At 35.6% G+C, this 50,896-nt stretch overlaps 8 protein-coding genes across 14 annotated transcripts; 5 read left to right on the forward strand and 3 right to left on the reverse strand.

Moving 5' to 3' along the window:
* Window positions 1-5,321: 5,321 nt before the first annotated feature.
* LOC113688494 (tubby-like F-box protein 7) lies at window positions 5,322-9,104 on the forward strand. The gene is made up of 4 exons (XM_027206311.2): window positions 5,322-5,867; window positions 6,658-6,745; window positions 7,829-7,958; window positions 8,293-9,104. Exons 1-4 carry the CDS (start codon window positions 5,439-5,441, stop codon window positions 8,867-8,869), a joined length of 1,224 nt encoding a protein of 407 aa, XP_027062112.1. The 5' UTR covers window positions 5,322-5,438; the 3' UTR covers window positions 8,870-9,104.
* A 1,657-nt stretch (window positions 9,105-10,761) lies between these two features.
* Window positions 10,762-12,660, reverse strand: LOC113688011 (multiprotein-bridging factor 1b-like). Its single transcript, XM_027205586.2, has 4 exons — window positions 12,524-12,660; window positions 11,727-11,810; window positions 11,214-11,296; window positions 10,762-11,062 (listed from the first exon to the last, which is right to left on the reverse strand). The coding sequence occupies exons 1-4, from the start codon at window positions 12,654-12,656 to the stop codon at window positions 10,943-10,945; spliced, it is 420 nt and encodes a 139-aa protein (XP_027061387.1). The 5' UTR covers window positions 12,657-12,660; the 3' UTR covers window positions 10,762-10,942.
* On the reverse strand, window positions 12,586-17,822 carry LOC113688010 (uncharacterized). Of its 5 annotated transcripts, none has more exons than XM_072049117.1 (5): window positions 16,756-17,821; window positions 16,591-16,674; window positions 16,331-16,483; window positions 16,096-16,239; window positions 12,586-14,921 (listed from the first exon to the last, which is right to left on the reverse strand). In XM_072049117.1, exons 1-4 carry the CDS (start codon window positions 17,599-17,601, stop codon window positions 16,135-16,137), a joined length of 1,188 nt encoding a protein of 395 aa, XP_071905218.1. In that variant the 5' UTR covers window positions 17,602-17,821; the 3' UTR covers window positions 12,586-14,921; window positions 16,096-16,134. The 5 variants fall into 5 exon arrangements, with proteins under 5 accessions (XP_071905218.1, XP_071905217.1, XP_027061386.2 ...); XM_072049116.1 differs by lacking the exon at window positions 12,586-14,921 and adding an exon at window positions 15,097-15,209; XM_027205585.2 differs by lacking the exon at window positions 12,586-14,921 and adding an exon at window positions 15,214-15,558.
* Window positions 17,823-18,111: 289 nt separating this feature from the next.
* LOC113688408 (polynucleotide 3'-phosphatase ZDP) lies at window positions 18,112-23,281 on the forward strand. Its single transcript, XM_027206216.2, has 12 exons — window positions 18,112-18,568; window positions 18,869-18,928; window positions 19,546-19,593; window positions 19,668-19,733; window positions 20,081-20,152; window positions 20,294-20,350; window positions 20,599-20,675; window positions 21,491-21,572; window positions 21,722-21,838; window positions 22,320-22,441; window positions 22,585-22,654; window positions 23,055-23,281. The coding sequence occupies exons 1-12, from the start codon at window positions 18,254-18,256 to the stop codon at window positions 23,100-23,102; spliced, it is 1,134 nt and encodes a 377-aa protein (XP_027062017.1). The 5' UTR covers window positions 18,112-18,253; the 3' UTR covers window positions 23,103-23,281.
* A 303-nt stretch (window positions 23,282-23,584) lies between these two features.
* Window positions 23,585-25,931, reverse strand: LOC113688407 (uncharacterized). The gene has a single exon (XM_027206215.2). The coding sequence runs from the start codon at window positions 25,871-25,873 to the stop codon at window positions 24,065-24,067; it is 1,809 nt and encodes a 602-aa protein (XP_027062016.1). The 5' UTR covers window positions 25,874-25,931; the 3' UTR covers window positions 23,585-24,064.
* Window positions 25,932-26,918: 987 nt separating this feature from the next.
* LOC113688453 (uncharacterized) lies at window positions 26,919-31,007 on the forward strand. The gene is made up of 8 exons (XM_027206269.2): window positions 26,919-27,416; window positions 28,070-28,204; window positions 28,680-28,871; window positions 29,152-29,213; window positions 29,348-29,502; window positions 29,863-30,011; window positions 30,086-30,229; window positions 30,663-31,007. The coding sequence occupies exons 1-8, from the start codon at window positions 27,063-27,065 to the stop codon at window positions 30,843-30,845; spliced, it is 1,374 nt and encodes a 457-aa protein (XP_027062070.1). The 5' UTR covers window positions 26,919-27,062; the 3' UTR covers window positions 30,846-31,007.
* Window positions 31,008-33,161: 2,154 nt separating this feature from the next.
* On the forward strand, window positions 33,162-35,489 carry LOC113688339 (peptide-N4-(N-acetyl-beta-glucosaminyl)asparagine amidase A). Its single transcript, XM_027206143.2, has one exon. The coding sequence runs from the start codon at window positions 33,398-33,400 to the stop codon at window positions 35,198-35,200; it is 1,803 nt and encodes a 600-aa protein (XP_027061944.2). The 5' UTR covers window positions 33,162-33,397; the 3' UTR covers window positions 35,201-35,489.
* Window positions 35,490-42,302: 6,813 nt separating this feature from the next.
* Window positions 42,303-46,215, forward strand: LOC113688601 (uroporphyrinogen decarboxylase 1, chloroplastic). 3 transcript variants are annotated; one of them, XM_072049119.1, is made up of 6 exons: window positions 42,303-42,468; window positions 42,572-42,723; window positions 43,918-44,300; window positions 44,434-44,718; window positions 45,225-45,469; window positions 45,817-46,215. In XM_072049119.1, the coding sequence occupies exons 1-6, from the start codon at window positions 42,446-42,448 to the stop codon at window positions 45,989-45,991; spliced, it is 1,263 nt and encodes a 420-aa protein (XP_071905220.1). In that variant the 5' UTR covers window positions 42,303-42,445; the 3' UTR covers window positions 45,992-46,215. The 3 variants fall into 3 exon arrangements, with proteins under 3 accessions (XP_071905220.1, XP_027062275.1, XP_071905221.1); XM_027206474.2 differs by having other exon boundaries at window positions 45,225-45,460; XM_072049120.1 differs by having other exon boundaries at window positions 42,323-42,468; window positions 42,556-42,723.
* The last annotated feature ends 4,681 nt before the right edge of the window (window positions 46,216-50,896 follow it).

A 50,896-nucleotide genomic window follows, 5' to 3' on the forward strand; every position in this document is an offset into this window, starting at 1 on the left:
AACCCCATAAGAGCAAACCCGCATGGTTTTATAGTATTCCGTGCATTCTTATATATTCCCGGAAGCAGTGCCTAAACCTTTTTGAGAATATGTATGAACTTTAATTGTGCGTTTATAGATCAATACATAAATGTATTACCGTATGTGCATTTATATAGATGAGAGAGATTCAACAACTAAAAAAAGATCGATTCTTTTGTATTAATTGTATTTTGCCCCTTCAAACTTGTATCTCATCTTTATTTCACATCATAAACTTTAATTTTGGACACTTTTTATACAAACCTCTGAGATTTATTCCATTTATGTCCAACCAATAGTAACACTAGTAAAACTAACGAAATAAAGGATCGCTCATACAATGTAGTCTCAACTACTCTACTAGGTGCTAGTGTATTGATCATGTGGAAAAGTACATTTTGGCTACAGTCTTCGCATCTCTTATGGCTAGTTTAGGAGTTTAGGATGGGAAGGAAAAAAAAAAGGATAATATCCTAAACCTTCTCTGAGATTTTTCTTAATATCACTTGGCACTCCTAAGATTTTCAAAATATCACTTATCTCCCTTACTTTTGTTATTTGTGTAAAAAAAATTTTAAAAATCCTAAACTACTCTTTCACTTGCTAAATAAAAATATTTTTAATCTACTTTGTTCACTTTAAGAAAACTATCACCTCAAAAAAATTTCTTGTTGTACTACCACATCACAATGTTATACCCCTTCAAAATATAAATTTGAAAAATAAAAAAGATATTTTGGTTTGTGTAATAGTTACTAGGGGAGGTAAGTGATATTTCTAAAACCTTAAGAGTACCAAGTGATAGTAAGAGAAATCTCAAGAGAGGTTTCTGATATTATCCCAAAAAAAAAAAAAGAGAGAAAGATGTTAAGTGGACAAGAAAAAAAAAGAAGGAAAAAGATTTTAATGCTATTTGGGAGTTTAGGTAAGAAATGAGATGATTTGAAATATATATATATATACACGTCAATAAAAATTTGTTTGATACACATTTGAAGATAAAATGGACATTTTGAAAATTTTTGTTAGGCTCTCTCAACTGTCCTTCATTTTCTGACCACATTTGGGCAGAAAATTTTATCAACTAGAGCAACAAGAGACCATCCATTCAAATCATCTGGTTTCCTTTCTTTTCTCTCTCAAAGAGTCCCAAACATCAGAAAGAAGGTCTTTTATTTCACTTTTCTTCCTTTTCTTATCAAATCCAAATTCCCAAACTAGCTATTAGTGTTTTGCTAATGCTATTACTGATTGGATTTGAGTGACACAAATTTGAAGGGTTAGAGTACAATTAAAATTTAAGATGCAAGGTGAGAATGGTGTATAAATTCAAAAGTGCAAAATAAAATTACTTCATCTATAAATGCGCAGACTTGTAAATATATGAAGGCATAAGTAGCAAGTAAATATATGAAGGTATGTATAGCAATAATGGAAATAAATGTGAAAAAATGAAACATGAGCGCAAACATACATGTCAACGAAACATGCAAGTGTAAATAGATGTGCCTAGAAAATAATGCTAACGTATCTAGATGTATTCTCTTTAGCTATGCTGGGATTGCAAGATTTTTGACTTAATAATTGCATCAATTCGCCCTTGGACAATTATATATTTACTAAACCAGTAAATCTAATGAGATATTAATTGATTGGCAATGCTTATGACATTAGTTCATCATATCAGTGAAAAGAATTTTAACCCCGCGAACGGTATATACACATCTCCGCACATTCTTGCTTAAAGAAAATTAAGAGTACTTCAAATATTCAACCATTCATTTCATGATCATATGACAATGAAAACCATATGACCTACATCGTTTTGCGAATGTGAAAACAGTTTTTTATCTGCGACGCAATTAACAATTCATACCAGAAATAGGGAACAGAAGCATAGTTAGAAGTAGAATATGCATTTTCCCAAACCACAAGCCTGCGATATAATTTTCGACCAAAAAGATACACAGTGGCATAACAGTAACGAGCCAGTGAAGTCATTATTGCTTGCATGCATTTCCTTAGTCCTCGCTTCTCAGCACAACATTAGCGCACAAGGGTATATTTTCATACTCCCTCCTCCGTGCCATATATTTAGGGGCTGCTTGGTTAAAGGGTTTGGGAATCATAGAATGAAATAAACCCCTTATTTGTTGCTTGAGTTAAACCTATTGGAATGCAATCTTTGGAATCATTTCTAAAAAATCGGACTTCCTTCATTCCCGAGCAAATTGGGAGGTTTGGGACAAAACCCTCAATTGATTCCCTCAGACAATATTTATGACGGGCCTACTTTCTCTTTCTCTCCATCACACGCAGCACCTTCTGTTCTCCTTCTTCATCAGATTTTCTCTCTCTTCTTCTTCATCTCTTATCCAAATTTTCTTCTTCGTTGCCTCTGCAATTTTCTCTGTAATTTTCTTCTCCGTTGCCTCTGCAATATTCTTCTCCGTATGCAAGCTTTTCTCTTCCTTCTTCTCTGTTTTTTCAGGCTACTCACTGGTTAGCTAAAAATAAAAAAGAAAAGAAGGGAATCTGACACAATAATACTAACTGGACCAAAATGCTATGCTCTAGACCCATCACCTTCTCACTTTTATTCCACTCACGCTACTCGTTGTGTTTTCTTGAATTACGCATTCAATGGAAGCTCAGAAACAAAGGGTCAATCGATTCTTGATATTTTGGTTATTTGATCCGTGAATACTAGTATAGTTTGGGTGGGCTTCTGGTTGCCTTGTACCTATTTGTAAAATTGTTTGCCTAAATACCTTTCAGTTTCATAGTTATGGGCATTAAATACAAAACCTGCGAGTTTTCCATAAAGAGCTGGTATCTTATGAGTTATTTCTTTTTTTTTTTAACTTTCACATATTTAATTTATATTAAATACAAAACACACTAGTATTCTTTTGGGCGCTATTTAACCAGTTTTTCCTATAAAGAGCTGGTGTGTTTCCCATAAAGAGTTGACACAAAACATACTACAAAACCTGCCAGTTTTCCATAAAGAGCTGGTATCTTATGCGCTATTTCTTTTTCTTTTTTTTGACTTTCACATATTTAATTTATAAATATAAAACATACTAGTTTTCCTTTGGCCGCTATTTAACCAATTTTTCCAATAAAGAGTTGGTATGTTTCCCATAAAGAATTGGTACAAAACATACTACAAAACCTACCAGTTTTCCATAAAGAGCTGGTATGTTATGTGCTATTTAACCAATTTTTCATATTTAAACAAATTTATGAAAATTAAAATAACGTATTTGAAAATTGCGTTTTTATTTGGAAGAACACATTCCTTGGATGCATTTTTCACCCTTTGGGAAGAGACTCAAAAATCGCCATCCTTTGGGAAGTTAGTTTAAAAACTCCCTCTTTTTGGGAATTTACTCCTTGTTAATGCAGCCACTACATTTATTTTCTGGTATTAATTTTTTTAAAATTTATGATTTTCTTATGTTTTATCAAAAAGTTAATAACTATTGTAGTTACAATTATGGAGATGTTAATTTGTCGTATGTGTAATTCTTTTATTTTATAAGAATTGTTATATCATGGGAAAATTTGGAATTTAATTGCATTTAATTCCGAAACACTCATCAAACCAAGCATCAAGAATTGGAATGATGCTAATTCCAATGTGTGAACCAAGCTAGATATTGGAATGAAAAGTTTAATTCCAAAACCAGAGTCCATGATTCCATTTCCATTTCCGATTCCAATCTGTGAAACAAGCAGCCCCTTAGTTGTGTTTGGGAATGTGTATTTTTTATGCATAGTATACTTTATCAAAAAAAAATTTCTTTTATTTCATTTTTACCCTTAATCATGTAGTAATCAAAGTAAAAAAGTAGAAAGTAATTTTATCACATTTGTCTTTATGCATCATTAATGAAGGGTATAAGGGGAATTTCAAAGTATAAAGTAATTAGAAATGTCAAATATGACACATATTTTGGGACAGTAAAAAAAGAAAAGTATAATATTTTCAATGGGACAGAGAAAGCAGCATTTTTCTCTAAAAAATCACAACCTATAAATTAACAAAACTCTTTTTCTATGTTCGTTGCTTTTGGATTTTGTAGCTATCTCGTTTCCCATATTTTCTTCTTTTTTTTTTTTGGCCCGGAGGTTGAAGAAACGGGGTTAAATTGAGCAAGTTTATGGCTGGATTTTACTTCCAGAAAAGAGGAGAGAATACAGAAATTTGTTCATATGCAGCTTTGAACAATGAATCAGTTGGACTAGACTTGTACCTTGAGATATTTTGAGTCTTTGACTTTCTAGTTTCTATACGCAAATCTCAGAACCGCCAGTTTTCTGTATACGACTTTGTAGTTTGAAAAGTATTCGCTCTCGGTATTCAGTATACACATGACGGTCAACTTCTTCAATTTTCAGCCGATTATTTCAACTTCCAAGTTCCAACTACTTAAATTCAGAAATTATTTCCCTTGGCTCTTTTACCTATTTTTGTTTCCCTTTATAGTGTACACATGCCATTGTTCATTTAACTTTCTTCTCGCATCCGCACCAGGCTAATTTTATTGGATGACAAATCATCACTTAAACTAACGAGTGCAAACGAATCTAATCAAATTTAGCACTTTAGTATTTAAATTTGTTCAATTATTTTAACGAATTTTGTAGTTGTCGAATCGAATTTGAACAAATTTTTTATTGAATTTAAACTCTTTAAATTTAACTTGACTACTCAGTGAACCAATTTTGAATAAATTTTTACCATGCCGAATCGACGTCGATTCAAATATCAAGTAGTTGGTACATTTTTTAATCCATTTAAACTGAATCTTTTCACTTCATCCCACCTATAAAAGCCAAAAAAAAAAAAATGAAAGTAAAAGAAGATAACACAAGACAAGACTAATTAATAATTCATTATTGCAAAAAAAAAAAAGAATAAATACAAGAGAATATTATTATTTTTTTTAAAAAAAGACTTTTTAATCAAGTAAACTGAATAAATTCTCGAGTTGCCTTTTCCGCAAAGAAACATCGAATTAAATACAACTGCCAGTACCAGTGGTTCAATAACTTACTGCAATTTTGGATTTGGACTCAACTTACTAGTATTTAAAATACTCAGTCAAAGTAGAACAGCACGCTTTTTCTTTGTCCCCGCAATAAATAAACAAACAATCCTCATTCTAACCTCACATCGAATTCCACTCACCCAAATCGCCGTCCAATGAAATTCGTGTCCAATAGGCTAATAATTGTCTGGTTACTCGGGCGTCACACTCGAACAGAATCACCATCACCGTCACTCTAGACTAACTTCCCGACCAATTTCCCCCTTTTTTTTTATTTCACAAATAAATAAAACACGCGCTTTTTCTCCTTTTTCGATTCGACGAATCCATCAATAGTAAAAGAGAAGAAGAGGAGAGATGTCACTCCGAAGAAATTTTCTGTCCCGACGCATTTCGAATCGATCCTTCTCGCTTTCTTCTAAATCAGTGAAAGAGCTGAAGAATTTTGATAGTGTAAATCGCGATCGTATTTATGACGTCAATAATAGTAACAATGTTATGAGAAGTGGAGATGGTGAAGGGGAGGATCTTCAAAGCGCTGCCGTTTGGGGTACCGGAGAGATGGCTCCGACGCCGTCTCGGTGGTCGAGTATGCTGCCGGAGCTGTTAGGTGAGATTATACAGCGGGTGGAGGCTAGTGAAGATGTGTGGCCGCGCCGCCAAAACGTCGTCGCTTGTGGATGCGTTTGTAAGGGCTGGAGAGAGATTACAAAAGATGTTGTGGCGTCATCCTCTCGTCAGCCTGACGGCGCTGCCAAAATTACCTTTCCTTCCTGCCTCAAAAAGGTCCAAACTCTGGTTTTAATTGCGCATTTATTGGGATTGTGTAGGTGTTGGTTTTCAATTTGTCTCTTGATATGATTTTGTTGGAATTTTTTTTTTTTTATCTTTTAATGTTGCAATTTCCTTGCCTTTTAGATGAGTTTTTAAGGTTCTTAGTGTAGAATTTATTGGAACTAGTTCTGGTTTTTTGGGAATTTCGTTCGTCAGAGCCAAAATTTGCATCTTTTAGTATATTATTTGCAACTCAAAAAGAATATGCGGGTTAATGGTTCGAGCCGAGTTATTACTTTCTTGTGCTGCCCTCTTTTGTTTAGGGAGTAGGTGCTAAATATGAGCTGAAATTGAGCTTGTACGAACTTCTTTTGTTAAACCAATCTAGAAGAAGGTTTAGTGTCCGTCAACTTCAAGATTGGCCCAATAAGCATAAAACTTGATAATTAAAGATAGATCAACTAAGTTGCTTGAGCTCAATTGGATTCAAATCAATAAAATATAGTGTGAGTTTGGCATGTATGGTGATCAAGCCAAGCATGATCTCAAATTTAAGCTTGTTAAAAAATTCATTCAAGCTTGAACGAAATAGTATTTGGCTCGATTAAGCTTTTCTGAACATCTATGGCTGTGCGTTCTCAGCTTTTGATGTCTCAAGCCTTTCTCATGATGTTGGTTTTTGATGGAGACTTGGGAGCTAGAATGCTCTCCATTCATTACTGTCGGTTGGAGTCAATGTTTCTAAAAAAGAGTGTTTTTTTTTCTTGGTTACCAATTCTATGTAGTGTTATTTCTTGTGCAGCCGGGGCCGCGTGATGCTCCACTTCAATGTCTTATAAAACGCGACAAGAAGAATGGGACATTTCGCCTTTACCTTGCTCTTTCACCATGTAAGCGATGCGTGTACAATTATGCAAAATATTTTCTGATGCTCTTGCTTGTTCTTGATTGACTCTTTTATAGCAAGGTTGTTGTCAAACTTGTTTGACTAGTAAAAGCTTGAATTTTGAGGTTATATTCTGTAATGCAGAATTAACTCTATTGCAGTGGAACATACCTTTGTTATTAGACAAGTCAACTTGGCATTTTTGATCACCTGCCTGTTTTGCTGGATGAAGGAGGTTTGATTTGGGAGGACTTGATTTTGATTGAAAAGTTTAGATTTTGATTCTGTGGCAACATTTGTTTAATGGAATGGACTTTTGCTTTGTGATTTTCATTAGGAAATGACTTTATCCTGATTGTCAACAATTTGCTTCTGTTGTTTACTGGAGCTGCATCATATTAGAGCTTACAGTTCTTCACTTTGATTTACCTTTATCAGGTTTCATGTCTAGTACACATTCCTTAATGGTGCTGCTGTACCAAATAACTGGTAGAACTTTACCATGATTGCGTTCGAGATTACCTTACTTTCTTCTTGTAAATAGGAATTATTTGCATTTCAGTTCTTCATCAGACTACTGGTTCATGCTTTCTTTTCAAAATTTTGAGTTTTTGCAGAAATAGTACTGGCAAAGCTGCTGAGTAAAGTGGTTTATGTCTAAGGATAAGAGAACTGTGATTATACAGAAGATTTGTTAAATGGCCTTAACTTGCTTTTAACCAAAAGGTTACAAGTAGTTAAGAATGGGTATTTACTGTTTTTTCAAAAACAAGTTTTTCAAATACGATGCTACAGTAATACACAAATAAAAATGACTCAAAAAACATTTCATTCGTACAATATATCAAATATTTCAAAAAATATTTATAATAAAAGTTTTTGATATACACTGGTACAGTAAAATTTTTCAAAAACACTCCCAAAAACAGCTAATCCAAACGGATTTAGAGGTTGTTTGTCGTTTAATTTGTGTTAGTAGTTCCCAAGTTTTGTGAGTTTTTTGAGCATTAAGTTGACCAGATTTCTTTTTGCGGGTTTCCAAAGTCATATTATCATCTGATCTTTATATTAATTTGCTATTTGGCAGCATTCATGGATGAGGGAAAGTTTCTCTTAGCAGCAAGACGATATGGAAAGGGTACCCACTCTGAGTACATAATATCTCTTGATCCTGATGATTTTTCTCAAGGAAGTAATGCCTATGTTGGAAAACTGAGGTTAGCTTTTTTGTTCGATCTTCAAAAACTTTTGGGTGAAGTTGAGACATTTGTTTCCTTTTTGGTGAAGTCTGTAGGTCTTGCATTTGTATTTCTTACTCTATACTGGGTAATTCTTGTTTGTTTGCATGTCAGATATTCCTAGGACCAGATCTATTTTTCCCTTTCATATCCTTTTTTATGATGCTCTAATCCAATTTTCGGGTATCATAGATGAGAATGAAGTCAGAGACTGTGTGCATCAAGGAAATTATTTATATCTAAAACTGACCGGTGAGGCTGAGAGGGTCTTTCTTTGATCAGAGCAAAATATTCACCAAGATTCTATGTGCAGGTCAGATTTCCTAGGCACCAATTTTACCATTTATGATAGCCAACCTCCACACAATGGAGCTAAACCATCAAGCAGCAGGGCTGGCCGTCGTTTTACCAGCAAGCAGATAAGCCCCCAAGTACCAGCGGGTAATTTTGAAATTGGAGAAGTATCATATAAGTTCAACCTCCTGAAATCAAGAGGTCCAAGAAGGATGGTATGTGCACTGAAGTGCCCTTGGTCAGAGGACATTTCTGTCGACAAAGTAAATGGTGATTCAAAAACAGAGAGTTCTTTGTCTGCTATTTCGAGCTATACTGTTTTGAGAAACAAAGCTCCCAGATGGCACGAGCACTTGCAATGTTGGTGTTTGAATTTTCATGGTAGGGTAACAGTTGCATCAGTTAAGAATTTTCAACTCGTTGCAACAGTGGATCAAAGCCAGCCAGATGGAAAAGGGGACGAGGAGACAGTTCTTCTCCAGTTTGGCAAGGTGGGAGATGATATTTTCACCATGGACTATAGGCAGCCTTTGTCAGCCTTCCAGGCATTTGCCATTTGCCTTACCAGTTTTGGCACTAAACTGGCCTGCGAGTAAGAATGGCGGCCGCCATATCCACGAGACTAATTACCGTTGCCGTTTATGAGGAGGCTCTTTTGATATGCTTCGTCTTTAAAGTATCTTCAGATAATTCTGATTTGCCTTTCCCAAGTCAATGCACGTCATAATATTGTATAGATAAGTTAGTCAAAGGTGGAATTTTTAGTATCTGATGATCATCATGTACTGATCTTAATAACAATTTGAAATTTCAAAGCTTTAATGTTTCTTATATGCAAATTGTAGAATGGCTTTGTTGCGATGCTATATTCCCGCTTGCCTTCATCCTTAGGCTCGCCCTACTTGTATATTTGGACTAAAAATGTCGCCCAACCGCATGAGGTGGGAAATAGGTTTTATAGGGGGTGGGGGAAACGGTGGAGAGGAAAGGTGGAGGAGTGGGGGAGGAGAAGACAGGAAGGGGAAAAGGAGGACGGTGGTGTGGAAGGAGTGGGGGAAGGTGGCAGATGGTGGTATGGGGAAGAGAAAGCGGAAGGGGTGACGTGTGGGGGCAGGGGGATGGTGGCGGTTGTTTGTGACTATGGTGACTAAAGTGGTTGACATGGTGGTGGTTGCTTGTGACTATGGTGACTAAGGTGGGTGACGCGTGATGGGTGATGGAGTTTTATAAATATTTCTCACACACTTTAAATACATAAAAAAATTTTATAAAAATTTTACAATAAATTATCGTAAATTTTAAATAAAATCTTAAAGAGTACATCACCCAAGCGAATTTGGAGCATATTTGATTCTACGCATGCGCACACACCTTGCACATGCACGCGAGCACGCCCACTCACACACGTATACAGAGGCTCAAGCGGAGGAATTGCCTGAGCTCGAAATTGGAAGATTTTCAGTTTTTTGGTTTCTTAATTATTGCACTTGTTTCTTGATTCATTTTGTGGGATGAGATGTTGGATGATTACAATGTTATATGTGCAAATAAAATGACTGCATGGAGCGGAGAAGAATGATTTTCATCTTACCCTTCCATTATACTCCAACTTAAGTAGGTACACAATTATTCGCGACTTTTTCAATTGTTTGTGGCTAAGAAAAGTGTTCTCGTCCTCGAATTGTAAACTCATCTTAGTAGTCCCAAGTTTCCTAAAACTGTATGAAATTGACCTTTTTTCTTTTATTGATTTCATTTTCATATATATTAGTAAAGCTACATTTATTTCCAAATTAAAGTTGAGGAGATCTAAATTGTGACTACTGTATTGCTCGACTATACACACCTAGAAAAATTCTTTTCGTCGGGCATGAAGATTCTGTTATGGATTTTACCTATACCAATCTTTTTTAAAGTGTGAAATGCTATCATTTAGTAGCAACTTCAACCTTTTGTTAAAGCCCCTACAATTTCGTCTATCAACATTTTTCATGTTTATTTTTCATTCAATCATCTATATTTACAAATCACGCATGTATTTGAAAAAGAAACATGTAATGACATTCAGTTTTATATAGTAAGTACTACTTCATTTCTCTTGACGTAAAAAGGTTCTCTTCAACCAACTTGTCATACAAATAGTTACTTTACATTTCTATTAATTTCACTCTTGCATGGTTCGTGTTTCCAATACTTTTTAACATATTCCACCTGGAAACCAAACACGGTGCAACTCCCAATAGAAACCCCTAAAATGAAGAAAACTTTTTGGCCAGCATTCAAAATACTAAATACTTGGTAAAACCTTTATCAGTTTATCATAGCTAATTTGGTTGTAACACAGTTTTGACCTTTGCATTTAACATATAAGCCCGTGCATAGCACAGGTAAAAATGCTAGTAGAATCATATCCGTGACCAATACTCATGCAAAGCATCATAACTGTGAAAAATAGGCAAATATGGCAAATACAAGACAAAGATTCACATTTGACAAGGAAGAGCCACATCCATTAGCCATAGTTTCAAGAGACACAAGTCACAACAGTAGTTAAAAGGGCTGCCAAAGTAAGAACGGAAAGGGGTGGGGAGGTTTCATTTACACCACTATTCTTAGGCCTCAAACGACAATCACATTGCAGAACACTGGCTTCTTCCATTCCCATTGTTTTATTTCTTTCCTCGAAGTTTCACACCCAGAGCCCTCTCCAGTTTAGAGATAATCTGCTGATTTGGAATTGCCTTCCCTGATTCGTACTCCTGGATGACTTGTGGCTTCTCATTTATCAGCTGTAGACAGGAAACAATAGATTAAAATGATTGCTCCTCATTTATCTCCACATCACATAATTGACTCAGGGTAATAAATGTTTACATCTGGTTGCCATCTATCTAAGTGGTGTGATAATCTTAAGTCAATCTGTGTAAACAAAAGAGATACCTGTGCAAGTTGAGCTTGATTAAGTTTCTTCTCCTGTCGAGCTTGCATGATTGCTTTCTTCAATTCAGTTGGTACCTTCTGATCTGAAAAAAAAAATGAAATCATAAGATCACATCAAGATGACAAATGGCTTTCCGAAACATAGTATCAGCATATCAGCATACATCAATTTCTACAAAACAAAAGCTTGTGCAGGACTACCTACATTGTGCCTCAATGCTGTAACAAATTTCCCCCAAAAGGGAAAAAAAAAAAACAGATAAGAAAGGAGAAGAGAAATGAAAACAATAATCTCCCAAAGTCCCTTTAACACCAAGCCCAGCAATTTTACTTCACAGGATCTCATGCACATCCTAATGTAGGTTCCTATATCTTATGCAAAACTAATAACACCTTCATACAGTAAAATGAAGAGAAAATTAAAATCTAGTAGTTCCCAGCAGTATGTTCAGCTCTGAAGCATATAAAAAAATCTGTAGGGTGCTTAAAAAAGTGAGATAAGATCCTACTCACGAGCCAAATTTTCAGTGTCTTCATCCAGTTTCCTTGTATTCAAAGATGTGCTGCTAGAGGCAGCCTTGTTTGTTCCTGCACTAGCTGCAATACAAAATAAAGCAATTGAGTGCATGTATAACAAATTTGCTACACAAATAAAAAATTTAACAACTGCCAAAGCTTCATTATCTGATAAATAAGCACCAAAATTACGAAAAGTTAGAGAGTATCCCAGTAACACATACATTTACTATCAAAACTCCTAATCCGCATTATCTGGCCTTAACATCTAGAAGAGCCCCATCATTCACTAAAGAAGTTACTTCATCAACACATTTAATTATTACATATTTCAGAAGTCCAAAGCCACATCACCACAAAACACAACGTCCACGAATGCTCAACCATACACATCCGTGAACTACATAATACAATCAGGAATCAGATATCAACTGAATGTTGATTACCATTTCAGAAACAAAATTCCACACAAGATAAAAGCATAAACACTTACATGAATAAACCCTAATAGAACAATAAATGGAATTAACACAAAAATATGGATTAAACATCGATAAATCAATGTATAGAAATCAAACATCCATCTTAACAACAAACTAATACTCATACAAATTCCCGATTCACCAGTAATCGAAGCTCAAAGTTAGACAGACAGGAAAAATGGAAAAACAATTTGTAGAATAAAAAAAAAATCAAAACCCTAGATGAGATGCCAAACCATATCCGCATGCAGAAAATACAAATCAAAAAAGAAGAATAGGCAGAATAAAAGACACTAGCGTATTGGATAATACCTTTCTTGATGGTTTCGACCTCGGCGCCGGATCGACGGGCGGCGTTGACGGCTTTCTCATCCTTGCGTGCGGCGGCGGTAGGGGCCTTCTTGCGGATAACCACCGGCTCCCAGTCTTGTGTGATTCCGGCCATCTTCGCTGTCAAAATTTTATGTCGGAGACTTCTTCGAGGATTATGCGATTGTTTAGTGCGTGTTTCTGAGCGTCAATGACTGTGCGAGAGGGGTGAGGGTGACTGTCCTCTTCTTATTGGTTTATATATAGATATTGGAGCGTTTGGTTGAGGAGATATTTCATATTTGGGTACCTATCAGCAGGAATGGAATAGTTCGCGTCCAAATTAGGGATTGTCTGCTTACGTGGATATTTGGGTAACGCCGAATCTCATATAATCTTTACCTATGAGCTAAAATTTTAAAGACTTAATTGCGATGGTGCTTTTACAGATAGTTTACTTTTCAAAAACACTTTTGGACATAGTTATTAAATCCGGCCTGGAGAGGAACCCGGCGAAAGAGGTGGGTGAACGGGTTACTGGTTCAACCAGTGGGTGAGTGGTTCAACCGGTGGGTCACGAAATATATTTAAATATTATGTTTCATAATTTTTGATATGGTAAAAACTATAATAAATTATGTCATAGTAAATGCTCAATTAGTCTAATTTATTATAGAATCATTAATTCTTATAAGAATTAACAAAACCTAAATGCAATTAGTAATCCATCAAATTTCAAGAATAAAATTTTATCTAAGTATAATTATCTAATTTATTTATGAATTTTAAATGCAAAGAATTATTAGGAACGATATTTGCCTTTAGAATGAATTATGTGATATGTTATTTTTTAAATTTATTTCATAATTTATAGAGTCTGGGGAGTAATAAAATTTATTAAAAGATTTCAAATAAATTATGTTTTAGAAAATTAAAATAAGAATAAGTCTAATATATAATATAAAAAAAGACTAAATGTTAAACAAGTGAGTTGTTGGTGCAACGGTTGTTGCATTTCCTTCAATGCAAGAGGTCTCCGGATTTGACCGGTTGAACCGCCGGTCCGTTGAAAAGTCAACTGTTTAGTTGTCAAAACTATCCAATTAGCTAACCGGCCCGGCTCAATGGCCGGTTCACCGGGTTGACCGGTCGAACCGCCGGACCGGGTCGGGTTTAATAACTATGCTTTTGGAGACAAAAGCAATGCTAACGTGTTTGGGGAGCTAAAATTTTAAAGACTACTTTGAAATTGCGGTGCTTTTACAGATAATTTAGGCCTTGTTTGGCATATAAGTTTTTTTGTCAAAGTCTGCTGCAAGTTTTTTAAAAATTTTAGTTACAGTAACCTCAAAAAACTTCTCAAAATTTTTAAACTATACACTTCAAAATATTAAAAAAACGCAATTTTAAAAAATTTTTACATTAAGTTATAGTAAAATTTTAGACAAACATCCAAAAAACTCACTTGCCAAACGAAACCTTACTTTTCAAAAACATTTTTGGAGACAAAAGCAATGCTAACATGTTTGGTGAGCATCATTCTTGGAATTTAATAGTAGAACTTTTGCCACGAAAGTATTTTTGGTATAAAATCAAAATTGGTGCTTTTAGAGTAATTTTTATATATCAAAAAAAAATTTTAAAAAATGACTTTAACAAGTTTATTACTCCCTCTGTCCCAATGTTATGGTCATTTTTTAGAAATTCAACTTTTTTATGGAGACATAGTAATCATTATATCTAAATGAAATGGCACTGGTGAATTTAGATATTTATCCTCTGAATTAAAAATAATCTCTTGATAGATGTGTATTAGTATTTTAAAAAGTTACTTTTTCAAATGGTAAGATTGAAAAGCATGTCTTAAATTTGAAATTGCGATTGTTATTTTGGAACATCAATAAAGTGAAAATATGACAATAACAATAGGACAAAGAGAGTATAAATTTTGAACTAAGGCACCGTTTGGATTGAAGGACAAGAAAGGAAAGGAACGAGGTGGAAAGAAAAGGAAAGAACTCTAGTGGAAAATAAAGGAGAGGAGAGTAAAGAAAATCTGAATCCATCCACCTTGTTTGGATTACGAAAGGAAAGGAAAGGAAAGGAGGGGAGAGTACACGTCTATTTCTAGGGTATACGTACAATAAGTATATATCTAAGCAATATTCCACTTTGCGACTGTTCGATTTTCTTGTTTATAACTGATGTTGCACTTGACATGAAAATTAAACCTCAAAATGTCATCCAAGACCATCAAAATTAAACCTCAAAATGTCATCAATTTTTTCTGGATTCGTGTTTGATGAAAATACAAATTCCTGGGCTTTGTTGTAGTACCCCGGTTGAAAATTTTGACGCACCTTTTGATTGATTGCTGAGGAAATGCATACGAGTCTCACACCTGATGGTGAAAGAAGCAGTTGAATCCTTTTTGAAGGAAATGCATACTGAACTGTATATTGGCAGTTCAATAGCCTGCTGCACTCTCCATTTTACTGTCATGATTATGAACTCGAGGGTTTCCTTTGCTAACTTAATTAAGACAGTACCAATCAAACGAAGAAAAGCCAAGGTCAAAATCTAGGAGGGGAAGGAGATAGTTGTCCTATAAATATTTTTAAACCATTCCCATTTCGGATTACAATGAAAAACAGGGGAGATGAAGAGGAACAGGTAATCAATAAGAGCTCTGCACTAGAAATTTGGGAAGTTAAAAATTGGGGAAAATGTAGTTTCATGTCACTACAGAGCATCTCATGATCTTATAATTGACCACATGCACTCTATTAAATAACAGAAACCAAGATGAATTGCAAGCAAGCAAGTAGATGAACTCAATCTTCAAAAAACTCCAGAAATTAGCATGTCAGCTGTATTATAAACTGGAATTGACAAACTTTCTTTTGATGGCCAAAGAAACTGATGGTGGCTTGAATAGATAGGTGGCATGTATTGCAACTTTCAACCTGAATAAATTGTCCAGCAAGGGACAATTTCTCTGGCTTGTTGGTGCTCCAGCTAAAGTACTGCTAAAACATCTAGACATCTAAAAAAGTAGCTTCATTAGTCTCTAGGAATGATGCACTCTCTCTCTCTATATCCTGATTTATGCTTTTCTAAGTAGCTACGTAAAAGTAGGCTAGCAATTTAAAAGGATAATTTTTGTATAAAGGATGACCATATCCTTGTCTGATTGCATTATCTTTTCTGCTTCTTTTGAAAATAAAAACTTTATTTGGCAAAGAAAACATCGAGAAGTTCCATTCATGTGCAACATGAAACACAAACATGGAGACGCATCAACATTCACAAGGTCAACCTGGAACCAGATAATCCATACTAAATGCTACATGCTTCAGAGTGAAACATAAAGTAGCCAACTTACAGGCTATCCACTACAACAATGGTCAGAATTCTGAAGAACATGATTATTAGTTAATCTGGTTTGAGATCTAAGGAAGCCTAACTTTAACCTATCCATTATCAATTACTGAAAAATTCTCCCCAGTACATTCTTCATCTGCAAAATAGTTCACAATGCAAATATTTAACAAACTTAAAAGAGCCAGACCGACCTTGGACAAAACAGTGGATGCCAGCATGCAGTAGAGAACTCATCCATCATTGACCAGTCCAGCTTCTGTATTTTCTAGAGTCTCTGGAATTGTCTGGCAGAAAACTTCAGGACTATCAGATGCCTCAGCTCCAGAGGAAGAAATCTGCGGCATACAACACCTTAATTCAATAAAAAGTTCAACTGTTGTCTGGACAGCATCGACATTGCTAAGAAACCAACAATGTTTAACAAACCTTAGCATCTGCTGATTCACCACCATTATTTGGCAAAATTTCAGTGCAAACACACTCCTTTGGCGGATATTCTCCACCTTTGCTAACATTCACAAGGGCTTCCTTAGTTTCCAGAGAAACTAAAACATCATTAGTTCCTCTGCCAACATTTGCCTGTTAAACATTCCAAAGAAATGTATCAATTAGCGGATGTCCACCAGGACTCTTTCACATGCAAATTCCATGACAACACAGCATAAAGTACACGTCTCGCACTCAACCTGCCCTGAGTTACTAGCATCCATTTGACTGTCCTGATTTTCATGGACAACAGAACTACCCTCAGTTCCTTTACAAACTTTTTCCTGAAACATGTTCACAAGGTTGCAGAGTTCAACTAATATCCAACAGGGCATCATTATGCATGACAACGAAACATAAAGTACCTGCGCTTTGCATTTGTCCTGGCCCTCAACGTCACCCTGGCGTGAATTCTGCAAACATAGTTCACGCTTTTCGCTCAATGCTGAGACAATGGTGGGAAGCCTAGCAAGGTCCCATCCAAGAACCTTGCAAATTACCTGCCCATAAGCCCTATGAGCTCTCCTCTTCTTCGTCTTGGCTATTGAAATCGAATGCTGAACAAGAGCAACACAATCCTTAAACTTCTTTCCGGCTAACTTTTTCCCCAAACCACCGCAAACTAAGCAATTAAATTCCCCATTATAATAATTCTTCTCGTAATACTCCCTCAACTCCCTATCCTCTGTAAATACTTTAAAGAAAAACCTATACTCTTCCTCCTCCGGCGAATCATCATCATCATCATCCTCACTATCCTCCTTATCATCATCATCGCCAGACTTAAAAAATTCTTCAGTTATCTGCAAAGCCTTAAATTGAGCCTGACTGGCTGCAAGTTTGGCTTTTTCTGCAGAGGAGGGTAGAAGGGTCTGCGGACTCGACTGCGGCCAGCTTGTTCCCCAGCCGGAGGTGGTGGCCGGAGGTGAATTAGAAGTGGGATTGCAAGGCCATTCTTTTCCGGAAGCTGGAGAAGGCAATAGAGTTGGGTTCTGGGATTCTTGCAATTGTTTTCTATCGGAGTTCTGTCTGCCTTTCCTGCTTGCGGGTTTAATTCTTTCTTGCCTCTTGAATTGTATGGGATTGTAGGGGTGATGGAGAAGGCCAGATGGTGTGGGCTGTTGGGTTGGTCTAGTAGGCGGCCCCTGGTGCCATAACGAGTGGAGGTAAATCACCTCGTCTATCAATCTTCTTTCATAGTCTGGATCCATTGCTTGCAGAACATGAAGGACTGAAAATTGGAATCGTTGATGAAAAAACTAGGATTTTAATCGATTTCCAAATGGGCGGAAGTGAAGCGATGTTCGGTGGAACGGCGGTTACAGGAAGCCGAAGCACCACTCTCTGACAGACATGGCATAGGCCATAGAGTTTAGGGAGTTTAGCAATTCACGTTTTTCTGGTTTTATTCCTTATTCAATTGTTTAGTTCTTTCGATCCATGTCATTTTTGTTTTAATCTTTATCGTTCAATTTTTTTGCTTGATTGATACTTTCTTTTTTAAAAAAAAAAAACCAATATTTGCTTGTAAGTGTAAGTAAGAAGTCTCGGATTCGAGTCCTCCTACTTACACTAAAAAAAAAAAAAAACTCTTCATAATTTCATATCAATATGCATTATTCGAAATTTACATACTCAAAAAGTAACACTAATAATAAGACTAAAATTACTAATTAATTAATTAAGAAACCAAATGGGATGGTTTAAAGAAAAATTACTTGCTTGTAAGACCAAAATGAACCGGGACTGTTCGGCCACAGGACCAGCCGGTTTACCGAAAACATCATTGGTCTTTCCCGGTTTCCTAAGCATTTTTCCGGGAAAATAGTTTCGGGCGTGCCGTCCCAGTCCGCCAATATATTGATGCCCGTCGTCCTCAATTTCTTTCACTTCCTCACAGTTACTAAAAGCCCTAGCTCCACAACAATTTCCCCATTATTTTCCTCAAAAATGGCGTCTTCTTCGTCGGCGAAGATGATAGCGGAGTACGCCAAGTCCGGACGGTCGTCGTGCAAGAAATGCTCGAAAACAATCTCCGCAAGTGCCTTAAGGCTTGGTTTAGTTACCAGAGACGCTCGAGGCTTCGACATGACCAAATGGCATCATTTGCATTGTCTGCCTTTGAGTTCCCATTCCGGTGCATCGCCGGGGTCCATCAAAGGATTTTCATCGCTCAAGGTAGTACAGCATTTTAATTTCTTCCGAAGGATTTCTCCATTATTTTTTTTTATTTAAGAAGATTTTAGTTTAGTAGCAAAATAGTAGGCTATACTGGGAAGTGGAAATTACTGTTTGAAACTAACAGTTAAACTTTTGAATATTAGAAAACCGAGTATTAGTAGAATCTTGTTACCGTGAAATTAGAAATTTTCTTTTAAAAAAGATGGCTTTTTTTTTTGGCTGCTGGATTTGAAGTTGAGAGAATCTGTGGGGTCGACTTCATTTTATTTGGTTATTTTTGTGGTTGTGGCTATGCAGAGCAGTGATCAAGAAGAACTAAAGAAATTGATGAAGGAAAGTGTTCAGGCTCTAGACAAGGTATATTATTTGTGAAATGTTGCACCACAGATAGTCTTTTACTCTTATAAGCTCCTCTTTGCACCTTGATGCTATGGTCATCTGTTCAATATGCAATGCGAAATTCAGTATAAGATGGAGAGGATTATGCGTGATCTCCTCTACTAATGCCTTAAGTGGAGTCCGTCTTCGTTACGACTTGTGGTGGACAATGACTTCTCTCACATCTAGTTAGAATATTCTGCAACTTGAGATAATGCTTCATGAGCCTGTTAGGACTCTTCTTAGTCAAGCATTTGTTTTGTGGATCCTTCATGGTTTTTTGGTATTGTTCATTACATTGTTCACAGGTCTTTGGAGTTCTTGCTTTGGACAGTGAAACTGCCCTGTGACATTGTGAAGTACTCCTGAAATTCAAACATTTAGTTTCTAGCAATGTTACCAATTCATGGCTTATGCAACTATATGCTATAAAACTGTAAGGCAATATGCTACTGTGATAATGAAGCAACTTGCATGTTATAAACTTGTATTTAGAAACTATTTAAGCTTATCGGTGCAGGTATTCAATTGTATTTAACATGTGGTCCTCAGTATGAGCTCTCTATATAACTCATAATAGCTGTTTGACATTTCAGGTTTTGGATGGAGAAAAAGATTCTATTACTGAAACCAAGGAATTCAAGGTAAGATTTCTAATGTTAATCTCTTGCCATATGTTAATAATCTTAAAGGCCTTAATGCCCTCCACTTTCAATAGGTTCTCAGACGAGATGATGAAGATGAGAGTTATGAGATGGAGAAACAAAAAGTGAAGAAGAAAAAGGTACCTCCTCAGATGAACTGGAGGCTCTTTAATTTTGTGGTTGTTGTAGATATGGTGACAGTGGTATTGTTGGTTTCATTTTATTGTACTAGCATATTTGATACCTTCCAACCACACCACATTCATGACTTATTCAGCACCACATTTAAAATAACATGGATAAATGCTGCTTTCTGGTTCTCCTTATATCACGCACGGACCTTCAGTGTTACACCATGTGATTCATTCTGCTACTTGTCCTCGATATATTTACTTCCTTGTGCACCAAAGATGTACTTCTCAGTAGTATTTGCCCACATTTATTTTTTTGCCTTTTTTAACTACCGCTTGCATCCAATTACCATTAGCTATCTGAGTCTGACAAGGGCAGCAAGCTGGAGATCACATTTTCTGCTACTGAGATCAAGGAAAAGTACAAGGTATGCTCAAATTTTAGGCAACTGGTTTGGAGCTACTGAATTATTCTAGATTTAGGGAATAATAAGTAGAATCTGTTCCAGCAACTGGTCTTCTTTTTTCTAATCATGCATCCTACCTATTCATATCGTTTTGAAATTCAGGACGCTGCATTGCTGCCCCAGTGGAAAGCATTCCAAACTATCATATTTCTTGAACGGGTGAGTAGGAATCATGGAATATCACTTGTGAAGATGACAGAACCCTGTAAGACTTATTCATGCTATAGCTGGCTTATTTTACATAGATAATTATTAAGATTTTATTTGTGCTACACATTCATCTTTAAAGTACATCTCTGTTGCTCCACTTTGTGAAATTAAACTTTCTGTTATATTGGAAGTCCTTGTTTGTTCTGGAGTTCCTTACTGCAGTACATCATTTGATAAATCTCATATTAAATTCTTAGGTTGATGGTCTTCATGATTCAACGAAGATTGCTGCATTTGATTTTGATGGTTGTCTTGCCAAGACAGCAGTGAACAAGTATGTCATATTTCCCATCTTTTATATGCATCAAAAAATTTCATTAGAACTCTTGTGCAATAAAGTTAGGAAGTTGAATTTGGCCTGCTAAAATAGCAACAATTCCATAGTTAAACTTTGTTGGGTGAAGCTAACCTTTCTGAATGAAATTCCTTTTTGTTTCTGATTTATTGTCTTTTAAAAGTATCAAATCCACAAGTAATATATCTATTTAGATTCCCATATTTTGACTTTTGCATTTTCTTGAACGAAAGATGTCACATGAAAAAAAAGTCTAGATTAGTATAATAGTCAAACTTTGTTGCTGTATATTGCGTGAGGAACCATTGCCTTCTAACAAGGTATTATTGTTGTGATATTCATGAATAATAGTGTGAAGATGTTTAAAATCTATTGACTTGGTTGTTAGCATTTTTAGTGCTTACAATCAGGACTACATGGACATATTTAAGTTTTCTAATCTGCAAGCTAGACCTTTTTCTTTCATTAAACTTCTAAAACATCAAGCTCAAATTAAAATAAAGTTTGGAACATAGATGCTCTGTAAGTGAATACGACATCTAGCTAAGTGGCTGAGCAGTAAGTGGTGCTACTGGAATGGAAACAACAACTGAGAAATCTGGATTGCTCTTATATCAGAGGTAGTGAATATACTATAGTAAAGTTAGCAACATGTTTTGCAGCTTTTGGTTGTTGTTTGGATTGGATTTGTCATATGTGTCAAACTTGTTCGGAACCATAAATTTTCTGTGTATTACAGGGGATCTTTATTTGAAGCGTAATTGGAAGAACTTGACATTTACTTTTTCTTTTAGAATAGGTGCAGATGCATGGTCTCTTATGTATCCTTCAATACCAGAGAAGCTGCAGAGATTATATGATGAAGGCTACAAGCTGGTGTGACTCTTTTTCTTGTTTAATCTTTAATCTTTCTTTACTAGTTTGTGAATTATGAAATTCGTGGTGCTGCTGATCAAGTTGACTATAGTTTCTGTCTTTGACTATTTTGTTTTCCTCTCTTACTGAATTATCTTCATTTTTACTAGGTTATTTTCACTAATGAATCTAATATTGAGCGCTGGAAGAAGAAGAGACAGGTTGCAGTGGACTCGAAAATTGGGCGAATTGAAAGCTTCATAAAGCTTGTAAAAGTTCCAATTCAGGTTGGTTTGGCTTGGTGTCAAATCTATCAATGGAGTAACTTAAATGGATTGTTACTTTTTTCTTGGTAGACCATCATTGTTTGCGAGGAGGCATGTGGTTATTTTCTACTTGAAACTTAGCTTCTTTTACAATCAAGTAGTAAAATAAATTCCAAAATCAACTGTATGCCTGGAATGTCAAACATTTGTAATAGAAGGATGCATGAGGTGTTCAACATGACTGTATTCTAATGAAAAATGGCTGGAATTAGATTTGTGAAGACATTTACCAACAAATTTCATGCTAATGTTTGTCATCCAGTATTTCTTTTTTGTAATGGTTTATTGTTTGTTTAGTTTTCTGGAAAAAGAACTAAACAAAAAAGTTGATATTGTAGACTACCACCATGATAAACTTTTTGAGTCTGCTGTGTCTACTAAAGAGTAATTCCTTTTCTTGTGGAAACCTACTCAATTCTTCATTGCACAAATCCATATGCAGGTTTTTATTGCTTGTGGACTAAGTAACTGTCAACCAGAGGATGCCTATCGCAAACCAAAAACTGGGATGTGGCATATCATGGAGAAGCACTTCAATTCCGGTCTTCTAATTGACATGGATCAGTTATTGTCCTTCCACTCTTTCCTGCCAATTCTGGATTTATTGGCCATATGGCTTTTCATTGAGTGACTTGATAGTCTAAATTATACTTGCTACGAGAACTTGCACAATTGGTTTGTTGAATTTTATTTTTTATTTTTTATAGCTCCTTTTATGTCGGTGATGCTGCTGGAAGACCAAATGATCATAGTGATGCTGATATCAAATTTGCAGAGGTAGTGAGCGTATTTGACTTTTGAACCTCCAAGCAGCTAGATAGCTCATAACTGGATGCTACTTATTATTAAGATGATCTGTTGCGCTACTTATGATTTCTTGCTTGATTGCTTGATCAGTCATTCAACCTTGTGTATCCAAAGTATAGTTGAAATATCGCACATTGTTTTGCGGCTGGATGATCTTTCAGTTGTCTTTAGTCATTACTGATTCCTTGTTTGACATGCATAATTTTATCAGTCTCTATTTAACAAACATAATATCCTTATTTTAATGCTAGTGTCTTCATTACTTCACCTGTGGTACTCTTGGGTAAAGTCACTTCCTCTTCACCCTCTTTTGTGATTTGGTAAAGTTTATGAAAATTGGATTGATGGGCTGGTTTTATGTATATTGCAGGCCATTGGATTAAAATTCTATCTACCGGAGCAGTACTTCAACAGTTAAAATCTGGCATCTAACAGTGTACTTGTGACTTTATGCAACTGAAGGACATAATTCGAGTAACTCATTCTGTAGATAGTGAAGAGCAGATGGTCCAATGGGAGAACATTGTAGTTATTGACCTCATTGTGAACAGTTTATTGTGACCTTTATGGTGATTATGTTGCATCTAATTTTCTTCCTTTTGGAGTCGTGTTTCGCCTTCCTTTGGATAAGTAGCACTGAAAGATTCATCCTACCAATGGTTCTGAGCATCCCTTTAGGAACACCAGTAAGCAGGAATAACAGCATAGTTTCTGAAGGATTAGCAAGCAATTTTTAGCTTATTGTAATGTTTTGCGTGCTAACAACTCAATGCATTTGAAGCCCTGCAAATCAACAGTTACATGATAGGAGATTGCTTGCTAAACTGAAATCCACTCGTACATTAGTGTCCATAAACTCTAAAAAAGAGAGAGAGAGAGAAGAGGGGGGGGGGGGGGGGGTTAGGTGAAAGTTTCTGATCCCTTATTTTGGTTTCATAATAATGCAGCGTGAAGGTGTCTTATCGATACTATATCCAATCATCCATAATGGAATAATTGAAAAACATCAACGGACAAACTAAACGGTAAACAGTGATACATTTTTTTTTATATGCTTCACTAACCTAGGATAGAGCAAATCTCGAGCAGAGGGTTTGAATTGCCACTGCTCGATTACAGTATGGACCATATACTCAGACAATAGTTGATACATCCCTATCCAGAGGCTTCTTCAGATGTGATTCAAAGTAAAGATTAAGAAAGGCATACTTGGTGTTAAGTTTTGCAAGGACAGCTCAAAGTATTGAGGCTTCGAGTCAAGCTCTGCAGAGGTAAGAAATCATGCAAGCATGAAGTACTAGCTGCAGACTGAAGCTGCAAAAATAGCCATTGATGTTTTGGCGATATTCATACTCCCAGACCCGTCAAAATACCTACATATCACTTCTTCCTACCAATCTCTCCTTCTATGATGGCATGTCTTGTCAAAACAATCTCTTTGACTAGGTTTCTGTAAGTGAATGGTCTAACAGCAGCTCGTAAGAACAAACCAGGCGGTACTTTACTCTTTTTGATCCTTTTCCTGAAAGGACCGTAACCGAGATTCTTCCATTCTGCTGGACTGACCTTTGCTCTTGTTCGCCTCATTGCCAATTCATCCCCATCTTCTTCAACTGTCCCTTTGCCCCTCCTTTCCATTGCTCTAATCTGCTTTTCATAGATTTTGTTAGATATCTCTAAGCCTCGTTTTGCAAGCTTTTCCATTGCTTCATTACTGCTCAATGCCTTCTTAAATTCCGCATCCCAGTAGTTTGGATCCTCTTCAGGACCGAAATCCTCTTCTTCCTCCTTGATTCCCAACTCATCATCTCCAGCATCCTCTACATCCAAAATTGCATCATCGTCTTCACCATCCTCCACTTCACTCCTTCCATCATTTTCGTCGCCATCATCCTCAATCCAGTCCATTATCTGACCTTCCTCATCATTATCACCATGATCGCCATTCTCATCATCTGGGGCGTCACAACCCAACTCCATTTCCTCCAATTTCACCTTCCACTCCTTAGTATATGGATGCAACAGAGGCACTGGATGGTTGTTCAATAAAAACTCCAAGCACTTCGACTTCTTCTCATCACTCAACTTCTCATAAGCATTCACAACATCATCTACAAACGCCTTTGAATTCGCCTTCACTATTCTACATAATCCACCAAAATAAGTACAGAATTCCACCCTCCCATCATCATTCACCAACTGGAACAAAAAATCCCCCTCAGTCTGTGGATCAAGCAACGGTGTCAATTCCTTAAAAAAGTCATCTTGAGGCTCAAATCTACACTGATAAACTGGCCTCTTCACATAAATTATATCAGGCCTCATCCACGCTGCACACTGTGTAATCATGGACCTTGCCTTATTTCCGAGCCTTCCCATCAAATTCCACTTATCCAACCTCTGATCCCCAGCTTCAAGAACCAGCTCGCTTACCAAAGTCCACTGTTGCCAAGGCAACTCCGAAACCCTCCACCTAGGATGCCTGACAAACACCCAAAAATTCCTGAACTTAACATTTTTATCCATTGCATCTAATCTAGTTTGAAATTCTCGAGCCATTTCAAACTGCTCGATCTTCTCCCACTCTTCTTGATTGCGAACTTCACCAATCAAAGTTACACACTCATCGGTAATCCGTCCATGAATTGGCTCACCTAAAACCACCCCACGCCAAGAATAAGGTCCAAATTCACCATACTTGTACCAATCGTACGGGTGCCTAAGATTTGGATCATCTTTTTCCATAAACCTAACCATTCTATCATATCCTAGACCAATCATCTCAAGCTGCTCTTCGGATAAATTGTCCGGGTAATTCTTGTTAGGGTTCTTCAGTCTGTAAAACAAGCTCTCTGCCAATTTCCTGCTTTTCCGGCGAGCGTTTCGCTTAGCCTGTCGACGGACTTCAGCGTTACCCTCGATGCGCCCAGTGGAGGTACCTCCGGGCTTCCCTTTGCTCCGTCCGGCAAAGGACCGGACGTCCCTCTGGTGGGTGGCATTTTGGCGGGAAAATTGTGGGGTGGGGTTTTGGCAATGGATTTTAAGGGGTTTTGAGGTTCCAGAAGAGGGGTGAATTGGAACAATGCTTCTGTGAAGAGGGTTTAAGAACTTGAAAAATGATGATGGGGGTTGAAAGTTGAAGAGGGGAGGGTTTAGGTCTTTAGCAAAAGGGAGGTTTTGGGTCTGCATTTTCCAGTGTGAGTGAGGCAAGTTGGATAAGGTTAACTAGTTTACCGGTTAAAACGCTTGACTTCTCAAAATTTTGGAGGAATATGAACAATGTATTCGACTTTTCTTGGTACAAATATGAGAAAGTTGCTTACTATTTACCGAGATAAAATGTTTGAGTAAATTTTTCATACGTGTATACTGATGGATATAAATGCATATTATATATGTAAAAGTCGATATTAAAATTCAAATTGAATACATTGATAGTGCCGGAAAAAAAGATTAATTCAAAATGTTTTATATATTTACTTTTTGAGAGTGAATGCTTTACCTCTTGAATATTTGATACAAATATATTCATCAATCTTAGATACTTATGATCTAATTATATGCTAAAATTTTTTGATTATGAGGTTATTTAGGATCTAATTGCACACTAAATTGGTCTTGGCCATAAGGGCAATTTCGTAAATCCACAAAACATCGTAATTGGATGCTTCTATTGCTCCCATATCCTATGATTTTTAGTCCAAATTCTACTTTCTTTTATGAACTTTATGACAATATCATAGTACCACTTGGAAAGTGGTTAATGATATTTGAACAATAAAAGTGCACTCCTTCAAAAAAAAAAAAAAAAAGGAACAATAAAAGTGCATTAAGAACTCATTGGAACTTGATCCCATCTAATCAAATTGAACATGAACAATATTTTATATTCGGTACATCTTTTTAACTCAGTTCAATTTGCATCAATTTTGAAATTTACATATAAAAATTTAAATTACTCTGATTTGACACTTTCGACTTGATAAAATTCGTCTGAGTTTGATTCAATAAATAAACAAACTAAATTTAAACACAATTTTAACTTCATTCAAATAATCAAACGACGATGAATATTTGAATTTAGTTCATCTATTTCACTTACTTGATGAAGATTAGAGAGTGTTTGATATCAATAAATGTTGACTCACTTGATATGAAAGGATGACTTCGTCACAAAATGTATGTATTTTGATGTTCACATCCGTAGCTGCCTACTAACTGTACGAGTTTCGGTATGTAATACGTTTCTTCCGTTGCCACGCTTTCTAATATTCTTCCTTCTCCCAGTCCCCGGTCGATTGCCTCACATCCCAACTGTCAATTTTCACCATCTTCCGATCGAATTCACCAATCCGCTCCGCTCCTTTCCAAACCACCGATGTCGCGACGCTACCACACGACGGAGCTGGGCAGCATAGCCTGCGAAGACTTATCGGATGTTGGGGCAGGTAAAGAAGGCTGGCTGGTGAGCGATCCCAATCTTTTAACTGCTCTTGACACCCATTCTTTAGCCCTTGCCAACCGCTCAATTGTCCTTGTTCTCCACTGGTCCGACGACGCCGATCCCTCTTCTTACCGCCTCAAAATTGTCCCTGATCTCTCCCCGATCGCGGCCGAGTACATCTCCGCTATTGAGTGGCTGGTGTTTGATGACGTTAGGGTGCTTGCTATTGGAACTTCTTCAGGTTTTCTTTTAATCTATTCTCTCCAAGGCGATCTCATTCACAAACAGGTTAAATTCTTACTTTACTTTTTGGTATGAATTCATTTATGAACCAATGCAATTATGGGTATGGAGCTGATTGGCGAGGAATCGTTGTGGGATTATCGAAATTGAGTGAGGTTTGGAACTATGTGTATTAGTTTGTGGAAACAATGGAGGAAAATGAGCAAAGTTGGGAGCTTTATGTAGTATTATTTTGTGCAGAAAAGTGGAAATGAGTAAAGTTTTCAACATTTTTTTTATGCGAGTGGCCCCTTTAAATTTATTTGGTAGAATTGAGTCAAGGAATTGTTGAATTAGCTTATTTGACGCAAAATTGTTGAGGGATTCTATTGAAATGGAGTAAAGTTTGGAACTTTGTAGTGAGTTGAACAAAATGGATTGTCGAATTAACAAAACTTGGGTGAAAACATGGGAAGATATTGAGTTTAGACAATAGTGCGAGGTACATTTAGCTGGGATGTTCTTTTTTCTTTTTATTTTAGAGAGCTCATCGCAGAGAGATTATAGTTACAAGATAGATGTCTTCCTTTTCAGTTATTTCATTTTTTTTCTGTTGACACTTAAAAGTTTCCTGATCAGGAGAATGTACTGATTTCTTTTGTGTCAGTGGAATTTAAGTCGGTTAAAAGTTTATTAACGATCACATAATTGTTCTTCAGCTTGTAAACAATGCCAAGATTATCAAGTTAAGAGTTCGTGGAACTAACAAGGACCTGTTGGAAGATACATCTTCCGAGGAGGTTTGTGTTGTTATGCGAGCAACAGTTGCTCGATTTGATGGATCTGACATTCAGGTATATGCAAATAAGTCAGCATTTTGCTCATATCTAGTTTATTGGACGTCATCTGTTATCACAAAAAACCTGTTTTGTAGAAGAAAGGAAAGATCTGCTAAAATGCTTTATACTTTTTAAATGTTCAAAATAGTAAATATGTAGTTAATTCTTCCCTTGAGAGCTGAGAGGAAATTAAAGAAAATCTCAAAAGAATTAGGAGGAATAGCATTTGCATGATGAGAAAGAGTCATCAAGTCAAATAGATAAAAATAAGTAAACTAGTAAACTTAATAGCAGTTTCCAGTCTGCTGCTTGGTTTGAGCTGGTGGAGTTATCATTGAGGTCTTCAAAGTTGCTACAAGTCCTTTTGCCTTGTATAAATATTTAACAATTTCCGTGCTGACCTTTTTCTTATCATTGAGTCCTTAAATGAAACTTTTAATGTTTTTGAATCTAACACGCTGTTTTACACCTTGATGATGAATATCTGCAGAGTATGCTGCATCGGTGGTTTCGAGAAAGACAGTTGAATTTCTGGGATGAGAGTTACATGAGGAGAGATCAAGAATATTCTGGAGCTTCATTTGGAAGGCTTCCTTATCAGCTATGGAATGTTAGCAAGTATGGATTGTGTGCTGATGCTGCTATCACTGGCATCATGCCCCCTCCTCTAATGGAACCTCAGGTACTTACACTTGTCATCTGAAACCTCTTTAGTTCCTCTTTGCAATTAGCCATTCTGGTTGAGTAAGACTTTTTGTGCGAGAAATCTAGTGTGCTATATCTTAGTTAACTGAGGGATATCATCACCTTTGGAGCTTTGTATGCTCTATCTTGACATAGTTTGCTTTCTTTAGTGGAAGTGCCTGTGTAGCTTAGTGCTATTCTTTTGTATAGGTTGACTTTTGGCAACTTTCTGAATGTTAATCTGGTTTTTGAATTCAGCTGCTTTTATTGTTGGACAGTCAAGTCAACGTTATTATTGTGCAGTCACAGTTGGAGATGATGCGGTGATTTCAGCATACAGGTTAGACTGCTTGAAGATTGGTTATAAGATTCTTGTAATACTGCTTTTGGTCTTCAATTTTTTTTTAATCCTTGGATTGCTGTGATGTTTTATGCCTCTTGATGTCTTCTCACTGTTGAATATACTTTGTCAAGACTTTCGGAGGACAGAAGCAGATCAATAGTTGGAGCTATTCTGTCAAAAGTTGTGCCTGCAACATTTTCAACTATATCTTCTATCTCAAAAATGATTTGGCGAAGTGATACAACAACAAAGAAACAAGAGGAAAAACCCCAACCGCTTGCTCGAGGTTGTATAGTGCTTTTAGTTGTTGAACATTGTCTTATATCATGCTCATATTGGATTTAGGCTATTGTTTTCATTACCTTTCAGCTTTTCACTTGGCATTCTGACAAAAGTTTTTCTGATTTTTTAGGGCTTCCTTTGCTTTTCCTGCAAAAGTGTTTCTGAAGCAATATCATTTAGTTCATATCATGGGATGCAATTTTACAGTTACTGCATACTAGTATATGTTTTATTACAAAACCCTCAGTGGAGGGCTTTCTAGACTGATGTTATCGATGTTTTCAGTAAGGTATTGGTCTGCTTCCATTTTCTATCTGAGTTGAACTCTGCATGACTCGTATCTTGAATTAATTCAATTTGGCAGCTTCTCCTCTTACTTGTTTGAAGGATTACCCAAGGAAGGGAGAAAAACTCACATTATCACCTAGTGGTACTCTGGCTGCAATAACTGATTCACTTGGTCGTATATTGCTTTTGGACACGCAGGCACTTGTTGTTGTGCGACTATGGAAGGTTTGCTTCTAGCAACGAGCTATTTTATCTTCAATGACACGCCGTTTCCGGTGATTTACTTTGACATCTTTCAGGGATATCGAGATGCGAGCTGCTTGTTTGTTGAGATGCTTGTCAAGAAGAATTCCGCAACTGTAGGATCTGCTGGGTATCAATATGAGAAGAGTGATTATTGCCTTTGTTTAGCCATCCATGCACCACGTAAAGGGATAGTCGAGGTAATTTCTGGTGCATACTCTTCAGATTATGTCAACGATTCTCTGTACTCATCATTCTTTGGAATCTAAACGTATTAGGCTTTCTTTCATTTTACCAGGAGTTTTCTAGGTCCTTTGCGCTGCACGCTTGTCATTTTAGTCGGACCTTTCTTTCTAGGATCATACGCACTGTTAACAATTTCCTCATATTGTGGTTTAACAATCTGGACATTGTCATGAATTACCATGTGGGGCTTACCTTTTGCTATTTTAATAGTTGAAGATTAATAAATTAGCCAAGGTTTGTTTGAGTGCTCGTCATAATAGGCCAGAACAAATGTTGTTTTCCCAGTCAGCTAAGTTTGATGGTAGTCTTTTTTTTTCTCAAAAATAATGTGACTTGCATAGAAATAGGTAAATTTTGTGATTAAGTCATTTGAACTCTTGCTTGCAGGTTTGGCAGATGAGAACTGGACCTCGTCTTTTAACCATTCCATGCGCCAAAGGTAGCAAGATTTTGCAACCTACCTATAGATTTGTTTCATCAATTTCATCATCATCTTACGTGCCATTGGAAGTTTTCTTTTTGAACGGAGACTCTGGTCAATTATCTGTATTGAACCGATCCCTTAACTGAGTCTTAATGCGACCCCCCCCCTGATTATTTATATCATAAGCTCATTGTATGGAATTCATTGCAATATGTCTGACAACACCAAATGTTTTTAAATTTGGTGCATACAAACAGGCCCTTTTATTGGGTACTTCTAAGATTCAATGTTACATCAGTAGATTACAATCCGGGTCTAAGCAGACGCTTCTTTGGGTATCCTTGCTCTCGTCAGAAACCACAACCAAAATCTTTTGTGGGTGTCTACAATTTCAGGGGGGGAAGTCTATCATGCATTTAAAAAATCTTTTTTACTGGCTTTGATGTAAACGGTTTGTGACTTCCACTATGGCTTCTTTTTGTTTGGTTTATCTAGGACAACACTTCTAAAGTAGTATAGTTTAATACATCATTATCTGCTTGGGAATTGTGACCTTGTGATGAAAACAGGGTGAATTGCTAGATGATTTGGACTTCTAAGCCGCCAACAAAGCAAGAACAGAAATGCAGGAAGGAAAAAAAGATAATAATAAGACGAAAGGCAGTTGAACATAATGGTCCAACCCGATAGATCAGTATTCTTCACCCTACAGAAAAGAAAACATACAGTACTGGATCTGATTAGGGGCCTAAAGAAAATGAAAAAAAAAAAAATGCCTCGTCTTATTCATTGAATAGGTGAAGTCTGAGATGTCAAACTGCTTTATATGTACATGTACTTTTCCTGCTTTTATTCAGGGCTTTCAATCCTTCAACGAAACAATGCCTTGACAAAGTGGCTGTCGTCCATACATACAAGGCGACATGAACAATAAAGTTGAACTTTATTCATTCAAGTTGATGACCATTCTTAGAACCGTTTTGGATAGGTGTGAGGGTTATTATTTTACTACTCGAGCAACTTGGTCATACCTCCCACTATCTTGGTTCATCCAGAAGCTTGATGGAAGCATTCCATTTATTATTCCCCTTTAAGTTTAAGACGGCGAGCAACCAACTGGCCCCCAGGCCACGCAAAGCTAATATCTACACATTAAACCATTATTATACGAATCCATTACTATATCCTATTGAACAGCCATTACAGTCTTGCCCCTTAAGTAATTTATAGTCTGTTTTTCCTCCGACACCAACGCTCGAGTTGTTGTACACTGAACCTTCTAAAGAAACAGGAAAACGAAACTGGCCGTGCAAGTCCCTGCTGATGACCGCTCAGTTGCGGTTGTTGACTTCTTGTTGTTGGTGTGTTAGTGCGTGTTTCTTTTTTCCCCACTATTTGTAGAACAATGGAATCACATTGCGACAGAAAATCCACTACTATCATAATTCCTGCTTCCAATCTTCTATTCTCAAATTAGTTTTTACTCCTCTCTTCTGTCCCTTCTTTGTACGGTTGTCACGTCCTTTTTTATAATCCAAACACAAATAAACTGATAATAATTGGTTGATAAGTTTAATCAAAATCAATTAAAAGAGATAATTCTAAACTTTTTTATTTTCTTTTTTAACAAAAAAAAGTCTTGTTGGTCGTAAAAATAAAAATCAACTAAAACTCTTCTTTATTTTTTACACCAAATCATTTTTTTTCTTCAACCCTAACAAGGACTTTGATTCACTCATTATATCTTTAATCTTGCAACAAAAATAACGAGCCCTCACGATTTTTGTGAGTAATTGTGGGTGTAAACGACATAATCCAACATGATTGACAGAGTTAAAGGCAATGATATCGTAGGGATTTGGTGAGCAATTGAATCAAAAGAATAAATAGTTCGAGAATCAATTGATGGATGTAATGTTGCAGACTAGCAGTCTTCTTTTTCATGTAAACTAGTGTTGAAGGAATTCTGATTAGGGAACCACCACTTGATTTATCCAAAGAAAAAAAAAGTTTTGAGTTATCGGAATTGCTTTATTTATCCAAAGAAAAAAAGTTTTGAGTTATTGGATGAATTGGTTTTGAATAAACTTATCAATCGATTATTATTGATTTGTTTGATTTTGGATTATCAAAAAATTAGAGGCAATGTGACAGCTATATAAAAAAAGGACAGAGGAGACAGAAACTAATTTGGGAACAGAAGATTCTAAACGCATAATTCCAGCTTAGGAAAGCATGTTTGACTAGGAATTAAATGCCACACATGTAACAAAAAGACCTCATAATCCTAGGCAAATGCCTCCACACATCGCTTGGTAGTCCGTTGATTCGGCTTTCCAGGGTGAACAAGATAAAATAGAAAAGAATCTATTGGCGTTCGGTGTATTAAGAAATTGACTGATTTGCTATAAAAGAGCCGTCCGGAGATGAATGGATTTTCGTCATCTTCTTTATTCATGATTTGAACGATTGAATCCTACTCAGGGCTGTTTCCCCATTGATTACAAGATTTATTTTGGAGCAAAGACCAGAACTTTGTTTCCCAATTCAAAACAACGTTCGAGGTTTAGTACTAAGGCAAGTAAGATACTACCATGTAGCTGCTGCAACATAGTAATCATCTAGCTGTGATTAACTACCCCTCTAAATTTACCTTTAAGAGTAGAGCTCCAATCCCCCAACCACCATTCCGTCAATCATGGCTTTTAATTTCTCTTTCCTCTTTCACCTTATCGTCTCTCTTTTCTTCCTTCTCAACCACCCTATCTTCTCCTTTGCAAACAATCTCCACAAAACAAAGCCTCTTTTCAATTCACAACTCTTCTCTGAAGACAATGGGAATGCTCCAACCCCTGCTCCAACAACCTATTTTGAAGTCACAAAGCCTATACAACTGCCCAAGACTAAGCCTTGCTCCTATTTGATTCTTCAACATGATTTTGGCTTCACCTATGGCAAGCCACCAGTTTTTGCAAATTACACTCCACCCTCCAACTGCCCTTCTCAGAAATTTTCAAAAATTGTTTTTGAATGGAAGGCCTCCAGCAAAGGGAGGCAATTCGATAGAATTTTTGGAGTTTGGCTTGGTGGTGTGGAGATTTTGAGGAGTTGTACTGCTGAACCAAGAGCTACTGGGATTGTTTGGACTGTTGAGAAGGACATCACTAGGTATTATTCTTTGCTTATGACTAATCAGACCCTTGCTGTTTATCTGGGCAATCTTGTTGACAAGACTTATACTGGTATTTACCATGTGAATATTAGTGTGCATTTTTATCCCGCTGAGGAAAATTATGGTTTTAGTGGGCTGAATATAGATGATTCTGCTAATTCTGGGGCTGATCTGATATTGCCCATATCAAGAAATTTGCCATTGAATGATGGGTTATGGTTTGAAATTCAGAATTCTACCGATGTGGAGTCTAAGGAGTTTCGTATTCCACCAAATGTGTACAGGGCTGTCTTGGAAGTTTATGTTTCATTTCATGAAAATGATGAATTTTGGTACGGAAATTTTCCAAATGAGTACATTGCTGCCAATAACCTTACAGGTTACGCAGGAAATGGTCCTTTTAGAGAGGTTCTTGTGAGTTTAGATGATGTTTTGGCTGGTTCTATCTGGCCATTTACAGTGGTTTATACTGGGGGTATTGATCCCCTGTTGTGGAGACCTATTACCGGAATTGGATCGTTTGATCTGCCTACCTATGACATTGAGATTACTCCTTTTTTGGGCAAGATATTGGATGGAAAGACTCATAAACTTGGCTTTAGTGTTGCGAGTGCTTTGAATGTCTGGTACATAGATGCAAATTTGCATCTTTGGTTGGACAAAAAGAGTGCGAAGACAGAAGGCGAGCTGTTAAGTCACGATAGCCCGCCCCTAACCTTTTCCTTCGCAGCGAATTTCACAGGTTTGGATGGATCATTCTTCATAAATGCCAGTAGGACTATAACATCAGAAGGATGGGTGAAGTCATCATCATACGGTACTATCATCACCAAGGCAACTCAAGACTTGAAATACAGGAACTCTATGGTTCTGGGAAACGAGGCTAATAGGCAGATTGTAAATCAGACAATTGAGTACAATGACATGGTTTCTGCTAGGACTCTGTCTTCAGTAAAGTCGATCAAATCCCTGAAACATTTTCCTTTTTACTTGTATACAGATGTTACGGATCGAGCAAATGGAACATATGTTTCTGTGTCAAATGTAGCTCTGGGTTTTGACGAGAAAAAGATTAAGAAATCTGACCAGGGATTGTCCGTCAGCTGTCTCGAAAACATACAGAAGGGAAACAGTAGCATGCTTGTAAAGGGGAATTTGGTAATTAGCGGATTGGGTACTACAAACCAAGCCTACAGCTACAAGGATAATGAATTCTGCTATCTCAGGAATGTAGGCAGCTCAAATTACACCATTCTTTACGACAAAGTTAGCAACATTTGCAGTAAAAGGCAAAAGCATCATCTGTTTAATCGGTTCTTGCCTTCGTAGATGGTGATTTTGAAGGCATTTCTTCTCAAGAGGTATCTCTCATTGAAAGTTGGCGATGAGGGTTGCTATTTTCATTGTCTGATCGGTTCCTTGATTAGTTTACATCTCTGAGCAATTCTAGATGCTGGTCCCACATCTCTGAGCATCTAGGAACAGCAATTCCCGGATGCTTTAAACAGCGAATTCTTGCTCTTCTTAGATTTGTTCAATTCAGCTTAATGCAAAACGAACAATGTAGGCCGGCCATTTTGCATTTTTAGACTTTCAAGCATGATCCTTCGTTCTTTTAGCAATTTAAGCCAGACAAGTCAGTTAACCGTGGCCCCATTAGCATCTGATTATGAAAAACAACTTTTTAAAAAAAAAAAAAAGATCACAAAAAATTAAAAAGGAAAAGGTCTATACAAGCACACATGAAACATAGAATTTATAACTAAAATATCCACCGATAAGCATTTTGAAGCGACTAAAATCCAGTGACTTGTATGTGCAATATCCTAAACAGCAGAAACCACTATCCCAGACGCCAAAACAAATAGAGGGTTCTTCACTTGATCTGCTAGAAAAAAAGAAAAATTTACAAAAGAGACCGACATCCAATAATGTCAGCAATGCAAATTGTAATTCTATTTTCTTGCACAAGACGAAGCCCCAGAATCATCACCCATTTAAGGAATGGGACCAAAAATTGATGATGTATTTTCCTTAATCCGGGTCCCACGTTGTCTACCACGCCCACCAACCACACCATTCTTGAAACTGACAAAACCGCAAACTTTACTCTTTCCAGTGGTGACTTCGTCAGAGATCACAACTTTACCTTCTTCGCTATCTCCATTTTTTGAGAAGAATTTATGGAGATTTTCAGAGGTGGTTTTAGGCCGAAGGGATGGGTTGCAATCGAGGATAGAGAGGATGGTATGGAGGATAAAGGGGTGGAGAACGGCAGCCACCTCAAGGACTTGAAGGAGTTGGGATGGACTCAAGAACTGAAGAGTGTTGTGAATGCATTCTCCTTCTTGTTTCTGAAAAGTCATCAAAGTATCAACTTCGTTGGTTTTCTTGAGATTAGGCTTTGGATTAGCAGTAGAATTAGAAGAAATGTTGATTTTGGGAGAAGTAACAGGAGAATTAGGGAGGCAGGGATTGGAGACACTGAGCTTGGAAGAGAATAAAAGTATTCTACTTTTGTGAGAGTACAACTGCTTTGAGAGTCTGATTTGGCTCATGTTTTTGTCTTTAAATGCTACTGGCGAGAATTGAAGAGTGGAAGGTATAAAGATGGGCAAGCTCAGCCTTGTACGGGAAGATTAACCGCGGTGGTTAAGAAAAAGGACAGAGTAGAAAAAGAGTTGCAGGTAGGATTCAATTGCCCAACTTCAAAAGGGCATTGACTGAAGTGAACAGTACTACACACTGACCAGGTAGGAAAATATCACAACAAGAAGGAAGGATCTGCCTCCCCGCCTCGAGTTCTTGGTTTTTGCGTTGCGTGGAGTAGGGGTGTTTAGAATCGGAAAAACCTTTTTTTTTTTTTTTGTACCTTTCGTAGAAGTAAAAGGCAGGAGTCTTGAAGCAAGGTTGAGTTGGACGGTAAGATGGAAGGGATCGTAAATATCCACTTGCATAGAAAAAAGAAAGAAGTTTTTGTGATGGATTATTTGCAATTGCACCTATAAGTGTAAACTTATATAAAACAATTAGCAGTTGGAGAAAATGCATTTTTTGTCCTCAAAAGGTTGGGGTTAGACCAAATTGATCTTCGTTAATTCAGCCAAAACAAAACTAATCTCTAAAGTATTCAATGTCAATTAAGTTAATTTTTAATGTTTTGATCCAAATAAATATAGCTCCAAAAGTATATTTATTGACCAATATTATTGGTTTCTAATGTTTTGTAGAACCTAACCTATAAGAATTATAGAGAATTTATAGAAAAATCACAAAAATTTTAAAAATTTCAAGAAATTAAAATAAGTGTGAGATATTCACTTTTGATCAAGTACAATTGGTAGATATGTAAATTTGTATTTTAGTGCATAAAAGTATACAAAAGTGCATGTACAATTTTAATGCTTAATTTATTTTACTAAAAAAAGTACACAAGAAAAACAAATATAGAACATGTAACGCATGTCTTATTTGGGTGTTAATTGAATTGCTTAGATTACTTTATACTTATTTTTTAAAAAAAAATTATGAATTTTCTACTTTTAAATTATTTTTATATATTTTGTTTGTATTTTTATAAATATAACTAAATTTTCTTAGATTTTATAAACCATTAGGGACCAATTTTGTCAACTAACAAGCTTTAGGGACTACATTTATTTAGATCGATCGAAACATCAGAGACTAATTCAATCAAAATTGAATATTTCAGGGATTAGAAGCTAAAATATTGATAACCGATGTGGTACAACGAGGATTAAAAATACAACGTTGACTCCAATTAGCGGTTAAAGATACTTCTTTTGAATTTTTTTTTTTTTTTTGGGATTTCGATTCTTCTATTTATAAGAGGTGGGTTAGGTTTGAATTTAATATTGTCTGCACATGTTTGAAATTTTAAAGCTAAAGTTATTTTTCTTTCTAAATTCGGTGGATAGTTGATAGTATTAAAATTTTATAATGCATTCCTCCCATTTTGTTATGTGTTTATCTTGTGTTCTAGTATCACGATACCAACAAAAATTAATTTTTTGGGTCACGTTGGAAGACGTCCTTCTTCATTTAATTAGAATTCAGAACAAATGCATATTTATTATATATTTGGTGTATTTTTTTTTTGCTATTAATGTAAATTTATTGCAATAGAATTACGTTGCTTATAAAACGGAAGAATTATATTTATTATAAGTTAAGCAAAATGCCCCAATGGTCCTCAAAGAATTACAAAATTTAACTTTTGATCCTCTAACTATTAACCGATAAGTTTTAGCCCTTTAATTAATTAAAACATATAATTTTAACCCTTCCGTTAACTTAAACCGTTATATTTAACAAAAATAGCATGACATGCGCAGCAGTGGCTCTCAAACTATTGTAAAGTTCAACTTTTGACCCTTTAACTATTAACTGATAAATTTTACCCTTCCAACTAATTAAAATATATAATTCTAATTCTTCTGTCAATTTGAATCGTTATATCAAACAAAAACATCACCACGTATGTGGTAAGGGCATAATTGAGGGGTGTTTTCATCTTCACAGGACATGTGTTAAAGTAAAATTGTTTTATCCCTTTTTAACTTATAAACTAATTTACCAAATCTCCGATTGTTGAATTTGAACAAAATCAATTGAAAACCTAAAACCTAGACCCCCGAATAGAGAAATTTCAGCAGGGATAGGTAACTTGAATTAATTGAGTTGCCTTCATTTGGAATTTAACTCATCTTTTGGTATTGTTCCAAATTCATTGGATTAATGTACTTGTCTTAATGACATAAATCTAGCACACAATTCATTTTCTAAGAAATTCCAACAAGTCTTAGTTCCTTTCCAAATTTGAACTTTCTAAATATCTCAACTAATCAATTATCTGGTGAGATTCCTCCAAACTTTACATCGCTATCTAAACCTTATTGATTTGTCAAACACTCGGTTTGGCACATCCCAAAATTTTTATCAATAGATGTTTCTATTCGATATAACGACCCAAGTTGACGAAAATGGTAGAATTATACATTTTAATTAGTTGGAAGGTTAGAATTTATCAGTTAATAATTGGAATGTCAAAAGTTGAATTTTGTAATAGTTTGAGGGCCACTAGCATCTTATAATTCTTTATCTTTGTTGACAGAATGATTAGAATTATATGTTTTAATTAGTTGGAAGGTTAAAACTTATTAGTTAATAGTCTGAGAGTCAAAAATTAAATTTCGTCTGATGGTCATTGGACCATTTTGGCCTTATATGTTGGATGTACTTTATGTTATGAATATAAATTTATCCTAATGAAGTTATGTTGTTTATAAAACAAAAAGGGCATGCTTGTCTTTTCACATAAGTTGAATAACAAATATAGCAGTGTCAATTGTAATTAATAAAAAAAGAGGAATTATAAATTTATAATTATTCAATAAAAGACTAAAGGGGCGCTTGGTTCCTGCTTTGGAATTGGAAAGGGAAATGGAATGATGGATAGAGGCCCATTAGTGAGGGTTTTGGTCAATTCCTTTCAATTTGGTCGGGAATCATAAATGATCAAATTTTAAGATATTATTTTAATATTTTAATTCTCATTGCACTGGACCAAGCATCACGTAGTATTGAAATCTATATCTATATGTATTCAGGAAGGGATTTTTAGCAGAAACCCTCTCAATGCCTTCTAAACTTGTCATACTTTTTTCTAGATTTTTATATTTATTTTAATACATAAAAAAGTAGTGGGTTATAACCCACCTTATCACCAATCAATATTCCCACTATCTCACTCCCACTATCCCACTATCACCTTATCACCAATCAATATTCCCACTATCTCACTCCCACTATTCCACTATCCCACTCCAATTAAGAGTCCACTCCAACTATCTCTTAATGACCCATTTTTTTTTAATTCAAAATTGCGTCTTCACATAACACAGGAAAATACCTGAAAGCTATCTCATCCTGGTACCAAAACTCTGGTGCTCTTCTTAGTACGCATCATACTTCTTTTCTTGAACCTTCGGCAGACGTCACGAAGCCGGCGGTGACTACCTTTCAGTAAGTGACCTTGCTCATTTAGCTATTGATTAGTATTATTGTGGTTTTTCACCATTGCCCCACTTATCTGCTGTCCCAAATTCAAGTTGTCCTATTATTTAATATATTAAAATTTTTCACTCAAAATTTGTAGGGAATCCATCTAAAGTTTCCTCACCATGGAATATGTCCGCCTACAAGTATTTCAACAACAACTAGATTTCAAACTCGCAAGATTGCAAAAGAGAAAATATTTGCTTAGAAAACGAAACATACACGGCAACGATTCCACACACCAGTTGGAAAAGTTTCAACAAGTTTGCGCTGACGAAAGAAAAATCTCAAATCAAATCCGAAGGACAAAATCCAGGCTACACTGAATAAAACATCGTTTGCATCAAATTAAAAATTCCGGTACCGTGTTTTCTTTAAATATTATTCCCCATATTGTAATTTTTTTTATTTTCGATTATTTCCAATAATATAATATGTCTATAATTTTTTTCCAATTCTTTTACTGATCGACTTAATTAACTTATCAAGTTAATTCCCTCACCCTCTCTCTCAGTTTCTTATTTGTTTTGGGTTCTCTATTGATTTTGTAAATGTATTGATTTTGTTTCTTTCGTGAGCAGTAGCGGTGCAAAGACTCCAGCAGAAATCAACCTTCTTGCGGCCGGCTTAATTTTTCAGGTCAGTCCGGTCTGCCTTTTAAGTATGTTTTGCTTTTGCTTTACTTTTTGTCATGAATGATATTGCATTGATTTTCTGATCATCCATTATTTCTGAAAATTTTTTACAAAATCCTATGAACGGTTGTTTGCTTATTATTACACTGTAAAGCAAAGATAAAAAGGTATTGTTTGCTTATATAATTGCGGATGGTATAGGTTCATGATTGAGAGTTCTACTATTTCTAATATAAATTGTATATTATAAAAATTTATTTGTTTGTATTACTGAAATTTTTTTAATTATTTTTTATTGCACATTTATCACATAAAATAGGTGTTACGATAGTTATTTTCATAATTTTATTCCAAAATGATCGTGCATGAAATAAAAAAAGATTTTTTGATAATTAAAAAAATAATTAAAAATGATTTATAATTGGAGAAAAACAATTCAGATAGTACTAATAACTAAGGCACTATACGCCCATTATTAAAATTGGATTAATTTTTAATTTCGTCAGAAATCTTTTTGGCAAAATTGCATTCTAGCCTTTCTTTTCTTTATCAACAATGACAATTACAACTACGTGATTCATCTATCTAGCAACAGCACAATTCAACTCATGGAATAAATAGTTCATTGTTTAAAGTACTTAAACGAAAGGTTAGAGTCAAGTCCTACTTAACACTTGCAAGTAATATATTACAATTAGAAAAAAGAAAATGATTCATGAGGAGCAAAAAACTCACCAAGCCCCTGACATATGTGCAATCGTCAAGGCACTTTTGAGCATTAAAATTGCATTCCTTAGTCCAGGTAACCACTTCTCTGTAATTGTTTTCATTTGATTACAATGCAATTCTATTAAATTCTATTGACGCTATTTCTATATTAATTATTGTATTTTTTTGGTTAACAATTCTCATACAATGTATCACTATGTACACATAAAATAAATACATAAACTATTGATTTTTAATTTAATATATATTTTATTTCTAGATCAAAGAAATGAAAAATCTAATTGTCCTCAAGATCGCCAGGCATCCACATCACCAATGATTTTGCGTGATCATGGTAAATATACAACTTCTTATATCGTCATACTCATCTTACATACATACTTTTTGGCTGCACTATCTTACTAAATCAACTATAGATACAATACAATACAATTGTATTACATTCTATTGATGCTATTTATAGACAATTTAGCAATTTTATAGATTAGCAATTTATTTTATTTTATAAATTACCAATTACTATATGTACCAAAATATATTTATATATGGATTACTTCATTAACTATGGGTGCTAATAACAATTCAATTGGTGCGTATTTTTCATTTGATTACAACACTATTGTATTAAATTCTATTGATGCTATTCTATATTAACTATTGTATTTTTTTGTTAACAATTCTCATACAATGATAAAAAAAATTCTCATACAACCGAAAAAAGACGATTTTTGAATGATATATACATTCTCTTATATTTCAAACTATTGTTAAACAGATATTATATTTTAATTTTATTGGTAAAATTTTTTTACCTTTATTTGTTCATCATTTTATTTTATTTTTCAATAATGTCAGCACCGTGCGTAGCACGGGTATTCCCACTAGTTATTATTGTAATTCAAAGTACAAAAACCCCTAAAGCAAGCGGTCACCAAAAGAAGCGATGGAAAATAGAAGGCTCTCCAATTTTCACATCCATTATCCAGTACAACGAGGTGCAGGCTATCTCTATGCGCCTCATTTATCAGTATTCAGATTTGACGCAGTGCAACAAAGATGGATAAGGAGCAGAGGAAGAGCGAGGGAAGGAAGTAGGAACTAAAAAGAACGTCTTTTTTCGCTTCCTTCCTGAATGGGATTCTCTACATCAACAAGGCCAGTTCTCTCTTTCCCTCTTAGCTTCTCTTTCATTTACCTCTTTTACATGTACTAATTTATACTACCAATTGTGACAATTTGCAGTTTCTCTTTGCTGCAGTTTCTATTTTAGTCGCTATTGCAATCTGGGTCTTGCCTGGAAATCTTCTAGCTTGTTTGTTCAGTTGGGTTTCATTCCAAATGGTTCAATCAAACCCACAAAAATTTCTCCCTGTAAATTCCCTCGGGCATGCCTTTCTTCCCCTTCTTCAGGTATACTTTCTTTTTACCTTGCCTACTAGTCTAGAACTGTTTATGCTATGTATTTGTTGTTAGATGTTGTTGATGGACTATCACATTGCTAAGATACTGGCATTCTGTCATTGCATTTTGAATTTAGCTTTTGTTAGAAGTTTTCTGGATAAAAGATTTTTTTCTTCTCGTTTTTTGGAGGAGGGATGACAGACTAATTTGTATTGGCGAACAATTTAAGGACTTAAAATCTTATGGGGACCTTTTAGCTGATGGATGCAGCATAATTGGGGTCAAAAATTATAACTTTTGGGCATTTGGGGCTTGAAAGAACGAGTGAGTAAAGATACAATAGGGATGGGGGATTATGTTGTTCACTTTCTGGTTGTGAACTAGGAGGATTTGTGCTAAAAAGTGAACAGTTTTTGCATCCGAATTTGTCTATAGTTCTCTTTTTATGGAAGTTCGAAAATATTGGAGTTTCCCTAAGAACTGGCTATTGCAATATTATATGGCTGGTAGAAATCTCAGAAATTGATTATTGGATTATTGAACACAAAAATGTTACACTTTCTGATGCTTTAGCCCAAGCTGAAGCTGAGGCTGATTTCTTCCACATCCTGCGTCATAAATATTTATCCGATCGATCTTGAAAATTGGAAATTTGTGGAAGTTAGTTTCTTAGATTCATCAGATTCGTCAATACGAAATGTGTATACTGGGTATAGACCTCATGATTAGGTTATTGTTGGAAGTGTAAATTTTTAACAATATGTTCTGGTGGTTGCATAAGGTAGTTTTGGATTTTGTGCTGCCTTTTCCTTGTGTTGTGTTGAAAATGGCCGTTAATTTGCTTTTATGCTTCAAAGGTGACTTGAAATTCTGTTTCTTATCCTATGATTACAATTGACAGATACGTATTGAATTGTTGGCTTAGTGGTTTTGCTTCGCCTGTCTGTTGATGTTGAGACCTTTATTGATATGGTGACCACTAGATCTTTTTCATTTCCTTCCTCTTATTCATTTGCATATGGTTGTTTTAAATTTCCTGAGACCAGCTTATGCGGAGGATTTCTTCTTTTGGATGATGAAGGTTTTATGTCTCGGCATACTGAGACATTTTCACACACCTATACATACACATGATGTCTCCCATCTGTGAATCTATTCAGCAGACTATTGCGTCGCTAAATTAATATGAATATTGTGATCCAGATCCTCTTTTGGTAAAGGCTGCAAGAGGAGACCCTGTAAATCGTCCTCCTGCATGGATGATGCGGCAAGCTGGAAGGTATATGGCTGCTTACAGGAAGCTTGCTGAGAAACACCCATCTTTCAGAGAGAGGTCAGAGACAACTGATCTCATTGTGGAAATTTCTTTGCAGCCTTGGGAAGCTTTCCATCCAGATGGAGTTATTATTTTCTCTGACATACTTACCCCGCTACCTGCTTTTGGTGTCCCATTTGACATAGAAGAGGTGCGCGGTCCAGTTATTCACTCTCCTCTTCATCATGAGGAGGATTTGAAAGCATTACATCCAATTGACTTGGACAAACTACAGTTTGTCGGGGAGTCCTTAAAAATTTTGCGCAGAGAGGTACTCTTATATTTCACCAAATGTATCATAAGAATGTTGTTCTTAGTAGCTTTCAGCTTGCTCCTTTTAACATAGCATGCAATGCTTTTATCTTCTATTTGTTTTCAAGACTTTATCAATCTTTTTGAATTAGGTCGGGGAGCAAGCTGCAGTTTTAGGTTTTGTGGGAGCTCCTTGGACAATTGCTACATATATTGTGGAGGGGGGCACAACTCGCACTTATACAAAGATAAAGAGCATGTGCCATACAGCACCACATGTATTGAAGGCTCTTCTCTCTCATTTGACTGTAGCAATAGCTGAATACATTGTTTTCCAGGTTCAGTCTGGAGCTCATTGTGTTCAGATATTTGATTCCTGGGGTGGACAATTGCCACCTCATATGTGGGATAGTTGGTCAAAACCTTATATTGACAAGGTAACTTTGATGATTTTTCTAGTAAATGTACTTGTTATCCAATTATTCTGTTTTCTAGCCATAGAGTCTTTCCTGTAAACCACAAAGGTGGTTGTTGATTCATGATCTCATTGACGTTTTTGATAAACATACTGTCTCATTTTGTGAGACTTATTTAATTCAACATATTAATGTACAGCCTCCAATAAAGCTTCATATTTTTGCTGTGTAATAGCCTTGATAAAGTTATGCTTGAGATCTCTTGGACTAAGAATGTATCAGTAAGTTTAAAACTGATATGCATTTCCTGGTTTGGTTCATTTTTATATGATTAACGAGAGTATGCAATGCTGGTCAGCATTAGTGATAAGTTCATCGAATTTCAAAAACACTTTTATAATGGCAAAATTATGAATTACTGTCGGCTGAATTTTCCTTTTTACTTTTCTTTGGGAGGGGTTTGGGAGCCAGTTCAGAACAGATTCTTTCTTTTTTCCCTTTAAAACATCTTTCATTCCTGCATGCAGATAGTAAGCACAGTGAGAACAAAATGCCCTCAAACACCGCTAGTGCTCTACATTAACGGGAATGGTGGAATTCTTGAACGAATGAAACTAACTGGCGTTGATGTTATTGGGCTTGACTGGACTGTTGATATGGAAGATGGAAGGAAACGGCTAGGAAATGATATTGGTATACAGGGAAATGTAGATCCTGCAGTATTGTTTAGTCCTCTTTCTGCTGTGGCTGATGAAATTAAAAGGTACGTAATGTAAGTCCTTCTGCTGTGACTGATGAAATTAAAAGGTACATAATGTACCTTAAATTGGATCTACACAAGTTAATTTAGCCGCTGATCAGTTGGGGAATAAATTCTCCTCCAACTGCAGTTAATTAATTGGTTAGCCTATTATAGAACTTTCCGTTGCTGTATTAAGCATCTCAATTACATATGGTTAAAGAGGGCTTGACCTAAACTTGCATCTGGGGCAAAAAGGTGAGACTAAATAAAATGGTGAAAAAACAGATATCTCACATGAGGCCAAGGCATTTTAGAAAATTAAGCAGATTGGTTTCCTTTTAAAACCGATTACTAAGCTGGTTCTGTTCCTTCGACAGGGTTGTTAAGTCTGCAGGGCCTAGGCATCACATTCTTAATTTGGGCCATGGTGTTCTTGTTGGGACACCTGAGGAAGCTGTTGCCCACTTTTTCAATGTTGCAAGGAGCTTAAAGATCGATGAGAAAACTGTGGAGCATGAAAATAACGCACCTAAAACTGTAGTAGGAAGATAGAAATTCTGTGAAGCAGCGTAGAAGAGCACGAGCCTTTAACTTTTGCCTGCCTTTCCTTGCAGAAGTGGTGCCATGCGTGCAGGTTTCAGCTAATATGTTATGTTAGATGATGTTTAGGAGACAATTCTTCGGATTGGTCCTTGTGCTATCCTGATAATACTCTTTTTAGCTTGTAGTATCAGAAAATTTTCACTTCGAATCTAAACTTTCGGCATCTCTACTTATGGTTTTGTCTCACGATCCAAATGGGGATCATTTTGGGTGGTCAATGTTGTCGATACAATAGGGTGGAAAGAATCAGCTACCCAATTTAATGGTGGTAGATTTCCCTGGAACGCCTTCAGGCTTCAACTCTATTTTCATTTGATGAAAAGGTTATGGGTTCAATATAATATTAAGGCTGATCCTTTTGCAAGCATAATGAATGTCATCATAATGTGGCAGAAAAGAGATATTATTCTAATCATCTTCTAATCCACCTTTACACCCAATTAGGGGGCCAAAGCCAACTTTAATAGCTAAGGTACTTTTCAAAAGTTAAAGTCAGATAGTAGTGATTTTACCTATGTTTGCATACGGGTGGCATGCATGATTGGAATGTAAGGAAGCTAGTCAAATAGTTAAAGTCAGATAGTCACATTCAACCACAGACAGGAACATCCATTCAAGATTGTACAAAAGGCACGGAATGAATGGTTGGAATATAAGGAAGCTAAGAACCAAGAGAAAAGGGTGAGCATGCTGGAAATATCAGGAGCAGAAAGAACAGCAGCAACAGAGGAAGGAGGGTACTGGTGTCATTCATCTAAGAATTGCATCAAAACAGAAGACGGGAGGATGGGAGATGGGATTTGGTAATGGTAGCAGAGGATGATAACAAACAGATGCTAGCTGAATGGGCCACAAAAGAAACCAATGAAGGCAACACTCTCAGGAATCATGTAGTGGCCATCACGCTAGCATTATGTAAGGCAAGAGAGCAGCACTGGGAGAAGATTGCGGTCAAAATCAAACAAAAGCAATTGCTGAAGATGATATAGACCAGCAAATCCAAGGACATGATAATGTACTCTCATCTGGAGGATATAAAAAATTTGTGCTCAATGTTTGCGGAATGCTCATTCGTTTTGTCAACTAGTCAAATTGAGGAAAGAGTTGATTATGTTAGTAAGCATGCACTTGTATAGTCAAATTGGGCCTTTGCTCAACAATTGTATAGTTTATCAAATTTCAATAATATTATCTATGCTTTCTGAAAAAAAAAAAAAAAATACGGGTGACATGGACAGGAGCGTTCTCTAGAACAAGACAAAAAGAAGATTAGGTTAAAATAGCCATGTCATATTATTACCATCATCTTAAGAGGATTGATTAAAGTGGTGAGATTTTTACCACTTCAAAATCAACATTGCTCTTAAATTGAAATTTTCATTTGCTTTAATATCTATATTAAACTCATTTTCTAAATCTTTTTTTTTTTCTTTTGGTGGTCCATAGAATAGAAAAAGCTGAAAAAATTATCCACACCAAGAAGATTAGTTGACTTAGCACCTGTGTGCATAAGCATTTGTGCTCTTATATCCATGGTTTGCCATCATGGTCGTTGTTGTGTCGTGATCATTATTGTTTCACACTCATACGTACATTATAGCATATAAGAGTTTTCAAATTTTTTTAAAAAATTAATAAAAATAAAAAAATACAACAAGAAGCACAATTATCAAATTAGATTTGCTAAATACCTACATTATCATAAATGTACTCAATAATTATTTACATAAAGTGATACTGTTGTAGTCATGAATCAAAAGCATTAAAAGTACATGATTTTAGTATCAAAAGCATCTTCTATTTCTATTTTACGAGACATCAAAGCTTAAATATAAGATTAAAATCATTATATCTTATATAACACAATAAGAATCCTACTCTGATGATAATATAATAAGAATTCTAGTACACGAAAGAAGTAATACCGTATAATTCAATACAACAAAAGCAACAGATAATCATCAAATAATATTATAGAATGCAAAGGCAAAAAAAAAAAGCAAGAATTTTCACCATATTTTGATCAACTCTACTGGCCAAATGAATGACCTCAACTTCCTTAAAACCAAAAAAAATAAAAAATAAATAACAATAATAAACATCCGAAATAGGTCTATCGGTGAATAATAACAATGAAATAATAACAACGATGAATATCCGAAACAATACTAACAACAAAACTTTTTTTGCTTGATTTTTGATTCAAAATCGTGTATAATTTGACGGGTGTCAATTAATATATGATGATTTGAGTTAACTCAGTCAGTATCGACCGAGTTATATTGAGTCATCTAAAACAGATTCACTTGCAAATCATGTGTCGGTATCGTATTGGGAGGTCCGTTCCGGTGAATACTGCTTATATCCTGCACCTAAACACCACAAACTTATAAAGCCCTTAGCTTACCAACAAACCTTAGCTAAAATGAAAACAAATCATAAAGTTCTATGGTCTATATCACAAATCATAAGGTTCTATGGTCTATAAAGCCCCTCCCCACCCACCCCCCCAACAAACTCACCCCCACTTTGTTCTATATCATAAAACAGGTAAAAGATTCTCTAAAGTTAAAATCTACTTAGGGCCAATAGGATGTTTTATGGCGAGCTTCCTTACAATTATTTCGCTTCAAGAGAACAGTAGCACTTTTTGGATGTTTTTCGATTGTAAATTATTTGAGATGTTTTTACTGTAGCACTTTTTATGATGTGATGTATGTGAGATAAAAAGGTAATTGGGAAGATAAAAAGGTGTATTGAAAATTGTAATGGTGATGTAAACAAATATATTTGGGCAAATAATCTCCTGTCCAAACACACACACTTCAAGAGAACAGTAGACTTGGTTATCATGTAATACTTCAAGAGAACTGTTTTCACTTATGTAATGAGTTCTTTTTTTGAGATTTGGAAAGTTTGAATTGATAACATCTTATTAACAGTTTGCTAGTTTTTATAATGTTATTGGTGAAGAAATATATTAAAAAGAATAAATTTTCAGTTAGTTGAAATTTAGCTTTAATTGCTTCTCTCTGAACCAAATTCTCTCCTTATTAAGACTATCTACTTCTTATATAGGAGGGAGATCTCTTATGGCTTTCTTTTTCTCTTTTGCATGTAGTAAAGTCCCTTTTAAGATATTTTAGTGAGAGTTTTTTTTTTCTCTATTAGGATCTTTTAGTGATAATTTTCTTCTCTATTAGCATCTTCTTGTGAGTGTTTTTTTAGTATTTATTTTATGGTATTTTATTTGTTAGGTTTGAGTTTTTTCCTAAATGTTTTACCAAATTTTGAATTTCTTTGATTTGTTTTGTCAAATTTCAACTTGATATCTGATCTTGGAAAAGTTAAGTAGTGATTGGGTTGCAGTTCATTTTATCTGATTTCTTTAAGTAGCTTTGAAGTAGATTTGAAGTGTAATCTTGTTAAATTTTCAGATTTATTATGATTTTTGTTAATTCTTCCAAATCTATTTGTATCTGTTGCATGTTTTGTTATGTTTGCTGCTATTAGTACAAATCTTCTAAAATAAAAAAGACATTATGATTTTCTCTTAAAAAAGGAATAAATTTTTGAATTAGGTAGCAAGTAAGAATGAATGCATAGCTTATAATTTGAATGGAAATTCAGTGTTTTCTAATCATGTAAACCAGCCTATAAACACAGACAAGAATGGATTTTGAAAACAGCCAATTAGCAGGAGAGACGACTTTTTACTTGGCTTTCAAGAAACTATTTTGTTGCACGGTAACATTTATCTAATTCAGTGGACAGTAATTTTTAAAGAGCTGATAATGATATATAGTTTATGATTGTAAAACAGATTCAGAACAAAATTAACTACTCCCTTCTTTATGGGTCGAGTAATGGCTAATACAGGATTTTACGAGTCGAAAGAAAAGAAACTCGTGGAGACTCCAAGTCCAATCTCCCCAACTTATTAGTGGACTTTTTACTCTTGCTGTAATCTTCATTTTACTTTTTCTTCTTTTGCTAAGGTAAGTAGGATTTGAATTCTCTGCAATCACAACGAAAAAAAAATTCAAGACTACATTGCTTTCTTCTTTTACTAGCTAAGATAACTAGGATTCGCAGTGGAATAAAATTCACAACATCGTTCTTTTTTTCAATATTTTGAGAGGTTTAATATTTTCTTTCTTGCACTCCAATTCTACCTAATTAATGCCCCATTTAGGGCCGCCGTGGATTTACAAAAAAAATGCACTTTTAAATACTAAAAATACTTTTAGGATGTTTAGTAACTAATTTTTCCGTAACTCAAGGAACCTAATTTTTGATAACTTAAAAGCACTTTTGTTAAAAGAACTTGTGTCAAAAGTGTTTTTTTTTTTTATTATTTTATAAGTGAGCGCATTCCAAAACGAGACCTAGTAGCCATTCTCAAAGTTAAAAAAAAATGAAATGAAGAAATCGAAACATAAATTTTTTGGGGTTACCAAGCCGTACAGATAAACATAATTGGATAGAATTTAAACTGTTTGGAGAATTAATTAGTGTACCAATTTAAACAGTTCCCAGTGGACCTGGCTGATATGTTTTTGGATAATATTTGCCATACCAGAGAAACATGTCATCATTTATGTCCCATTAGAAAATATGAAAGTTCCAATTATCATGACAACCTGATACCAGATATTGAGGACTTGCTATAATTACTCATGACAAAAGTCCAAACACTCTATCCAATTGTGTGTGCTTTGAGTGCAATACAGCTCCAAGCTAGGAAAACTGTAGCGATATTACAATTTTAGTGTAAATAATTTGAAACAAAACATTCTTTCCACTATCAGGTTCGAGATTTAAATTCTGTACCTGACAGCTGGATGTAGAAAA

This window comes from Coffea arabica, chromosome 5e (genome assembly GCF_036785885.1).
Source record: "Coffea arabica cultivar ET-39 chromosome 5e, Coffea Arabica ET-39 HiFi, whole genome shotgun sequence".
NCBI lineage: Eukaryota > Viridiplantae > Streptophyta > Magnoliopsida > Gentianales > Rubiaceae > Coffea > Coffea arabica.

Coding starts and splice junctions, on each gene's coding strand:
- LOC113688011 (XM_027205586.2), bottom strand. CDS start 12,656: ATGGCCGGAATCACACAAGACTGGGAGCCGGTGGTTATCCGCAAGAAG. Junction 11,811..12,523: donor GGTCGAAACCATCAAGAAAG/GTATTATCCAAT, acceptor TTTGTATTGCAG/CTAGTGCAGGAACAAACAAG. Junction 11,297..11,726: donor AGACACTGAAAATTTGGCTC/GTGAGTAGGATC, acceptor TTTTTTTTTCAG/ATCAGAAGGTACCAACTGAA.
- LOC113688010 (XM_072049117.1), bottom strand. CDS start 17,601: ATGGATCCAGACTATGAAAGAAGATTGATAGACGAGGTGATTTACCTC. Junction 16,675..16,755: donor AGGACAAATGCAAAGCGCAG/GTACTTTATGTT, acceptor AACATGTTTCAG/GAAAAAGTTTGTAAAGGAAC. Junction 16,240..16,330: donor GTGAATCAGCAGATGCTAAG/GTTTGTTAAACA, acceptor TGTATGCCGCAG/ATTTCTTCCTCTGGAGCTGA.
- LOC113688339 (XM_027206143.2), top strand. CDS start 33,398: ATGGCTTTTAATTTCTCTTTCCTCTTTCACCTTATCGTCTCTCTTTTC.
- LOC113688453 (XM_027206269.2), top strand. CDS start 27,063: ATGTCGCGACGCTACCACACGACGGAGCTGGGCAGCATAGCCTGCGAA. Junction 29,214..29,347: donor GCGGTGATTTCAGCATACAG/GTTAGACTGCTT, acceptor TACTTTGTCAAG/ACTTTCGGAGGACAGAAGCA. Junction 29,503..29,862: donor ACCCCAACCGCTTGCTCGAG/GTTGTATAGTGC, acceptor TCAATTTGGCAG/CTTCTCCTCTTACTTGTTTG.
- LOC113688601 (XM_072049119.1), top strand. CDS start 42,446: ATGGGATTCTCTACATCAACAAG. Junction 42,724..43,917: donor CCTTTCTTCCCCTTCTTCAG/GTATACTTTCTT, acceptor ATTGTGATCCAG/ATCCTCTTTTGGTAAAGGCT. Junction 44,301..44,433: donor TAAAAATTTTGCGCAGAGAG/GTACTCTTATAT, acceptor TTTTTGAATTAG/GTCGGGGAGCAAGCTGCAGT.
- LOC113688407 (XM_027206215.2), bottom strand. CDS start 25,873: ATGCAGACCCAAAACCTCCCTTTTGCTAAAGACCTAAACCCTCCCCTC.
- LOC113688494 (XM_027206311.2), top strand. CDS start 5,439: ATGTCACTCCGAAGAAATTTTCTGTCCCGACGCATTTCGAATCGATCC. Junction 6,746..7,828: donor TTACCTTGCTCTTTCACCAT/GTAAGCGATGCG, acceptor GCTATTTGGCAG/CATTCATGGATGAGGGAAAG. Junction 7,959..8,292: donor GCCTATGTTGGAAAACTGAG/GTTAGCTTTTTT, acceptor TTCTATGTGCAG/GTCAGATTTCCTAGGCACCA.
- LOC113688408 (XM_027206216.2), top strand. CDS start 18,254: ATGCCCGTCGTCCTCAATTTCTTTCACTTCCTCACAGTTACTAAAAGC. Junction 21,573..21,721: donor ATGATGAAGGCTACAAGCTG/GTGTGACTCTTT, acceptor CATTTTTACTAG/GTTATTTTCACTAATGAATC. Junction 22,655..23,054: donor CTGATATCAAATTTGCAGAG/GTAGTGAGCGTA, acceptor TGTATATTGCAG/GCCATTGGATTAAAATTCTA.